The sequence below is a fragment of the Colias eurytheme genome, chromosome 32 (genome assembly GCF_061535395.1).
Source record: "Colias eurytheme isolate Ceu_HAF_F1 chromosome 32, ilColEury1 Martin Lab GWU primary, whole genome shotgun sequence".
Taxonomy (NCBI): domain Eukaryota; kingdom Metazoa; phylum Arthropoda; class Insecta; order Lepidoptera; family Pieridae; genus Colias; species Colias eurytheme.
This window is the reverse complement of record NC_143011.1, coordinates 5,592,635-5,664,723: the sequence shown is the minus strand read 5'-3', so window position 1 is coordinate 5,664,723 and position 72,089 is coordinate 5,592,635. Positions and strand designations below refer to the sequence as shown.

Genomic DNA, 72,089 nt, shown 5'->3' with positions numbered 1-72,089 from the left:
AGTTGTTGAGCAGTTCATTCTTATTACGTTGAAACTAAAATTTAGCTCAGCCCTTTTGCCGTTCGATATTAGATTCACAGATGAGTTTAAGCCTACACTTATTAATTGTTTTAAGTTGAGTTTTCAAAAGTAAATATACCGTTAAGAAATTTAGCCACATGTAAATTTGCCGATAAAAAAAAAAAGTTTTGAAGTGTTTCTCTAGTTTTTTTTTGTAGGCAGATATTATGTTATCACATGATTACTTTAAATTCAAGTTGGTAAATATTCAGTTGAGAATAAGCTTTCACCACTTTTTGAGTGTTTTCTGCGGTTCAGTTACGAATTATTCGTTTTAAACTTTTTAAGATGTTATTTTTGTGCTGTTGTCACATTTGTTTTAGGTTTAAGGCATCACGGGAAAACTGACGGTTCGATTTCGATGAAACTTGGTATAATTATACCTTATTATCCTGGGCGTAAAATAGGATACTTTTTATCCTGGAAAAATACGTAGAAAAAAAATTAATCTTAATTCTTCAGTTTTATCCATAGACGTTGTTCTGTAGAGTGTAGAACCGCGAACACACGTTCCGTATTATTATAGGCCTAGCCGTATTTGGGTCCAATAGATATTTATAAGATGTCATTGTCAGAGTTACTCAAAATGGAGAAATAAATCATTTATTTTATACTCTTTATTGTGCTGCCAAAATACATAAAATACAAACAAAACTTATTCTAAGAGAAAAACAGCACAGAAGGCGGCCTTATCACTTAAGAGTGATAAGGCCATCATCCACGCGAAGACCGACATCCGCGCGGACGGAGTCGCGGGCGGAAGCTAGTTTTATATAAATGGGTTTAGTTCTGAAAAGAACTTTTTAAATCGGTTTAGTTACTTACTAAACGAATTATTATCAAGCGTAAATTCCGCACACGTCCATCACGTAGGGAGCCGACCGCGCGAGTAAGCCGCGCGGCAAGTTTATTTCGTGATCTTAACCCCCCTCCCGTACCCCTGCCCGAGTGACGCCTACAACGCATAGCTAGCCGAATACAGTTTATTTTTTAATTTTTTTTTAACTCGTGATATCTTTTGAATGGATTGTCAGAATCGAATAATTCAAAAAGTAATATAAAGATATTGAAGCAGTCTTAAATAATACATCGTTTATTTTGATAAGGGTTAATACCAAGGTACAAATAAAGAGCTTTTTGTAGCGGTGGTATTTTAATTTCTTTTTTTCAATAAAAAAACGCTTATTGTGACATGACTGTAATAGTTAGAGATATGCTGCCGCTGATTTTTTGTAGATAATGGTGTGTTCTAAAAAAATGTAGTATATCATTTTGTTCTATCATCAATAGTTTTCGCAGCGCACGCGATGTAAGGTAGTTTTTTGATATTTTTTTCACACCTTGGATTACGTTATCGTAATTTTAGTAAGGATGCCTATTTTTTTTGAAAATGAAATATAGCCTATGTCACTCAGAAATGATGTAGCTTTCCAACAGTGAAAGAATTTTTCAAATCTGCCAAGTAGTTTCGGAGCCTATTCAATTCATACAAACAAACAAACAAACAAAAAATCAAACCTTTCCTCTTTATAATATTTGTATAGATTTATGATAATTTTTATTCACAAGTAATCAATGCATTCGATTCTAGATGTCAGATTTCGATTTTTAGAGTAAAGTCTCTGGTATTTAAAAAGAGAAAAGGTTTATTGACACAAAATTGTAGCGACGTCAGTTCTTTAAATCAGAAATTGTTTATTATGTTTAGAATGGTTTATCAGTCAAATCAAATCTTTAAATAATTACTTGTATCGGTCATTATTATTATAAATATGTAATCGTAATTGAAAAAAGTTCTGCAAATGTGCAATTCTAACAAAACGAAATAACATATTATTCTATGTCGCCGTTACTAGGTTACGTTGTTGAATTTTGTTGAACTGTCAAATGTTGCCTATTAAAATGGCTCTACATTAACTTGTGATTGAAGAGCAAACAAAATATTGATGTGTTTAAAGCTTAGATTATGTATTAGCGCGCGCATTGCTCTGTGTCCATTTTACCGAGTGTGTGTCCCACAATCACGTGATCACGTAAAAAATAATTCAACGATTTTGCTAATTTTTTCCTTAAAATTCATGTTTCCTTCTCTCGCTTCGCGCAGCCGGCAAATAGCGCTTCGCTAATGTGAGCATTTTGTCTATGAAAACATAATCTTAAACGATAGTTCATGAGCGGGCGGAAAAGTTGGGCGGGTTGCTTGTTAGGAGAGTGTACACATAGAGTTTTAAGAATTCATCTATTTGAAAAAAAAAGCTGCGTCTGGAATAACTTTTTAAGTACGGTAGGATGTGGTAGAAAATTTGTTAGGATTTGGTAGAAATATAATATGATGGGAAGGATAGGAAGGATAGGAAATGGGAGGTTTTGGTAGAAAAACTTCGGATTTAGTAAAGAATTGGTAGAAATTATTAGTAAAATGGTAGAATTTAGTAGAAAATACGTCGGATTTGGTAGAAAATAGTAGAAAAATTGATAAAATTTGGTAGAAAATGGAAAATGGTAGGTTAGATAAATTAATAGATCAACAACAGTTTTATTCATTATAGATATAGAATGCCTGTGGCCAGTGTTACGTGGCATAAGCTGGTAAGTACGGTAGGCGGTACAAAAGAAATATCAGAGAAACGATCAGTGCGCTCGCAAGTTCGTCACTGTTCATACCGCGCTCTATACAAACAAATAGTATAGTGGTCACAAATATAGTTTGATATGTTGCAATGTGTTTATTGTAACCAAATAAATAACGTGTGTGTATTATATGTGTCTATGCGAGCTGTGTGTGTGTGCGCACCTTGCCGCGCGGCAGCTTGAGGTGCACGAGCTGTGTGTGAGTGCGGAGGGCGGTGCGCTGGGAGAAGGCCCTGCCGCAGTCGGTGCAAGCGAACGGCTTCTCGCCGGTGTGCGTGCGCGCGTGGTTGATCAGCGTGCTGCGTGCCTGTGGAGGAAATTAACTATATGTGATGTGATATAGATTAGCAGAGATATTTTATAGATAGATCATTTATAGATATTTTATAGAGATATATTAGTAGAGATATTTTCAAACATTAAATGTACGAACAAAACCTAGCCGAATAGAGTCTTATTGTAAAAGTACTAAGCTCATCATATACATTTGATAGAAATAATAAGCTGTATTTTGTATTTTACGCAAGAAAAATTGTTTAGTTTTTAGCATTATTATTTGTACTCGCAATAATTATTAGTGTGTAGTGTCTACCTGTTTCTTACCTAATAAAAGTTCGTATATATACTTCATTTTTAATCAATCGAATTCAGAATAAAATCGAGTAATTTAATCACCTATTTTAATATTAAAATAACAATTTCCATATTGTAACTATCCAAAAATATTGAAGCTGGCGATCGATAATTAATATCGGCCTCGAATAGAATAGCATTTGTTGCTGCATTGTTAGAATGAATTTATCTAACAATGTCTACGCAATTTCGGTCAATTTTTGTACTGATATAGATTAGGGTTTCGTTAAGTTTTCTGCATAGGTACAAAAGCTAAGCCATTTCAGTTTCACATCACATATAGTTAATTTCCTCCACAGGCACGCAGCACGCTGATCAACCACGCGCGCACGCACACCGGCGAGAAGCCGTTCGCTTGCACCGACTGCGGCAGGGCCTTCTCCCAGCGCACCGCCCTCCGCACTCACACACAGCTCGTGCACCTCAAGCTGCCGCGCGGCAAGGTGCGCACACACACACAGCTCGCATAGACACATATAATACACACACGTTATTTATTTGGTTACAATAAACACATTGCAACATATCAAACTATATTTGTGACCACTATACTATTTGTTTGTATAGAGCGCGGTATGAACAGTGACGAACTTGCGAGCGCACTGATCGTTTCTCTGATATTTCTTTTGTACCGCCTACCGTACTTACCAGCTTATGCCACGTAACACTGGCCACAGGCATTCTATAATGAATAAAACTGTTGTTGATCTATTAATTTATCTAACCTACCATTTTCCATTTTCTACCAAATTTTATCAATCCTTCGATGAACTACATTACCATCACAATATTATTTCACGCAACACACATTTACTTCACAACGTACGAGACAACACAACTATCAGTATGCTACAACTCTACTCAACTAGAACTCTACTGAACTATACCTCCCAAATCTATCATTGTGCTAGCCTGTGCAGCTTGCTCAAATGTTAACAGCAGTTTTATTTTGTTGTTATGATCATTGACAAACAAATGTGACAACAGCACAAAAATAACATCTTAAAAAGTTTAAAACGAATAATTCGTAACTGAACCGCAGAAAACACTCAAAAAGTGGTGAAAGCTTATTCTCAACTGAATATTTACCAACTTGAATTTAAAGTAATCATGTGATAACATAATATCTGCCTACAAAAAAAAACTAGAGAAACACTTCAAAACTTTTTTTTTTTATCGGCAAATTTACATGTGGCTAAATTTCTTAACGGTATATTTACTTTTGAAAACTCAACTTAAAACAATTAATAAGTGTAGGCTTAAACTCATCTGTGAATCTAATATCGAACGGCAAAAGGGCTGAGCTAAATTTTAGCTTCAACGTAATAAGAATGAACTGCTCAACAACTACTGTACAACTACCTAATTGATGTATTCAGTTGATGTCAAACTGCAGCTAGTCACAAAAACTATTATCAAGAAATTACATTAAATGCACACAATGTAAATCGATTAGGTACTATCGAATACTCCACGTTTAGGACTTATTTGAAGCTAAAAAAAGAAAAAATATGTGCGTGTACTACGCACGAAATGAAACTTCTTTATGACCTTATTTTTTCAAAAAAAATAATTTACTATATGCAACTTTACAGAAATATGTCGAATCACGCGTGATAGGGATAAGAAAAAAAATGGTGCGTAACGGAAAAATGTCACGCTAAATTTTTTTTCAACCCCGATAAAGAAGTTTCACTTCAAAAACCTTCAGAAAACCTGGATGGGTTTTTCTTTTCTCTATGCAATTAAACAGACATTATCTGACGATAGTATGTAAACTGTAAAGGCGCTATTAACCTTAAGATTATTTTCAACAGTCTTAAATCTTAATATCTTTACATTGAACGGACCCAAACGTCGATGAGATAGTTAAAATAATTTTAAAGCAATCAAGTTACGTACTCAAACTAAATCTAGACCCGTATTCCAATCATAACATTTATCTTAGGCCAGCTGTTTATTTGAACACGCTAATTATCTGCGACATTGTATTATGAACTGCCTAAATAAGGACCTAATAAATTCTCCCAAGTAAAAATTCAAAACTAAATGCCTCGATTTACCTTTTATTCGATCAAAGTAAATCTGTAACATTTCATAAAACTTCATATCGTAAAACTGTATACTGTGAATTGTTCACAACTTTATTTTAAGAAATTACCTCAAATATCACCTTAAATAAAACCTACGAAAAGTTTTTTTTTTAAACCTCTAATGCACTAGTTAAGGCATTACTTTTCGTTTTTAATCGAATAGCAATAAGGCTGTCTTTGTGTAGCAATTAATTGTTATTTGTCAAGGGTTATAGCCTAAATAAAAACTAACGCAGGTAGTTTAAGAAATTAATGCGGGTAGTCAAGAAACTAACGCGGGTAGTTAAGAAACTAATTTGAAAGTAATTCGCATACTGTTTTTGTTCTGATACACGGACAAGTGAATGTTTATTGTTTACGTTCGATTGAAGGATCTGGATGCAGTGTACCAATTAATGTGCTTTCTTTGTTAGTGTTAGCTCACAAAATAACAAACATTAAAGCAATTCGTTACTTAATTTATCTTGATGGCAGTGCTTACGCCACAAAGTATTTTTTAAAATTACGTGAATTACCTACTAAAGTGAACCCGTCCCTGAATAAGTGAAATAGGTACTGTTAATTTATCACTGCGTAACTAAGATGGGCTGAATGTAATGGAATAAGTTTTAACTAACTACAAAACCGTAAAGCAATATCGCACGACCTAATAACAACAACACTGCGTAAATAAGTTGAGTTAAATGTAATGCAATACGATTTAACTATACACTGGTCTGTAGGCTACAACTTTTAACAAAATCTAATCGTTACATTCGGTACAACCTGTAAATCAGCACTGTTTTTAACCGACTTCAAAAAAAAGGAGGAGGTTATCAATTCGGCCGGTATGTTTTTTTTTTTTTTTTTATGTATGTACACCGATTACTCAGAGGTTTCTGAACCGATTTACGTGATTCTTTTTTTGTTCGATGCGGGATGGTGTCGAATTGGTCCCATAAAAATTTTATTCGGATAGGCCCCGTAGTTTTATTTTATGAGCATTTTTGTCTGTATTTGTAAATGTTGCAAGTGCAAGTTTGAAGTCGGTTGTTTTTAACGCAGTTATTGACTTGTTGTGCAGCATTTTGCCGCGGCTGTGACCATTTTCCTCAATTAATTTAAAATAAATTTTGTAACTAATGTTTTTGGCAATAAATTTCTTTTTCTTTCGAATAAGTTACTTGAAGTTACTACATTTTGAAAACCTACTTTCTTTATCTTACTGTACACTCAAAGTGGAATGTTATCTACTGACCGGTTTTGTATGAGATTGAAGGATAGTTGCACGACACGTCGACACGTCGCTCTGGTTCCGGTGATCTCAGGCTCGACGTGTTGATGGTAGTGATGGTAGCGCGACGCCCGGCGTGATATTGCGGTGCCTGGCGTGGATGCGCAACGCCTGGCGTGGTGTCGCGGAGCCCAGCTTGGTGCCGCGGCGCACAGTATGGATGCAGCACCACATGGCGCCACGCATGACGCTCGACGCTCGACGCATGATGCTCGACGCATGATGCTCGACGATCGACGCATGATGCTCGAAGCCGGACGCTCGACGCAATGGCACGGTGCACGACATGATGACACGGCGCTGCTCTCGATGATACGGCTTCCGACGCGGTGATGCGAGCGGCAGTGTCATCCGTGCAGCGCGAGGCGAAGTTGCCACCCTGCCCGCACATAACGAGCTCTCCCTTTGTCTCCGGCTGCTCAGTGACACGTATGCTCGTAGATCTGTAGGATGCTTCTTCCCGTTGAAACTGGATCAAAGTGCCACGTGGTTGCGGCGCTTTGACTTTTAATCAGGTTATCGTATATCGTATCGAGGTTATCGCCACGTGTTTTCTCATTTGCTCGATTTGATCCCAATTCTGATGTCGGAGCAAGGTGTAGATTGTGAATCTATTTTCAAGCTGTGGGCGTTGCGTTGGGTAATCGAGCAAAGAAACACCTCAAACTCAATCATTTCTTTATTTACCACCGATTCGGAAAGCAGTATCTACAGAGAAGAACCGGCAAGAAACTCCATAGTTGCTCTTTTAATCATGTCAGTTTTACAATACAGTCATTTTAAATACAATCACTTTAAATACAATCAATTTTAATAACCGTTACGTTACACATTTAAATTAAACACTAGCAGAGAAATGGTTAACAGTTCCTAGTAGTGGAAGATCCGAACTCTTCGATGTTCGAATGTGAAGTGCCGTCCCGAGGGCGAGCCTTCACGGGCTCGACCCGGTACAAGCATGAAGTAAGCCGCCAACTTCACTGTGCTGCCACCTCCCTGGAACTCGTGCTTAGAGTCGTTTTACATCCGCGCTATTGACCGTCTCCGACACGGCCATCCTGCGCTGAACACGTCCTCGTGTTTGTGGGTGCTGTAACACAGAAAACATCTCGCACAGTACATGCTCTTCGGCCAATCCTGACAAATTTTTACAATTAAACTCTGATATTTAATTTTTAGGCTTTTAAACCACAAAACTGAAAAACTAAATCCTTATGATCACTTAGTTGTCCGTAAGTCTATCAGTCTATCTATCAAGACCTTTGAAATTCATATCGCATACCATCGTCCCGTTAAGCTTTGAAAAGTTATAACAGTCGATCAAAAGATAGCAGTTTTCGACATTCGCAGCGGACACATGGAATCGATACCTTCAGGATATTTCTTGTGAACACAGAATCATGAAATTTGTACAAGAAACGTCTTATAGCAAAGAATCTCATAAAACAAAATTTAAGTTCATATGAAAACACTAAACAGGTTTTTTTCTTAATTTGAATATCCTAAAATAATTTCCAACTTCAACCCTTTGAAATTAACCATTTTGATTAAAATAATGAAACATTGAATTCTGATCATTTCAATTAAATTTATGAACTACTACTAAAAGAAAATAACGCATAAGCGACCAAACACCACTTTCACTGCTATTGTCATCAGAAGATCATTATTAAAGTATCACAAAAAAACTAGAGCATGAATCTTATCCGAGGCCTGTGGCTTTTCACTAAGCCCATCATCACACACGCATTCCACCGAATGCCAACTCTGGCTTTTCACTAAGCCCATCATCACACACGCATTCCACCGAATGCCAACTATGGCTTTTCACTAAGCCCAACAACACACACGCATTCCTCCGAATGCAAACTCTGGCTTTTCACTAAGCCCCACAACAAACCTCATGTTTGTTCCACACGCATTCCTCCGAATGCCTACGGCCACGGTAGAAGAGCAGAAACTTCACTCGTTTGAGTTAGAAACTCTAGCTGTGATAGCGTCATTAAACAAGTTTAGGGTCTACTTGTTAGGCCTACGCTTCAAAATACTAACAGATTGTAATTCATTACGCACCACACTTACAAAACGAGATGTGATCCCGAAAATTGCAAGATGGTGGGTGCAGTTACAAGAATATGACTGTGAAATTGAGTATCGACCAGGAGATAAGATGTCACATGTGGATGCCCTGAGTCGAGCTCCATCAGACTCAAAAGTAGACGATTTGCACGTTATTGATATACTTAGTGTTACTGCTGAAGATTGGATTACTACTGTTCAATCTTCAGATGACGATATAAGGCGTATTAAAGAAATATTAAGTGATCCAGAATCCCCCAACATAGTAAGTACATTTCAAAATTACAAATTAAAAAATGGACGTGTATACAGGATCATAGCTGATGATAATATCAAATGGGTAGTGCCTAGAGGCGCACGCTGGCAAATTGTTAAAGCCAATCACGATGACGTAGGCCATTTTGGGTTAGAAAAGACTTTAGATCGTATTCGGGCATTATATTGGTTTCCTAAAATGAGAACCTTTGTCACCAAATATGTTTCAGCATGTTTAGAATGTGCTCACCATAAGATGCCAGGTGGTGCTCGACAAGGTCACCTACATTCCATAGAAAAAGTAGAAATCCCCTTTCACACGGTCCACGTGGACCATGTTGGGCCTTTCATTAAGAGTAAGAAGGGGAACTCATATATCTTAGTAATCATCGATGCCTTTACTAAATTTGTTTCTTTGGCTGCCGTCAAAAGTACCAAAACGTCGGAAACTATAAAAGTAATTAAAAAAAATCTTATTGGGTATTTTGGTACTCCAACACGCCTCATTTCTGATAGAGGTAGCTGTTTTACCAGCAAGAGGTTTAGGAAGTTTATACAGGCCTTAGGCATAAAGCATGTTATGAATGCAGTAGCCACGCCGCGAGCAAATGGTCAAGTAGAAAGGTCAAACCGAACTATATTGGCATCATTGGGAACCATGAACCATGGCAAAGATCCTAGAACATGGGATGATAATCTATCGGATATACAGTTAGGCATCCCGCTGCCAGATGCAACTGCTCTCAAAATTCGCACTAGATCACCTACTTTATATACTTTTGCCGCTTTTCTTTTTCTATTATACCGTTCTTCACTGACCTTCGCTTGCTGTTGCATCAGGCAGCGTGCATCTAATCTAATATCGTCAATCTTACCGTCTACTATTCCATGTCCTACATCCGAAATTACTTCACTTAATATACCTTGCGAAGGATTTGTAACTCTACGCCCAAATAATAATTCACTAGGAGTTTTTTTTGTGACGTCGTGTATTGTCGTATTAATGCCTAACTGTATATCCGATAGATTATCATCCCATGTTCTAGGATCTTTGCCATGGTTCATGGTTCCCAATGATGCCAATATAGTTCGGTTTGACCTTTCTACTTGACCATTTGCTCGCGGCGTGGCTACTGCATCTTTGCAGCGCTTCATCAAAGCAACGCGCGGGTATCAAAACATCATCCATATACACAATTACATAACTTAACCGTGCTTTATTAAGAATCTTATGCATGGCTCTTTGGAAAACCGAAGGAGCGTTTGCTAAGCCAAATGGCATTCTGGTGTATTCATATTGTCCATCTGGCGTAACAAACGCGGTCTTCTCTTGAGACTTCTCCGAGATGGGAATCTGATAGTACCCTGAAGCCAAATCCAGCGATATGAACATCTTATGGCCCGCTAATTGATCAAGAAGGTCTTCTACCCTAGGGAGAGGATAATGGTCTCGCTTAGTCCTGCTGTTTAAGGCTCTGTAGTCAACACACATTCGCCTCTCACCACTTTTCTTTCTTACCAATACAATGGGGCTCGCGTAAGGTGATGAAGACTCCTTAACTATACCACAATCTAACATTTCTGCTACCATGCGCCTGACATCTTCTCTTTCTGCATACGAGAGTCTATAAGGCCTGTAAACTACCGGTTCTTCATTCTTTAATTGTATATCCATTTCTAATACAGTTGTAAATCCGAGATCCTTAAGACAGGAAGAAAAACAGCTGCTATATCTTGCGAGCAAGTCCTTCACCATTTGTTTTTCTAATTCGCTAAGATTATCCCCTATAACAGGCTCAGATATATCATTCCTGTCAGTGAAATTAACGTTATTTACATATTTACAATCATTACTCATTACCATACTGCGTATCAGCAACTGTTCACGTTCTAGAATTAAACCCTTAGTTCTAGGATTTAAGATAAGAAGACAGCCTAATCCATCTTTTAATTCATATTCTCCCGGAAACAAATAGAATTCAGAACCATTTTGTCCCCGCATACCACCTCTAACATATACAGTACAAGAAAGTTCAGGTTTTGCTAATACTGCGACAGTTTGTATTGCCTCAGGGTTAATATAAGTTTGCTCCCTACATAACAAGTGTATTTTAGCGTTTTGGGTCTTACAAATCTCCAGTTTATCTACGGTTTTAGTAATTTTAATACCCGGCCGTTCTGAAAATGAATGCCCTAGAAGCACTGGATAGTTAATGAGGTTATCATTAATAACTAATATTTCTATATCTTTTTCAGTAATTCCTTGTACCTCAATATTAACTAACGACTTACCGATAGGCTGGTACGGTATATTGCCTAGGCCTTTTAGTAAGGGTAAATCATTTGTGGTCCAATCGAACCCTAGATTTAGGGCGTCCGTCAACCGAATTAGAGTACATTCGCTCCCTAAATCTAAATGACATTGGACATTTACCCCGTTAATACGTATAGGAAAAGTGTAAATACTCGCCGATTGTTGACTAGAGATTTTCAACACGGTTTTTTCCTTATCTAGCTTTTGAGCGGGTTCCATCTTAGAACACGCATTAGACAAATGCCCTAATAAATTACAACGACTACACTTTAATAACGGTTTATTGCATTTATAGCTGGGGTGACCTACTTCGTTACAATTGAAACAAGTTATCCGACCCGGTTCGAATCTATTCGGCTTATTCAAGACCCTATTTGAATTATTTGGTACCGGCCGTTTATCCCTATCTCGAATTGATCTTTCGGTATCCCTAGAAACGCCTGGTTTAACAGTTTTAAAAAATTTGAGTAACTGTTCAGGTTCAGAAAATTGTGCCGCTTGAGCTCCTAGTCTAATACCCCTATCTTCAATTCCATAAATTAGACAATCAACTGCATTTTTGCCATATATGTTGCAACGGTTTAGTAAGTTAATTTTAGTGTAATAATATAATTCGGGAGATTCACTAAACCGTAGTTTTTTATTCAACATTTCAGTTAATAATTCACCATAATTCTGGGTAGATGGAAAAGTTTCAATTAATTTAACTTTCCATTCCTCCCAAGAATACAGCAAAGTGGGGAGACTTTGGTACCACGTTTTAGCTATTCCCGAGAGTTTAGGCAGAGCGTAGTGCACGACTTGTTTTTCTGACCATTCGTAAATTAATTTACATTCCTCAACCTTCGATAACCACGCATTAACAGTCTGTTCTTTTGCCATTGGATCAAAATCAGGTATTACATTGTGAATAGACGAAAATTTATCACTAGAACTAGATTTCATCGATTTAATCGCATCAACAAATGAATCTATTAAAGTACTAGTTACATCGCTTTTATCACCTTTTTGGGGTCTTGTAATAGAACAGTCCTTACTACGTTTCCTACTTCTACGGTCCCGATCAATATTCATAATTCTGCTATCGTGGCGATTTCGTAGCTGACTGCGGCTACGACTTCGATGTTCACCTGATCGTTGGCTGCGACGTTCAATACTACGCCTAGAACGTCGCTCACCGGGACTCCTTTGGTGGTGCTCAGTGTTAGGGCGGCTCCGGTGACTGGCACTTCGGTTCGGGCTTGGGCGCTGACTGCGGCGGTCTGAGCGCTTTTCACTGCGGCGCTCTCTACTACGCCGGCTTCGCTGTTCATTGCCCTCACGACTGCCGTCTCGGCTGCGTGAAGGAGTCCTTGACCAATCACGGCCCATCACCAATCTTGTTATCGTTATCCCACTTCTGAAGCTGTTGGGTTGTGGAATGAAACGCCTTCTTCACAACTGATATTTTAATATTCCTCCTTGTTACATTCACTTTTTACTATAATATTCGCAATCTTTCACAATCTTAAATAATAGATTTAAATAACCCTAAAACAAGCATGAGGCACGGCTAAGGCACTGACTTGTTGACCGCACTGGTCGGCTGTTCAGGATCAATTGCTAGCTGATCGTTTCTTCAAAAAATGTGAGCGATCGACTGACAACTAACCGACTGGAGGGGAGGTTAAGTTGTCAGGCGGTAGATTATAAATAACAGAAAACCTTGTCTATGGAAAATAATGTACTATGTATGATTTTAAGATTTGTAACAGTCGGAGACGGTCAATAGCGCGGATGTAAAACGACTCTAAGCACGAGTTCCGGGAGGTGGCAGCACAGTGAAGTTGGCGGCTTACTTCATGTTTGTACCGGGTCGAGCCCGTGAAGGCTCGCCCTCGGGACGGCACTTTACATTCGAACATCGAAGAGTTCGGACCTTCCACTACTAGGAACTGTTAACCTTTTCTTTGCTAGTGTTTAATTTAAATGTGTAACGTAACGGTTATTAAGTGATTGTATTTAAAGTGATTGTATTAAAACTGACATGATTAAAAAGAGCAACTATGGAGTTTCTTGCCGGTTCTTCTCTGTAGATACTGCTTTCCGAATCGGTGGTAAATAAAGAAATGATTGAGTTTGAGGTGTTTCTTTGCTCGATTACCCAACGCAACGCCCACAGCTTGAAAATAGATTCACATTCTACACCTTGCTCCGACATCAGAATTGGGATCAAATCGAGCAAATGAGAAAACACGTGGCGATAACCTCGATACGATATACGATAACCTGATTGAAAGTCAAAGCGCCGCAACCACGTGGCACTTCGATCCAGTTTCAACGGGAAGAAGCATCCTACAGATCTACGAGCATACGTGTCACTGAGCAGCCGGTGACAAAGGGAGAGCTCGTTATGTGCGGGCAGGGTGGCAACTTCGCCTCGCGCTGCGCGGATGCCACTGCCGCTCGAATCACCGCGTAAGAAGCCGTATCATCGCGAGCAGCGCCGTGTCATCATGTCATGCACCGTGCCATCGCGTCGAGCGTCCGGCTTCGAGCATCATGCGTCGAGCGTCGAGCATCATGCGTCGAGCGTCGAGCGTCATACGTGGCGCCATGTGGTGCATTACGCATCCATACTGAGCGCCGCGGCACCAAGCTGGGCTCCGCGACACCACGCCAGGCGTTGCACATCCATGCCAGGCACCGCAATACCATGCCGGGCGTCGCGCTACCATCACTACCATCAACACTTCGGGCCTGAGATCACCGGAACCAGAGCGACGTGTCGTGCAACTATCCTTCAATCTCATACAAAACCGGTCAGTAGATAACATTCCACTTTGAGTGTACAGTAAGATAAAGAAAGTAGGTTTTCAAAATGTAGTAACTTCAAGTAACTTATTCAAAAGAAAAAGAAATTTATTGCCAAAAACATTAGTTACAAAATTTATTTTAAATTAATTGAGGAAAATGGTCACAGCCGCGGCAAAATGTTGCACAAAAACAGTGCTGATTTACAGGTTGTACCGAATGTAACGATTAGATTTTGTTAAAAGTTGTAGCCTACAAGACCAGTGTATAGTTAAATCGTATTGCATTACATTTAACTCAACTTATTTACGCAGTGTTGTTATTATTAGGTCGTGCGATATTGCTTTACGGTTTTGTAGTTAGTTAAAACTTATTCCATTACATTCAGCCCATCTTAGTTACGCAGTGATAAATTAACAGTACCTATTTCACTTATTCAGGGACGGGTTCACTTTAGTAGGTAATTCACGTAATTTTAAAAAAATACTTTGTGGCGTAAGCACTGCCATCAAGATAAATTAAGTAACGAATTGCTTTAATGTTTGTTATTTTGTGAGCTAACACTAACAAAGAAAGCACATTAATTGGTACACTGCATCCAGATCCTTCAATCGAACGTAAACAATAAACATTCACTTGTCCGTGTATCAGAACAAAAACAGTATGCGAATTACTTTTTCTTAACTACCCGCGTTAGTTTCTTGACTACCCGCATTAATTTCTTAAACTACCTGCGTTAGTTTTTATTTAGGCTATAACCCTTGACAAATAGCAATTAATTGCTACACAAAGACAGCCTTATTGCTATTCGATTAAAAACGAAAAGTAATGCCTTAACTAGTGCATTAGAGGTTTAAAAAAAACTTTTCGTAGGTTTTATTTAAGGTGATATTTGAGGTAATTTCTTAAAATAAAGTTGTGAACAATTCACAGTATACAGTTTTACGATATGAAGTTTTATGAAATGTTGCAGATTTAGTTTTATCAAATAAAAGGTAAATCGAGGCATTTAGTTTTGAATTTTTACAGAGAATTTATTAGGTCCTTATTTAGGCAGTTCATAATACAATGTCACAGATAATTAGCGTGTGTTCAAATAAACATCTGGCGTAAGATAAATCTTATAATTGGATCTACATTTGGTTTTAGTACATTAGATTGCTTTAAAATTAAGAACTCTTAACTATCCCATCAACGTTAGGGTACGTTAAATGTTAAGATATTAAGACGGTTAAAAAAAAAAGAAAATGAAAATAATCTTAAGGTTAATAGCGCCTTTACAGTTTACATACTATCGTCAGACAATGTCTGTTTAATTGAATAGAGAAAAGAAAAACCCATCCAGGTTTTCTGAAGGTTTTTGAAGTGAAACTTCTTTATCGGGGTTGAAAAAAAAAATTAGTGTAACATTTTTTTCGTTACGCGTGACATTTTTCCGTTACGCACCATTTTTTTTCTTATCCCTATCACGCGTGATTCGACATATTTCTGTAAAGTTGCATATAGTAAATTATTTTTTGAAAAATAAGGTCATAAAGAAGTTTCATTTCTTACGTGTGTACACGTACGCGTAGTACACGCACACATTTTTTTTTGTTTTTTTTAGCTTCAAATAAGTCCTAAACGTGGAGTATTCGATAGTACCTAATCGATTTACATTGTGTGCATTTAATGTAATTTCTTGATAATTAATAGTTTTTGTGACTAGCTGCAGTTTGACATCAACTGAATACATCAATTAGGTAGTTGTACAGTAGTTGTTGAGCAGTTCATTCTTATTACGTTGAAACTAAAATTTAGCTCAGCCCTTTTGCCGTTCGATATTAGATTCACAGATGAGTTTAAGCCTACACTTATTAATTGTTTTAAGTTGAGTTTTCAAAAGTAAATATACCGTTAAGAAATTTAGCCACATGTAAATTTGCCGATAAAAAAAAAAAAGTTTTGAAGTGTTTCTCTAGTTTTTTTTTGTAGGCAGATATTATGTTATCACATGATTACTTTAAATTCAAGTTGGTAAATATTCAGTTGAGAATAAGCTTTCACCACTTTTTGAGTGTTTTCTGCGGTTCAGTTACGAATTATTCGTTTTAAACTTTTTAAGATGTTATTTTTGTGCTGTTGTCACATTTGTTTTAGGTTTAAGGCATCACGGGAAAACTGACGGTTCGATTTCGATGAAACTTGGTATAATTATACCTTATTATCCTGGGCGTAAAATAGGATACTTTTTATCCTGGAAAAATACGTAGAAAAAAAATTAATCTTAATTCTTCAGTTTTATCCATAGACGTTGTTCTGTAGAGTGTAGAACCGCGAACACACGTTCCGTATTATTATAGGCCTAGCCGTATTTGGGTCCAATAGATATTTATAAGATGTCATTGTCAGAGTTACTCAAAATGGAGAAATAAATCATTTATTTTATACTCTTTATTGTGCTGCCAAAATACATAAAATACAAACAAAACTTATTCTAAGAGAAAAACAGCACAGAAGGCGGCCTTATCACTTAAGAGTGATAAGGCCATCATCCACGCGAAGACCGACATCCGCGCGGACGGAGTCGCGGGCGGAAGCTAGTTTTATAGAAATGGGTTTAGTTCTGAAAAGAACTTTTTAAATCGGTTTAGTTACTTACTAAACGAATTATTATCAAGCGTAAATTCCGCACACGTCCATCACGTAGGGAGCCGACCGCGCGAGTAAGCCGCGCGGCAAGTTTATTTCGTGATCTTAACCCCCCTCCCGTACCCCTGCCCGAGTGACGCCTACAACGCATAGCTAGCCGAATACAGTTTATTTTTTAATTTTTTTTTAACTCTTGATATCTTTTGAATGGATTGTCAGAATCGAATAATTCAAAAAGTAATATAAAGATATTGAAGCAGTCTTAAATAATACATCGTTTATTTTGATAAGGGTTAATACCAAGGTACAAATAAAGAGCTTTTTGTAGCGGTGGTATTTTAATTTCTTTTTTTCAATAAAAAAACGCTTATTGTGACATGACTGTAATAGTTAGAGATATGCTGCCGCTGATTTTTTGTAGATAATGGTGTGTTCTAAAAAAATGTAGTATATCATTTTGTTCTATCATCAATAGTTTTCGCAGCGCACGCGATGTAAGGTAGTTTTTTGATATTTTTTTCACACCTTGGATTACGTTATCGTAATTTTAGTAAGGATGCCTATTTTTTTTGAAAATGAAATATAGCCTATGTCACTCAGAAATGATGTAGCTTTCCAACAGTGAAAGAATTTTTCAAATCTGCCAAGTAGTTTCGGAGCCTATTCAATTCATACAAACAAACAAACAAACAAAAAATCAAACCTTTCCTCTTTATAATATTTGTATAGATTTATGATAATTTTTATTCACAAGTAATCAATGCATTCGATTCTAGATGTCAGATTTCGATTTTTAGAGTAAAGTCTCTGGTATTTAAAAAGAGAAAAGGTTTATTGACACAAAATTGTAGCGACGTCAGTTCTTTAAATCAGAAATTGTTTATTATGTTTAGAATGGTTTATCAGTCAAATCAAATCTTTAAATAATTACTTGTATCGGTCATTATTATTATAAATATGTAATCGTAATTGAAAAAAGTTCTGCAAATGTGCAATTCTAACAAAACGAAATAACATATTATTCTATGTCGCCGTTACTAGGTTACGTTGTTGAATTTTGTTGAACTGTCAAATGTTGCCTATTAAAATGGCTCTACATTAACTTGTGATTGAAGAGCAAACAAAATATTGATGTGTTTAAAGCTTAGATTATGTATTAGCGCGCGCATTGCTCTGTGTCCATTTTACCGAGTGTGTGTCCCACAATCACGTGATCACGTAAAAAATAATTCAACGATTTTGCTAATTTTTTCCTTAAAATTCATGTTTCCTTCTCTCGCTTCGCGCAGCCGGCAAATAGCGCTTCGCTAATGTGAGCATTTTGTCTATGAAAACATAATCTTAAACGATAGTTCATGAGCGGGCGGAAAAGTTGGGCGGGTTGCTTGTTAGGAGAGTGTACACATAGAGTTTTAAGAATTCATCTATTTGAAAAAAAAAGCTGCGTCTGGAATAACTTTTTAAGTACGGTAGGATGTGGTAGAAAATTTGTTAGGATTTGGTAGAAATATAATATGATGGGAAGGATAGGAAGGATAGGAAATGGGAGGTTTTGGTAGAAAAACTTCGGATTTAGTAAAGAATTGGTAGAAATTATTAGTAAAATGGTAGAATTTAGTAGAAAATACGTCGGATTTGGTAGAAAATAGTAGAAAAATTGATAAAATTTGGTAGAAAATGGAAAATGGTAGGTTAGATAAATTAATAGATCAACAACAGTTTTATTCATTATAGATATAGAATGCCTGTGGCCAGTGTTACGTGGCATAAGCTGGTAAGTACGGTAGGCGGTACAAAAGAAATATCAGAGAAACGATCAGTGCGCTCGCAAGTTCGTCACTGTTCATACCGCGCTCTATACAAACAAATAGTATAGTGGTCACAAATATAGTTTGATATGTTGCAATGTGTTTATTGTAACCAAATAAATAACGTGTGTGTATTATATGTGTCTATGCGAGCTGTGTGTGTGTGCGCACCTTGCCGCGCGGCAGCTTGAGGTGCACGAGCTGTGTGTGAGTGCGGAGGGCGGTGCGCTGGGAGAAGGCCCTGCCGCAGTCGGTGCAAGCGAACGGCTTCTCGCCGGTGTGCGTGCGCGCGTGGTTGATCAGCGTGCTGCGTGCCTGTGGAGGAAATTAACTATATGTGATGTGATATAGATTAGCAGAGATATTTTATAGATAGATCATTTATAGATATTTTATAGAGATATATTAGTAGAGATATTTTCAAACATTAAATGTACGAACAAAACCTAGCCGAATAGAGTCTTATTGTAAAAGTACTAAGCTCATCATATACATTTGATAGAAATAATAAGCTGTATTTTGTATTTTACGCAAGAAAAATTGTTTAGTTTTTAGCATTATTATTTGTACTCGCAATAATTATTAGTGTGTAGTGTCTACCTGTTTCTTACCTAATAAAAGTTCGTATATTACTTCATTTTTAATCAATCGAATTCAGAATAAAATCGAGTAATTTAATCACCTATTTTAATATTAAAATAACAATTTCCATATTGTAACTATCCAAAAATATTGAAGCTGGCGATCGATAATTAATATCGGCCTCGAATAGAATAGCATTTGTTGCTGCATTGTTAGAATGAATTTATCTAACAATGTCTACGCAATTTCGGTCAATTTTTGTACTGATATAGATTAGGGTTTCGTTAAGTTTTCTGCATAGGTACAAAAGCTAAGCCATTTCAGTTTCCATTTTCACTTCAATGGAAATTAAATGACCTGATCAAAGATTACAATTCCTTAAAAATTTCCTTGTAAAGCACTTGAATGATTTGAATGCTATAAATGTAAATATTAAACTTTATGCATATTATTTGCGTATGTATTCGCTTCGAATGGTGACGGAAGCCTACGTTTTTATTTTTGCGATTACGTTTAAAATAATGTTTTAACTGCCTATACATAATAATGTTTTTATAGACAATATTAAATACAGATGCTCTTTACTTGCGAATAAACAAAAATATCTCTACTAATATATCTCTATAAAATATCTATAAATGATCTATCTATAAAATATCTCTGCTAATCTATATCACATCACATATAGTTAATTTCCTCCACAGGCACGCAGCACGCTGATCAACCACGCGCGCACGCACACCGGCGAGAAGCCGTTCGCTTGCACCGACTGCGGCAGGGCCTTCTCCCAGCGCACCGCCCTCCGCACTCACACACAGCTCGTGCACCTCAAGCTGCCGCGCGGCAAGGTGCGCACACACACACAGCTCGCATAGACACATATAATACACACACGTTATTTATTTGGTTACAATAAACACATTGCAACATATCAAACTATATTTGTGACCACTATACTATTTGTTTGTATAGAGCGCGGTATGAACAGTGACGAACTTGCGAGCGCACTGATCGTTTCTCTGATATTTCTTTTGTACCGCCTACCGTACTTACCAGCTTATGCCACGTAACACTGGCCACAGGCATTCTATAATGAATAAAACTGTTGTTGATCTATTAATTTATCTAACCTACCATTTTCCATTTTCTACCAAATTTTATCAATCCTTCGATGAACTACATTACCATCACAATATTATTTCACGCAACACACATTTACTTCACAACGTACGAGACAACACAACTATCAGTATGCTACAACTCTACTCAACTAGAACTCTACTGAACTATACCTCCCAAATCTATCATTGTGCTAGCCTGTGCAGCTTGCTCAAATGTTAACAGCAGTTTTATTTTGTTGTTATGATCATTGACAAACAAATGTGACAACAGCACAAAAATAACATCTTAAAAAGTTTAAAACGAATAATTCGTAACTGAACCGCAGAAAACACTCAAAAAGTGGTGAAAGCTTATTCTCAACTGAATATTTACCAACTTGAATTTAAAGTAATCATGTGATAACATAATATCTGCCTAAATGAATGCCTACAAAAAAAAAACTAGAGAAACACTTCAAAACTTTTTCTTTTTATCGGCAAATTTACATGTGGCTAAATTTCTTAACGGTATATTTACTTTTGAAAACTCAACTTAAAACAATTAATAAGTGTAGGCTTAAACTCATCTGTGAATCTAATATCGAACGGCAAAAGGGCTGAGCTAAATTTTAGCTTCAACGTAATAAGAATGAACTGCTCAACAACTACTGTACAACTACCTAATTGATGTATTCAGTTGATGTCAAACTGCAGCTAGTCACAAAAACTATTATCAAGAAATTACATTAAATGCACACAATGTAAATCGATTAGGTACTATCGAATACTCCACGTTTAGGACTTATTTGAAGCTAAAAAAAGAAAAAATATGTGCGTGTACTACGCACGAAATGAAACTTCTTTATGACCTTATTTTTTCAAAAAAAATAATTTACTATATGCAACTTTACAGAAATATGTCGAATCACGCGTGATAGGGATAAGAAAAAAAATGGTGCGTAACGGAAAAATGTCACGCTAAATTTTTTTTCAACCCCGATAAAGAAGTTTCACTTCAAAAACCTTCAGAAAACCTGGATGGGTTTTTCTTTTCTCTATGCAATTAAACAGACATTATCTGACGATAGTATGTAAACTGTAAAGGCGCTATTAACCTTAAGATTATTTTCAACAGTCTTAAATCTTAATATCTTTACATTGAACGGACCCAAACGTCGATGAGATAGTTAAAATAATTTTAAAGCAATCAAGTTACGTACTCAAACTAAATCTAGACCCGTATTCCAATCATAACATTTATCTTAGGCCAGCTGTTTATTTGAACACGCTAATTATCTGCGACATTGTATTATGAACTGCCTAAATAAGGACCTAATAAATTCTCCCAAGTAAAAATTCAAAACTAAATGCCTCGATTTACCTTTTATTCGATCAAAGTAAATCTGTAACATTTCATAAAACTTCATATCGTAAAACTGTATACTGTGAATTGTTCACAACTTTATTTTAAGAAATTACCTCAAATATCACCTTAAATAAAACCTACGAAAAGTTTTTTTTTTAAACCTCTAATGCACTAGTTAAGGCATTACTTTTCGTTTTTAATCGAATAGCAATAAGGCTGTCTTTGTGTAGCAATTAATTGTTATTTGTCAAGGGTTATAGCCTAAATAAAAACTAACGCAGGTAGTTTAAGAAATTAATGCGGGTAGTCAAGAAACTAACGCGGGTAGTTAAGAAACTAATTTGAAAGTAATTCGCATACTGTTTTTGTTCTGATACACGGACAAGTGAATGTTTATTGTTTACGTTCGATTGAAGGATCTGGATGCAGTGTACCAATTAATGTGCTTTCTTTGTTAGTGTTAGCTCACAAAATAACAAACATTAAAGCAATTCGTTACTTAATTTATCTTGATGGCAGTGCTTACGCCACAAAGTATTTTTTAAAATTACGTGAATTACCTACTAAAGTGAACCCGTCCCTGAATAAGTGAAATAGGTACTGTTAATTTATCACTGCGTAACTAAGATGGGCTGAATGTAATGGAATAAGTTTTAACTAACTACAAAACCGTAAAGCAATATCGCACGACCTAATAACAACAACACTGCGTAAATAAGTTGAGTTAAATGTAATGCAATACGATTTAACTATACACTGGTCTGTAGGCTACAACTTTTAACAAAATCTAATCGTTACACCTGTAAATCAGCACTGTTTTTAACCGACTTCAAAAAAAAGGAGGAGGTTATCAATTCGGCCGGTATGTTTTTTTTTTTTTTTTTATGTATGTACACCGATTACTCAGAGGTTTCTGAACCGATTTACGTGATTCTTTTTTTGTTCGATGCGGGATGGTGTCGAATTGGTCCCATAAAAATTTTATTCGGATAGGCCCCGTAGTTTTATTTTATGAGCATTTTTGTCTGTATTTGTAAATGTTGCAAGTGCAAGTTTGAAGTCGGTTGTTTTTAACGCAGTTATTGACTTGTTGTGCAGCATTTTGCCGCGGCTGTGACCATTTTCCTCAATTAATTTAAAATAAATTTTGTAACTAATGTTTTTGGCAATAAATTTCTTTTTCTTTCGAATAAGTTACTTGAAGTTACTACATTTTGAAAACCTACTTTCTTTATCTTACTGTACACTCAAAGTGGAATGTTATCTACTGACCGGTTTTGTATGAGATTGAAGGATAGTTGCACGACACGTCGACACGTCGCTCTGGTTCCGGTGATCTCAGGCTCGACGTGTTGATGGTAGTGATGGTAGCGCGACGCCCGGCGTGATATTGCGGTGCCTGGCGTGGATGCGCAACGCCTGGCGTGGTGTCGCGGAGCCCAGCTTGGTGCCGCGGCGCACAGTATGGATGCAGCACCACATGGCGCCACGCATGACGCTCGACGCTCGACGCATGATGCTCGACGCATGATGCTCGACGATCGACGCATGATGCTCGAAGCCGGACGCTCGACGCAATGGCACGGTGCACGACATGATGACACGGCGCTGCTCTCGATGATACGGCTTCCGACGCGGTGATGCGAGCGGCAGTGTCATCCGTGCAGCGCGAGGCGAAGTTGCCACCCTGCCCGCACATAACGAGCTCTCCCTTTGTCTCCGGCTGCTCAGTGACACGTATGCTCGTAGATCTGTAGGATGCTTCTTCCCGTTGAAACTGGATCGAAGTGCCACGTGGTTGCGGCGCTTTGACTTTTAATCAGGTTATCGTATATCGTATCGAGGTTATCGCCACGTGTTTTCTCATTTGCTCGATTTGATCCCAATTCTGATGTCGGAGCAAGGTGTAGATTGTGAATCTATTTTCAAGCTGTGGGCGTTGCGTTGGGTAATCGAGCAAAGAAACACCTCAAACTCAATCATTTCTTTATTTACCACCGATTCGGAAAGCAGTATCTACAGAGAAGAACCGGCAAGAAACTCCATAGTTGCTCTTTTAATCATGTCAGTTTTACAATACAGTCATTTTAAATACAATCACTTTAAATACAATCAATTTTAATAACCGTTACGTTACACATTTAAATTAAACACTAGCAGAGAAATGGTTAACAGTTCCTAGTAGTGGAAGATCCGAACTCTTCGATGTTCGAATGTGAAGTGCCGTCCCGAGGGCGAGCCTTCACGGGCTCGACCCGGTACAAGCATGAAGTAAGCCGCCAACTTCACTGTGCTGCCACCTCCCTGGAACTCGTAATTTTTTGAGCAAGTACAAGAGAATTAAAAAAAAATGCATTTGCAACTTCAAATATCAAATAACCTTTGGTACTGAGTGACAAAATACTTCAGTTATCTTTTCTTGTTCTTTTTTGTTAGTTTGTCGGTCTTGATAAGGTTTTAATAAGCGTCTATATTCATCGAATATGGTGTGTCGAATAAGTTGTAGTACTCTATTAAAGCTAATAGTGGGAAGCGATGCTTTTCGCCACACATCAAACATTTCCGTAGCTAATCTTTCGGATAAATCATGAATTTTGTTATTTTATCAGGTTTAAATTCATATCTAATAAATAAGTAATAGTTTCTTAGCATCAGTATAAGTTGGTAATTGAGACACTGGGTACTTATCTGGCAAACAAAATACAGGACAACATGTCGTTTGTCGTATTTTGACTTCCAACACTTTACTGTAACAAAGCGGAATTATAGATAGAACTCACATCAAAAATATTAAATTATGATCTTAACACTAGAGCGCACGCGCGGGGGACATAGGTCACCCAGTGCTATACATTGCTAAATATTTTTTTAAACAATCGTGCTTGAGTGTTGTTGTCTCAGGTATTCCCCGACTACCAATCACCGGACATTTTAGCAGCGTGTCAGCTTCCTTGGTGCAACGAAGTGTACTCTGCGAAAATATAAAAGTACATGGGTGACGCATGTCCCCCGCGCGAGCGTTCTAGGAAGTTTTTGAAATCATACAATTACGAGTGAAAATCAAGTATACCGCTTTTATTTTTTACTGCTCTTATGATCAATTTATACTTTTAAGAAATTATTAATATATGGGTAACTAAGATCGAAATAAAATACTCATATTCGAGTGCTAGGACATACTTATTTTTTATCCATACTAATATTATAAATGCGAAAGTAACTCTGTCTGTCTTTCTGTTACTCAATCACGCCTAAACTACTGAACCAATTTTTATGAAATTTGGTTGGAGATATTTTGATACCCGAGGAAGGACATAGGCTACTTTTTATCCCGGGAAAATGACGCAATCCCGGAAATCCCACGGGAGCGGGAACTATGCGGGTTTTCTTTGACTGCGCGAGCGAAGCCGCGGGCGGAAACCTAGTTGAAAATAAAATTTTATTGGATAAGAACAACTTATTCTTAAACTTTATAATTAGATGATTATTTTTACCAAATTTGTAGTTTCCAAAGTAAAAAAAACTGATTGATCACAATAAGTAATAAATTAGTTACTTTTCACAGAGGTTTATGTTTAGCTCATAATTTAAGTAAAATGAGAAAATATTGATATTTTTTTTGTTTCATCACTTAAAAATAAAGTTGATTCATAAATAAGTACTTCGTTTACTTTTTTAACTACGATTTTTATGAAAAAAAACGTGCGTCGTATTGGGTGACATATGTGACCCACGCGTGCACTCAAGGAAAATTTTAGGCGCGAGCGCTCTAGTGTTAATTGTATTTACGCGTAAAATATAACTAAGAAATATTACTAACATTAGTGTTATTTCCTTAACGGCACTGTTCAAAATCAACGTTTCCTACAATAAGATTCGGCGCAAACGGGCCACCGACCAGAGCCACTGGTAGCCAGCGATAGCCACTTTTTTATATATTGAAATATTATGTATTATGTGTCTTCCCGTTGGCAACCAACGAGATAACACAGAATCTGATTTAGCGTTAATTTGTCAAAATTAAACTTTAATGATTTTCGACTAAATTTTTTGAATTTCTGAAAGTTCATGATGTTGGGGGCACCTCTAAATGTATCATCTGCAAAGTATAATTTTGCATGTGTATTTATGAGCAATAATGACATCTTTTTACAGGTATGCCGAAACGAAAATGAAAAAAAATATTTTTCACTCCACCCTAGTGTACACACGTAAGAAATGAAACTTCTTTTTGACCTTATTTTTTCAAAAAATAATTTACAATATGCAACTTTACAGAAATATATTAAATCACGCGTGATAGGGATAAGAAAAAAAATGTATGCGTGTACTAGAGTACACACGTAAGAAGTGAAACTTCTTTATGACCTTAAAAATGTCACGAGTATGGCGTAACGCAAAAATGTCACGCGTACGGCGTAACGCAAAAATGTCACGCTTACGGCGTAACGCAAAAATGTTACACTAAATTTTTGTCCAACCCCGATAAAGAAGTTTCACTTCAAAAACTTTCAGAAAACCTGGATGGGTTTTTCTTTTCTCTATTCAATTAAACAGACATTATCTGACGACAGTATGTAAACTGTAAAGGCGCTATTAACTTACCTTAAGATTATTTCCAGTTTTTTTTTTTTTAAAGTCTTAATATCTTAACATTTAACGTACCCTAACGTTGATGGGATAGTTCTTAATTTTAAAGCAATCTAATGTACTAAAACCAAATGTAGATTCCAAAGATTTATCTTACGCTAGATGTTTATTTGAACACACGCTAATTATCTGTGACATTGTATTATGAACTGCCTAAATAAGGACCCAATAAATTCTCTGTAAAAATTCAAAACTAAATGCCTCGATTTACCTTTTATTCGATAAAACTAAATCTGCAACATTTCATAAAACTTCATATCGTAAAACTGTATACTGTGAATTGTTCACAACTTTATTTTAAGAAATTACCTCAAATATCACCTTAAATAAAACCTACGAAAAGTTTTTTTTTAAACCTCAAATGCACTAGTTAAGGCATTACTTTTCGTTTTTAATCGAATAGCAATAAGGCTGTCTTTGTGTAGCAATTAATTGCTATTTGTCAAGGGTTATAGCCTAAAAAACTAACGCAGGTAGTTTAAGAAATTAATGCGGGTAGTCAAGAAACTAACGCGGGTAGTTAAGAAACTAATTTGAAAGTAATTCGCATACTGTTTTTGTTCTGATACACGGACAAGTGAATGTTTATTGTTTACGTTCGATTGAAGGATCTGGATGCAGTGTACCAATTAATGTGCTTTCTTTGTTATTGTTAGCTCACAAAATAACAAACATTAAAGCAATTCGTTACTTAATTTATCTTGATGGCAGTGCTTACGCCACAAAGTATTTTTTAAAATTACGTGAATTACCTACTAATGTAAACCCGTCCCTGAATAAGTGAAATAGGTACTGTTAATTTATCACTGCGTAAATAAGTTGAGTTAAATGTAATGCAATAAGATTAAACTATACACTGGTCTTGTAGGTTACAACTTTTAACAAAATCTGTAATCATTACATTCGGTACAGCCTGTAAATTAGCGCTGTTTTTGTGCAGCATTTTGCCGAGGCTGTGACCATTTTCCTCAATTAATTTTAAAATAAATTTTGTAACTAATGTTTTTGGCAATAAATTTCTTTTTCTTTCGAATAAGTTGCTTGAAGTTACTACATTTTGAAAACCTACTTTCCTTATCTTACTGTACACTCAAAGTGGAATGTTATCTACTGACCGGTTTTGTATGAGATTGAAGGATAGTTGCACGACACGTCGACACGTCGCTCTGGTTCCGGTGATCTCAGGCTCGACGTGTTGATGGTAGTGATGGTAGCGCGACGCCCGGCGTGGTATTGCGGTGCCTGGCGTGGATGTGCAACACCTGGCGTGGTGTCGCGGAGCCCAGCTTGGTGCCGCGGCGCTCAGTATGGATGCGTAATGCACCACATGGCGCAACGCATGACGCTCGACGCATGATGCTCGACGCTCGACGCATGATGCTCGAAGCCGGATGCTCGACGCGATGGCACGGTGCACGACATGACACGGCGCTGCTCTCGATGATACGATGATGCTCGCTTCCGACTTCTTGCTGTTCCCGTTGAAACTGGATCGAAGTGCCACGTGGTTGCGGCGCTTTGACTTTTAATCAGGTTATCGTATATCGTATCGAGGTTATCGTCACGTGTTTTCTCATTTGCTCGATTTGATCCCAATTCTGATGTCGGAGCAAGATGTAGATTGTGAATCTATTTTCAAGCTGTGGGCGTTGCGTTGGGTAATCGAGCAAAGAAACACCTCAAACTCAATCATTTCTTTATTTACCACCGATTCGGAAAGCAGTATCTACAGAGAAGAACCGGCAAGAAACTCTATAGTTGCTCTTTTTAATCATGTCAGTTTTACAATACAGTCATTTTAATACAATCACTTTAAATACAATCACTTTTAATAACCGTTACGTTACACATTTAAATTAAACACTAGCAAAGAAAAGGTTAACAGTTCCTAGTAGTGGAAGATCCGAACTCTTCGATGTTCGAATGTGAAGTGCCGTCCCGAGGGCGAGCCTTCACGGGCTCGACCCGGTACAAGCATGAAGTAAGCCGCCAACTTCACTGTGCTGCCACCTCCCGGAACTCGTGCTTAGAGTCGTTTTACATCCGCGCTATTGACCGTCTCCGACACGGCCATCCTGCGCTGAACACGTCCTCGTGTTTGTGGGTGCTGTAACACAGAAAACATCTCGCACAGTACATGCTCTTCGGCCAATCCTGACAAATTTTTACAATTAAACTCGGATATTTAATTTTTAGGCTTTTAAACCACAAAACTGAAAAAAACTAAATCCTTAAGATCACTTAGTTGTCCGTACGTCTATCAGTCTATCTATCAAGACCTTTGAAATTCATATCGCATACCATCGTCCCGTTAAGCTTTGAAAAGTTATAACAGTCGATCAAAAGATAGTAGTTTTCGACATTCGCAGGGGACACGAGGAATCAATACCTTCAGGATATTTCTTGTGAACACAGAATCATGAAATTTGTACAAGAAACGTCCTATAGCAAAGAATCTCATAATACAAAATTTAAGTTCATATGAAAACAGGTTTTTTTCTTAATTTGAATACCTTAAAATAATTTCCAACTTCAACCCTTTGAAATTAACCATTTTGATTAAAGTAATGAAACATTGAATCCTGATCATTTCGATTAAATTTATGAACTACTAACTACTAAAAGAAAATAACGCTTAAGCAACCAAATACCACTTTCACTGCTATTGTCATCAGCAGATCATTATTAAAGTATCACAAAAAAACTAGAGCATGAATCTTATCCGAGTCCTGTGGCTTTTCACTAAGCCCATCATCACGCACGCATTCCACCGAATGCCAACTCTGGCTTTTCACTAAGCCCAACATCACACACGCATTCCACCGAATACCAACTCTGGCTTTTCACTAAGCCCAACAACACACACGCATTCCTCCGAATGCAAACTCTGGCTTTTCACTAAGCCCAACAACACACACGCATTCCTCCGAATGCAAACTCTGGCTTTTCACTAAGCCCCACAACAAACCTCATGTTTGTTCCACACGCATTCCTCCGAATGCCGAGTCCCACGGACTCCCATATTCCAATGGTCTCTACAAGACCCAACCTCCGCCAGCGTCACCCGCGCACCGCGTATCCACGGTTTACTATAAGCAGCTATCTGTACTCCTAATAGCAGACGCCGGTTTCAAACGGACTACGGTAATACCGCGTATCCACGGTTCACTATAAGCAGCCATAGCTCCTAATAGCAGACACCGATTTCAACGGACTACGGCTACGAAATGACTACTGGCACTCTCTGACCAAACGAACTAAGATTCATCGCTACCACTCAACTCAAACTCAAATTTCAAACACTAACCAACTTCAAGTGGTACTTGGCCCTCAGGCATCCTCAATATATTAACAAGGTGAAGTTACCCGAACATAGTATAAACAAAATCTGTCTTTTCAAAGTGATTATTGGTGTTTACAGGATTCAATAGCTCAACAGTAAAAAAAAGTGAAACCTGAACTGAACTATTACTCATCCAACAGAATCAATATTCTTAATCGTTTTTCATTTTAATAAACTCAAGTTATCTCCTATACAGCCATACCGACAATCATGCGTCCTCGTACGCCATTTCTCACACTACATTACTACGGTAATTCATCTCGGGATACCAAAATAGCTACTATCCTGCCTCGGCCCACACTGACCTTACAGGGTTACCATACTGCCCTAGTCCTCCTGACCGGTCAGAACACATCTACTATCCTGGACTTCATGCCAGATAGAACACCACAATCCTTCGACGAACTACATTACCATCACAATATTATTTCACGCAACACACATTTACTTCACAACGTACGAGACAACACAACCATCAGTATGCTACAACTATACTCCACTACAACTCTACTGAATTATACCTCCCAAGTCTATCATAGTGATAGCCTGTGCAGCTTGCTCAAATTTTAACAGCAGTTTTATTTTGTTGTTATGATCATTGACAAACAAATGTGACAACAGCACAAAAATAACATCTTAAAAAGTTTAAAACGAATAATTCGTAACTGAACCGCAGAAAACACTCAAAGTGGTGAAAGCTTATTCTCAACTGAATATTTACCAACTTGAATTTAAAGTAATCATGTGATAACATATCTGCCTACAAAAAAATCGCGAGAAACCCTTCAAATTTTTTTTTTATCGGCAAATTTGAAAACTCAACTTAAAACAATTATTAAGTGTAGGCTTAAACTCATCTGTGAATCTAATATCGAACGGCAATAGGGCTGAGCTAAATTTTAGTTTCAACGTAATAAGAATGAACTGCTCAACAACTACTGTACAACTACCTAATTGATGTATTCAGTTGATGTCAAACTGCAGCTAGTCACAAAAACTATTATCAAGAAATTACATTAAAGGCACACAATGTAAATCGATTAGGTACTATCGAATACTCCACGTTTAGGACTTATTTGAAGCTAAAAACCAAAAAAAATGTGTGCGTGTGCTACGCGTACGTGTACACACGTAAGAAATGAAACTTCTTTTTGACCTTATTTTTTCAAAAAATAATTTACAATATGCAACTTTACAGAAATATATCAAATCACGCGTGATAGGGATAAGAAAAAAAATGTATGCGTGTACTAGAGTACACACGTAAGAAGTGAAACTTCTTTATGACCTTAAAAATGTCACGAGTATGGCGTAACGCAAAAATGTCACGCGTACGGCGTAACGCAAAAATGTCACGCTTACGGCGTAACGCAAAAATGTTACACTAAATTTTTGTCCAACCCCGATAAAGAAGTTTCACTTCAAAAACTTTCAGAAAACCTGGATGGGTTTTTCTTTTCTCTATTCAATTAAACAGACATTATCTGACGACAGTATGTAAACTGTAAAGGCGCTATTAACTTACCTTAAGATTATTTCCAGTTTTTTTTTTTTTAAAGTCTTAATATCTTAACATTTAACGTACCCTAACGTTGATGGGATAGTTCTTAATTTTAAAGCAATCTAATGTACTAAAACCAAATGTAGATTCCAAAGATTTATCTTACGCTAGATGTTTATTTGAACACACGCTAATTATCTGTGACATTGTATTATGAACTGCCTAAATAAGGACCCAATAAATTCTCTGTAAAAATTCAAAACTAAATGCCTCGATTTACCTTTTATTCGATAAAACTAAATCTGCAACATTTCATAAAACTTCATATCGTAAAACTGTATACTGTGAATTGTTCACAACTTTATTTTAAGAAATTACCTCAAATATCACCTTAAATAAAACCTACGAAAAGTTTTTTTTTAAACCTCAAATGCACTAGTTAAGGCATTACTTTTCGTTTTTAATCGAATAGCAATAAGGCTGTCTTTGTGTAGCAATTAATTGCTATTTGTCAAGCGGTTCATTTTTGTTATTTAAACTAGTTAAAAAACAGTTTAAAAAAGTTCTGTCTTGGACGTCCGTGTGTCTGTATGTGCGGATCCTTTTTCTTGTTAGCACGATAGCGACCGAAATACTTTACTAATCGAGTCTTTTTTTTTCTCTTACGCTTGAGTATGCTCAGGAATAGAACCCTTTCATTTTTCAGGGTCTGATTCGATGTGGTTTAATTGTTATTAAATAAACAAAAATAATAATTAATAAATAATTTGGAAAATCCAAAAGTGCACGCCTCATAATTTTTTTTAATAAATATTTATTAATTATTATTTTTGTTTATTTAATAACAATTAAACCACATCGAATCAGACCCTGAAAAATGAAAGGGTTCTATTCCTGAGCATACTCAAGCGAAAGAGAAAAAAAAAGACTCGATTAGTAAAGTATTTCGGTCGCTATCGTGTTAACAAGAAAAAGGATCCGCACATACAGACACACGGACGTCCAAGACAGAACTTTTTTAAACTGTTTTTTAACTAGTTTAAATACCAAAAATGACATCAAAAATATCATGAACGTTAAAAATAGTGTTTTTTCTTAATATGTGTGTGTATGTATTATCTTACAAGTGCAATGTATGATACATAAAGACATTTTAAGTTTGAAAAATCAGATGTTTTGCGCGAAGTGACAGTAGTACCCACCTCAACGCTTCGCTTATGAGGCGTGCAATATTTATTAAAAAAAAATTATGAGGCGTGCACTTTTGGATTTTCCAAATTATTTGAAAATTTCATCATCTGTTGTTTTACAGTATTTTTCTATGAAAATATTATGTGCAGTTTACAATAAAAACTACGTATATCGAAACAATACAGCTTTGTCTGAATATTAAAATATTATGTTCTCAGTTCAATTACATTATTACTATTTTCGTACATTTCGATATCAGTTGAAAATATTGTATCATATAAAATTTTTGGTATAACAAGGTAATGCGCTTTCGTGTTTTAACTACATAATTAGTTCAATATTAATTTAGCCGTAAAATACGTTATTTTGTTATTAATTTGAATAATATTATTGTAAGGAATCTAATTCAGTGTTAGATTTTCAAAATTAGATTAAGGATAATTTGTAATAATTGAAATAAATATTTTTGGATGTACATACTGGTATTTTTATTTTATTCCCCTGTGCTCATATTATGTCATGAAACCTTTCAGTAGATACATGGACGAAATCGCAGCCAGCGCCCAGCAGCAATTAGCTATAACATACCTATAGGTATTAGGTAAGGTAATAAATAATAGCTCTATAGTTAATACGCACCTTGATACTTACCGTAGAGTTGTTTGATGTTGAATCCGTAATAAATAAAATTAACACAATACATAATTGAATGTTACTTTTGATACACAATACACACTACTTACTCAGAGGGAAATAAACGCTACCTACTATTTTATTCTATGCACGTTCTATGCATTCTATTATTTATATATAATATAATTAAATTTCGATCGATGTATCTCACAATAATTATTCTAAGTGTCATAATTTTTAAGAAATAACGATTTCCGTGTTTTTTGCCATTTACTCGAAACTCACTTCGTGGGCTTAACGGCTTTCTAGTTAAAGGACGGCAGAATAGTTAATACGCAAAACGCAATACGCAGTTGATACGTATTTAATACCAATACTCAATGATTGTCTCCTGCTAACCTGTACAGACTAGACTCATTGTGGTGACTGGTGAAACATTGTATAGCATTAACAACATAGTACTGTATTATTGAAAGATCGATTAAAGGTTTATTTTACAATCTACGACTTTCATTATACATGGGTAACAAAACCCCATAACATATTCGGTTTTACTCCGGACAACATCTTCAGCCACCCAATCCCTTTGCTTGAAGTCCAAATCCAGCGGAGGACAATAATCGTCATTTACTAAAATTGAAGGTTTTTCGTCCTAGTATAAAAGTTGTCTGGATCCCATTTTATACTCAATCTATAGTATAATACTATAGATATCATGTGAAACGTGACTTGGAAAAAAATCATTCAAATAAATCACAAAATAAAAATTTGAAACAATTTTAAAAGTTACGAAAAGCCCAATTATACGTCAAAATGACGCACAACATCCTCTTTACAACCAAATGGCGGAATTTACATGGATGAGCCAACTATGTACTGCTAGGTCTCGACGGCTAATAAGTTGGTTCTGGATTTTGCAGCGATTCGATGGTAAATATAGAAGAGTTCATACGTCAAATTTACGTAGATTGGACTTCTAGGGTTAAATGCATAAATACCTAAATGATGTTTTGTTTTTATTATCTAATAACGATAAAAAAACCCGTTGATTTCATTCGTTTTTCAAGCTACGTGCATAGTTTTTCCACTAAAAAGCCTCAATTGAGTCATAAAGTACACAAATTTCAAGCATAATAAGTCACATCATTTCTATAAAACCAAAACTGGCAATAATATAAGTCGTGTTGTGCGATTATGAACATAGTGCATAAGGGCATAAGTCGTTATATTGCAAAGAGTAAAAAAAAAATTATGTGAATACATTGAGTTATTCCATGAAGTACTCGTTCATAAGGCCACAACTACAAAAAAACACGAAAAAAGTATATTTCTGGGGTTGTTACAACATGTGTTCATATGTAAAAATATAGTCTAACATCATAATTCGCACGCTGAGAACGAAAGTGACCTAATACGAAATTCGTGTTTTTTGGGAATCATCAAAAAAGTGTTCGTAATTTACAGAACTATTTACAAATCATGTCATAATTTGTTCGAATGCAAAGTTATATAAGATATTAAAGTCTGATATCATTTTAGAGGATATTATCCACCCATACAATCCATAAAAAATAAATTAAATTAAATTTAAATATTTTTTATCTTTTTTTAAAAATTACCATTAGATATTGCGTCACTTTAGTACTGAAAACTTGTAACTCATCTTTGACTAGTTTGGGAATGAGTCACTTTAGTATTTTTGTTCTATGCATGCATTTGGACGTAACCTGAATTATGTCAACTTAGTATTAAAATATTAATGGGAAGTAGTCTAATGAAACCAAATGTTAACTAAGAAATTATATTTATTGTTTGTTTCAAGACTCATTTTTACTATTTACTTAATACCTATGGGCAATCAACTCTAATATTGGTATTATTAATCAACAAAAAATTATACTTCAGTATAATTAATTAAAAAAAGTAATACAAAAGTGCAGTTTTAGTTAGGAACTAGCGGTCCGCCCCGGCTCCGCCCGTGGTACATATTTCACAATAAAAGGTAGTCTATGTTCTTTCTCAATGTCTAAAGATTATCTGTGCCAAATTTCATCAAAATCGGTTCAGTAGTTTATGCGTGAAAACCATACATACATACAAACCTTTCCTCTTTATAATATTACTAGCTTACCGCCCGCGGCTTCGCCTACTTTGTTTCAAACCTAATAAATTATACACTAAAACCTTCCTATTTAATCACTCTATGAATTAAAAAAAACCGCATCAAAATCCGTTCCGTAGTTTTAAAGATTTAAGCATACAAAGGGACATAGGAACAGAAAAAGCGACTTTGTTTTATACTATGTAGTGTAGATTTATTTCGCACCTCTTAAAGTGAAAGTTTATCTAAAAATTTTGGCTCAGAGCAGATAGATAAATAGCGAACAAAACGCAAGTAAGATCCTGGGAAGTACTAAGTAAAATTCTACTAACAGCTGCGAGTGAAAATCTAGGTAATGAGATACGATGCAGAAACAAGTGGCCGAATGCCAAAAGGTTACTAACGAAAAGAATGAAGCATACCTATCGTTACAGCAGACTTACACTTGCAGACGAGAGAGAGCATAAAGCGCGACGAAGGAAAAAAAATAACTACACAAGAGAAAGAAGAAGAAATGTGTTGATGTCAACTAACTTGAAGAGATTGCTAAAAGTTTCTCAACGAAGGACTCGAGAAACTTTTACAGCCAAACTAATAGAGGTAGGAAAGATTTCAAACCTAGAACCTCAGCTTGTAAAAGTAAAGATAGTGAGCTACTAAATAGTAAGAACGATATTATTAAAAGATGGAATTAGTACTTCCAAGAACTGCTAAATAGCACAGAAACTGCTGAAACACCTTCTGCCATACAAAATTATACTAACATCCCAGATATCTCACTGCCTACAAATAGACGAAGTTAGATTGGCCATTAGGAAACTCAAAAATCATAAGCCACCAGGAACTGATTACATCTCTGTGGAATTGCTTAAATATGCTGAAACTAGCTTTAAGGAGAAATTTTATGAGCTGATAGTCCAGGTGTAGTAGTCTGAAACGACGCCCTGTTAACTTTTCTTTATTCTTTCTAAAAGCACATTGCCTTACACATTGCATAGGTACATGAACCACAGACTAAGTACAGGGTTGCCACAACAATGACATAAGAAAAATAATTATAGTTAAGTTTTTCTAATATAATCTAATACGCCCGATGAGTGGAACATCGCAGTAACATAGGGTATATATTACAGCGGTGTGTACAGCACAAGAAAGGTGACATATTTGATTGCCAGAATTATCACGGTATATCTCTTTTAAACACGGCATATAAAATCTTCGCCTATGTCCTTTTCAATAGAATATCTCCATACACAGAAGACAAACTAGGCGACTACCAGTACGCTTGGGGCCCTAACCGTTCGACTACTGATCAGATTTTAAAACACTTGAGTTCAATGTCATAACACACCATATTATTTTCGTGAATTTTAAGGCTGCATACGACAATGTTCACCGAAATTTCCTGTACCAAGCGTTGACTGAGATCGGCATTCCACCACAATTGGTGTCGTCACTTACAGCAATGACGTTAAAAAAATAAAAAAGCGTCGTTCGGATCCATTCAGTATCTTGCAACCTTTTAGGGCAATGGAAGGCCTTAGGCAGGGTGATGCGCTCTCCAGCCTTCTGATTAACATAGCCTTAGAAAAATGCATCCGAGATTCCAGAAATTGAGACATCGGGCACTTTATTTTTCGAATAGATACAAATACTGAGATACGCGGATGATATAGACCTGGATCGGGAGGACGCTACCAGCAGTGATCCTCTACTGCTGTTAACGCATATATTACTATAGACCAAACTGCCCAAAAGCTCGGTCTACAAGTCAAGTTCGTGGCTGTACGTGACTTTGTGTACCTGGCATAATTAATAACAAACCAGAACGAAATATCTGCAGAAATATTTAAACGAATTATGGCTGATTCGGCCTTCTAAGATATTTTTGATCGAAACTGCTATGCCGAAACATAAAGGTACTGCTATAAAAGACCCTACTAAGACCAGTACTAACATACGGGTCCGAAAGTTGGGTCCTGAGCAAAAAAATGAGGATTGCCTGCTGGTGTTCTAGCGAAAAATCCTCAGACGGATTTTCGGTGCTGTGCTGGAAAATAGACATTGGAGAACGCGGTATAACCATGAGCTTTATGAAATGTACGAGGAGCCGAATGTCTTATAGACCATAAAACTAGGCCGTTTACGCTGGGCCGGATACGAGGCACGTATGGACGACAAGAAGGCACCTCTGCGTCTTCTCTATGGAAAACCAGATGGGCCGAAGCTCCGATGGTTGGATGGCATCTAATGATTGCTGTGAAAATCTGGAGAACTCAGACAAAGGACCGAGAGATCTGGAAGAAAATACTGGACCAGGCCAAGGCCCACTAGCAGCTGTAGAGCCTCAGATGATGATGATCACTCAGCGAGGAAACTCTTGTATTTCATGATAACTTTTTGGGTATGAATTTTTCGTTTTCTTTTTCATTTTCTTGAACCATTTGTAATATAAAATCATCTTTAATCTCTTCATAATAATGACCTAAACATAAATATTTAAACAAATTATTATTGAAACAATGACATAAACTTTAATACGCCATAAAATTAACTTATCAAAATATTATTAAAACGGCCTATTTATACATAATACACTTAAACAAAGAAAGCATTTAATAAAGTACAGGCATAACGAGAAATATGTCGTTACCTTTAGAATAGTTGATAATACAAAAATGACTTAATATGATTTAAGTCACAATTCAAAAACTGCATTTTAGTACAAAAGTGACCTAATACGAATAAAGGTCTTGTTAGGATTAGAACATTGACATAATATTTACTTACCTTTCGGTAAATAAACGCCGCAATCAGGATTAAATCACTTTAAAACTAAGAAATGTAATCACCGTGCCGACATAATACTAAAACGGTCACTATTTTAGCGGAGGGACGTTTAAAATACGCAAATTATAAAGAGACGCAACATACGTGTTTTTCGGTTTCTAGGTGACATAGGATAGTTTTTGATTTATTAAATGATAGAATACCTTATTCTGAGTCATTTTATGAGTATAACTCATTTTTGCAAAATTTTGAGTTAGGTCACTTTCGTTCTCAGCGTGCGAATTATCTTACACATACAAGCTTAAAATTTTGAATTAATAAAGATTTAGTATTGATATATAGTTTTTTGTCTCTCCTGAAAAGTGCTGTTTTTGAGTTATTCCCTTATTCACTGGAGGCACAGAATATATGGACGCCAATGTGAATTTGAATACATAAGTAATTACTTATTTCTTTATTTGAAAGAGTAAGGTGTGCAGATAGTATACCTACCAATAAATCACACAAATTTTTATATTATATAATATATTAACAATCCCAGATGAAAAGTTAATCAAATAAGAACCAAAAAGTAAATTAGATTTAGATACATTTATTTCAAAGGATTTACAATTCACTTCTAACGTTTTAGAATAATATTATAAACTTGTACACCTTGACAAAAAGTAAAAAATTGCGGGTGAGTTTATTTGAAAGAGTAGTAGTAGTAGTAAGAGTAGTAGTAGTAGAGTAGAGTATTCCGATGTAAATGTCTCGTTAAATAGTACGTGGTTAGAATTCTGGAAGTAGGATCAGAAATTTAAAGGAAAATGGTATGGAAATATTCAAGAAGATTTACAGAGAAGACCTTGGTATGATGAGCTGGATGTAACTAGTCGTGAGTTTATCATCACAATCAACAGATTAAGATTTGGCCACAATAAACCAATAAATCACTTCACACCTTGCAAGACTGAACATAATTAATAGCAATATATGCACTTTCTGTAATGAGAAGATCGGCGATATGAAATTATTATGAACCATCAACCTTATTATTTTCTTTGTTTTCATAATCTTCAACAGTCAACTGTTAAAACCATGCCAAACGCCCAAACAGCCAAAATACGCAAGTCGCAACTTGTAGGTACGCAACATTGATTTGAATTTTGACGTCTATCAAATTTATCTTCGAAGAGAGGTAACCTGCTTAGAAAGTGAAACATCGATTATAGTGAATTAATCGGTACTGACTAGAAACATGTGTCGCTCGAACTTGATACACATGTCAATTTTAAAATTCATCAAGCGAATCCCTTTTAAAGTAGTATACTTTCTTTCGTAAATTTAAGGAGCAAAAAAAGGGCAAGTATAATAAAAAAACACAACGCATTTATTATTATGATGATTTTTATTCACTGCATTCGATTACTGATGTCAGATTTCGATTTCTAGAGTAACGTCTCGGGCAGTGTTGCCAATTTGGCATAATTTATGCTAAATTTAGCATATTTTTACATTGTTTAGCATTTTTATTTGTTGTCTAGCATATAGCTTATTTTTTAGCATATAAAATATTATAATATAATAAAAGTTAAACCATATGAAACCAACTACAGTTTTGCTACCTTGCATACGTAAATTTAGTCGACATTTCATGGACATGCACAACTTCCACCTTGGAATTCTGGAATGAAGTAATGGATTATAAAGACGCAGCTGGTAATAACCCTTTTGCAGATTTATCACAGCTGGCAATATCATTATTATCACTACCACATTCCAACGCGGAAATAGAACGTATTTTTAGCCAAATGAATGTCGTCAAAACTAAGCTTCGCAACCGTTTATCGGTAAAAACTTTAAATGCCATTTTATACATAAGATTCGACCTAAAGAGGGCAGGAAAATGCTGCTACTCTTACACAGTTCCGGATAATGTACTGCGCTCTATAGGCACCAAGGAAATATATAGTCTTGGCAATGAGGCTTCCACGTCTACGTCAACATTATCGGCTGCGGATGAAGACCAAGATATTAATATTTTATTTGATAATAACACACTCGAATAAGAGATGTTATTATTTATGATGTCATTATTTACATATTATGTGTAAATAAATGTGTTGGATATATAAAATTTTAAGTAAAATGTCGTTTTATTTGACATTAAAAATTTTTAGCAAAATATTTAGCTTAATTATAAATCCTTTAGCAAAATTTTGGCAAAATTTTAACAGCCATTTAGCAAATTTTATGTTAGTCTTGCTGGCAACACTGGTCTCGGGCACAGAACAGTAAAAACCTCGGAGCAATTAAAACAAATAGAAGTGCTATAGTGTCATAATTATTAATATGAAAACCACTGTCGCCAAACCCACACATTTAAACCGATAGCTAAACACAAGTTTGATGCTAATTTTTGTTTTTAATCAGTGTTGCCAACGTAGGCGATTTTTCGCCATTTATGCTACTCCAGGGACAATTTTTTATACTACATATTAGGTAAATAGGCATACAGCCGGTAATCAGGCTGAATACTCTGAACACAGATAATTATGTAAAGTATAGGTAAATCGATGAATTTTGTGACTGCTTGAACCAAAAACGAATCACACTGGCGAATTTTTATATGGATAAATACAATTTGTACACTTAATTAAATGTTTATTTAGTTATCTCATTTCATTTCGTGTTCACAGTTTAGGCATGACTATCATCGTAATTCTTCTTCTTCTTCTTTTTTTTTCAAATGGCAACTCCTGATCCCAGATCATCGTAATTAGAATTCTTTTAATTCACGTCTACCCTCTTCAAGAGTATTTTTTTAAACACGATAATCTCATTTAATTGTTAAATCAAACAAAACTCTATTAATTAAATATGTCGCGCTTAAGTAATGAAGAATATTTTGAGGAGGAACCAAGTAAGTTGAGACAATATTTATTTTATCAAAATAGAAGCCTGTACTGCTATTAGTATTTTTTAACCTCTTATGGCTAATTTTGCTGGAGATAATGATGATGAACCGCTGCCCTACCTCAAATTCGACTAGCTACGGCCCTGTGATGAAGTCCACTTCTATGAGGGATATCATGTGCAAAAGATACTTGTAGTTTATGTTTGCTCATAAACTATTCTTTATATATAAACTAGCTACCCGCCCCGGCTTCGCACGGGTGCAATGGCGGCCGGCCGGTACCGCCGCAAACGCTACGTCCCGCAATTTTTAAAGTAAATGACAAAAGAAAGTTATTGTGGGTTATCCATAAGAGATAGACATAATATATACCATCACGGACTTTTCTGTAGACCTTTTCAATACTTAGTACATTATTTTGATAAAACTCGTAGGGTTTAGCCTGCGTTTGCAATGTAGGTAAGAGGAAAAAATGTAATTATTTACGGCATCACATTAGAAACCTCAAAAATAACAGTACTTCTCCACTATTTAATTTAATTATTATACATATACACCTTCCTCTTGAATCACTCTATCTATTAAAAAAACCGCATCAAAATCCGTTGCGTAGTTTCAAAGATTTAAGCGTACAAAGGGACATAGGGACAGAGAAAGCGACTTTGTTTTATACTATGTAGTGATTCCAATGCGATCGGAAAAATAAAGAAAAGGTATAATAACTAAATCATTGTTCATTTACTTTCAGGGTTATCTCCCTCATCAGAATCGCGAGAGCGACGCAGCAGTACTGACTCGAGTGAATCTTTACCAGAGCTAAATATTGAAGTGGTACCTAAAAGAAAAGATGACGATGACCCAGAAGAGTTTTATCAGGAGTTAGAGAAAAAAATGAAGGAAATTATATCGGCAGATCGAAGAGGGTGTGATGCCCCGAAATCTGATACTATTGACAAAGAATCAGTAGAATTAAATGCAGTAGAAAAACCCAGTAGTCCAGAGATATAATTATGATCTCCGAAGTTTATATATGTAATTATGATAATTTTACGGAATTTTAAAAGCATATAAGTAGTTTATTAAATGTTACTTCATTACATATACATAATTGTAAATAAATAGGTCACAATGGTTATTTTATTGGTATATAATTGTTTATTTAATTATTTAATAATTACCTGCTTATCCAGGAGGCTATTCGAGATAATAGCACGATGGATTATTAGTTGAATATCAACTTACCTAAACTTAATTAATTTTAAGTAATTTTATAAGTACCCTCGATAACAATACTGTTTGCAATATCACGCGACACTCCATCGTATCGCATTCAAAATTGGGAATCGGAGTGCGAGGATCTGTGGTTCATGACTGAGGTATTGTTAAATGGTAAGACAATTAAGTTAGCTATATAACGACTTATGCCCTTATGCACTATGTTCATAATCGCACAACACGACTTATATTATTGCCAGTTTTGGTTTTATAGAAATGATGTGACTTATTATGCTTGAAATTTGTGTACTTTATGACTCAATTGAGGCTTTTTAGTGGAAAAACTATGCACGTAGCTTGAAAAACGAATGAAATCAACGGGTTTTTTTATCGTTATTAGATAATAAAAACAAAACATCATTTAGGTATTTATGCATTTAACCCTAGAAGTCCAATCTACGTAAATTTGACGTATGAACTCTTCTATATTTACCATCGAATCGCTGCAAAATCCAGAACCAACTCATTAGCCGTCGAGACCTAGCAGTACATAGTTGGCTCATCCATGTAAATTCCGCCATTTGGTTGTAAAGAGGATGTTGTGCGTCATTTTGACGTATAATTGGGCTTTTCGTAACTTTTAAAATTGTTTCAAATTTTTATTTTGTGATTTATTTGAATGATTTTTTTCCAAGTCACGTTTCACATGATATCTATAGTATTATACTATAGATTGAGTATAAAATGGGATCCAGACAACTTTTATACTAGGACGAAAAACCTTCAATTTTAGTAAATGACGATTATTGTCCTCCGCTGGATTTGGACTTCAAGCAAAGGGATTGGGTGGCTGAAGATGTTGTCCGGAGTAAAACCGAATATGTTATGGGGTTTTGTTACCCATGTATAATGAAAGCCGTAGATTGTAAAATAAACCTTTAATCGATCTTTCAATAATACAGTACTATGTTGTTAATGCTATACAATGTTTCACCAGTCACCACAATGAGTCTAGTCTGTACAGGTTAGCAGGAGACAATCATTGAGTATTGGTATTAAATACGTATCAACTGCGTATTGCGTTTTGCGTATTAACTATTGTCCTAGTGAATCATTTTCACTATCGTCGAATCAATTTAAAATTCGATCAAGTGCGTTCCGTTTCGGAACGCCACAGATAATAAAATATAGATAATAAAAGTGGCAACGCCACAATGTCATGGTGGTATACATTGAGGATACAAAGAGATAAGAGAAGCCCGAAAACCATATTCCTGTATGTTCAGTTAATACAGGAAAAGTTATAGGTGGTCAGTGGCGATATTTTACGGCATGATATAGAATTTTAACAATTTCTATATCATATAATATCAAAATAATGTAGATAAATGCTAATGCTTCCTTCTAGGGAAGCGCGCTCCATCATAGGCCACATCTCAGCTTACCATTAGGCGAGATCGTGGTCAAGCGCTTCCCTATCACACAATAAAAAATAAAAAAAATAAATAAATAAAATACAATGAGCCGCAAAGATTTTATGAAAAAATTAAGCACAGATTTGAAGGTGCCTTGGATGCAAATACGACTTGTGGCACGCACTTTGAAGAGACTCTACGTGACAATAGCCCAATTTTTTCAAAATATGTGGTACCAGAGTATCCATAAAATGTTTACGAAAATGCAGGACCAAAGAAGTATCGATATTGCGGATTTTTTTCCCATAAAAAAGGCAAATTACCAAAGCACAGTGGCTAAAACGCTCATAAATTGTCAAGACTGGTTATAAATACTTTTTTTTTATGCGACTATTATAGACTATAGTATTATTGTCTTGATTATTGTAGTTAGATAATTTTTTTGAAAAAAGATTAAAAACGAGTTATTTTTTAAAAACTTACCCAATTATAAGAAGAAAATATAAGTTTAACATTTTTTGTTGGCTTTTTTTAGATGATTCAATTATCGTTCTGTATTTATATAAACAAAGAGTATAATATCATTAAATGCACTTAATGTGTTAACTGTATTTTTAATATCTATTGCAAAAAATAGTTAATTTCCATAGAAATATATTAGTATCCCAAGTTAACTGATAAATACCTTTTTTTAAAAATATAAAGATTTGTTGTTGCAGATTTATTGAAAAAAACGATTTAAAAATAATAAGGAATAGTGTGTGTTGTTTCCGTGCAGTATTCAATTAATAGACCAATAGCAACACGGCATTAATGCCAAACTGTCTCATGTCGTCACTTGAACCAATGACACTAAAAGAGTTGTTCCTTTATGCTCATGAAACTGTATATAATATTATGTAGTATTTAATAAACTATAATATTATGCTTTTAAAAATATACGTGTTTGTGAAAAAGTAAATTCTAGCCTATGTTCAAATAAAAATAGTAGGTAGCGTTTATTTCCCTCTGAGTAAGTAGTGTGTATTGTGTATCAAAAGTAACATTCAATTATGTATTGTGTTAATTTTATTTATTACGGATTCAACATCAAACAACTCTACGGTAAGTATCAAGGTGCGTATTAACTATAGAGCTATTATTTATTACCTTACCTAATACCTATAGGTATGTTATAGCTAATTGCTGCTGGGCGCTGGCTGCGATTTCGTCCATGTATCTACTGAAAGGTTTCATGACATAATATGAGCACAGGGGAATAAAATAAAAATACCAGTATGTACATCCAAAAATATTTATTTCAATTATTACAAATTATCCTTAATCTAATTTTGAAAATCTAACACTGAATTAGATTCCTTACAATAATATTATTCAAATTAATAACAAAATAACGTATTTTACGGCTAAATTAATATTGAACTAATTATGTAGTTAAAACACGAAAGCGCATTACCTTGTTATACCAGCTGCATTAACCAAAAATTTTATATGATACAATATTTTCAACTGATATCGAAATGTACGAAAATAGTAATAATGTAATTGAACTGAGAACATAATATTTTAATATTCAGACAAAGCTGTATTGTTTCGATATACGTAGTTTTTATTGTAAACTGCACATATTTTCATAGAAAAATACTGTAAAACAACAGATGATGAAATTTTCAAAAAGAAAAAAAAAATACAAATTTGCCGCGCAATTGACATTAATTGACAGTTTTAAAAGTTTGTACCTATAGGTAATATTAATATAAATAATTATCGAGATTTAAATGGCTCTACACGAGATTTATTTTGTTTTTTTTATTACTATACTTCATAAAGACACAATTAACTCGTACCTACTCGTAATACGATACCTTGGAGTTGGAGCGAAAATATTGTTTGTAATAATTTGGCTAGGTAACTAATTATTGAAATGAAAATAATAATTAGAAAAATGCATTGTGAAACCGTTTTAAGCAAAAAACGTTTCGATAAACGAATTATGTTTTTGAATGAAATACAAATTATTGCATGCTTTTAAAATACAAGACTTAACTATCTACTAATGAAAGTTTTCATGCATTTTGTTCGAAACACGGTAGGTCAGCCGTGTTTTGTTACTTTAAAAGTGACATTCGAAAATGAAACAACGATTTACGGAAAAGCACAGATAGAAACGCGTTTAATCGAGATTGGGTATCTAATATTAAGATAATTGGAATACTTAATGAAAATAGGAATTGTAGAGTCAGTAATAATTCAGATTAGTTTATTGATATCATATTAGATACTTACTTAGTTCGAGTGAACGCGTTTTTACAATTCGTTCTATACAAAGTATGTTTTTAACTAAATTTTCGAATTTCATCGTGTATTTTACAATAATTTTGAATGATTTGAATGCGAAATGTACTAATATATGATCAAACGAACTTCAGAGTGAAGTTTGATCATTATTATATGAATCGTTTCATTCGAAGATATTATTTACTATGTAGTTCCCTTTTTCAATGCTAGCAACTACGCACGCCTTTAGATTTTATTTTTTATTAATTGTGGGTATTACGACCTGACAAGTATTTGCTCGCTTTGTACGATATTCGTTATTTTTAGAGTCTGTAATCTTACAAAACTTTGGGTTAGGGTGTGGTGGGTGTTAATATCTTCGAATGAAGCGATTCATATAATAATGATCGAACTTCACTCTGAAGTTCGTTTGATCATATATTATATTTCATCGCTTCATTCTTCAGATATTATTCACTATGTAGATGTTAAGAGATAAAAGTTTTGTAAGAATCATTTTGGGTGCAAGTTTAGAATAAAACATATATAGATATTATTAGTTTTATTTTGTATATTAACAAAAATATAATCAAACATTATTCTTGCAAAATTGATTCTGCAAATTCGTTTTCATTAACTACATTAAGTTTATAGAACCTTGCAAAGGTTTCGGAATGTTTAGTCCAGCCAGCAGTTTTACGTATATTATCAACGCATACACCACTAGCACAAGCAGTAGATGTTGAAGCGTGTCTTGTGCTATGTGAACTAAATATTGAAATGTTGACACCACTTTCCGATAACACGTTTTTGATCCAAAGACTGATTGTTTGAGTTGTGGCGGGTTTATTAGGTTTTTTAAAAGTTAGTATTAATCTATTGTCCTCCTCATTCCTCAAATGTTTTGTGACATTGATATAATCAGAAAGTGCAGTAGCGGGACAAATACTTATATTTTCTTTAAAGTATGGAAGTATAAGAAGGGGTTGATCTCTACCCGGAGCCGAAGTTTTTATCAAGTCTGTTATGAAAATCTTAGCTCCACTGTCTGAGAAATAAATATTATTAAGATTGATAAGGGATAAAGTTTGGACCCGCTGTGCTGTACACAGCGCAAGTAAAATTACTATTTTTTTAGTCAACTGCTCCAAATTAATGTTTATATTAGGAAACCAGCTTGAGATATGGTTCAAAACTAATTGTGGGTCCCAAGAATAATTATTGTATTTAGGATTACTGGGTTTCAATTTGAATGCTCCCTTTAGGAGTCGTTTTATGCATTCATCCGACCCGATATTATTTCCTAAGATTAAAGACAAGGCAGACCTGTGCGAGTTTAAAGTACCATATGAAGCCCCTTTGTTAAACTCATTTGTTAAAAACGATATAACTGTCGCTACTGTACTTTCAAAATTGGAAATATTTCTATCTAGACAAAATTGCCACCATAGTTTATAAGTTACGTTATATTGCTTCTTAGTGTTACTGGAAAGCGATGCCAACATTAGTTCGACAGCTTCCGATGGGATGTTTCTCCGTAAGAAGGCTTCGCGGAGAGCCTCGCTGCAGCCAGCGTAAGGTGTGAGTGCAGTGGGTGCGACAGGTGACTGAAATGAGAATGCGTTAGATTCGTATCTGCTTTAAACTTGGAACCCCTACCCTTTACGAGAAAGCTCCGCCAAATGACTTCTCATTTCTTTGCTTTTAGGGGGGGGGGGGGGCAATAAATGAAATGTACAGACTATACGGCTTTTAAAATATAAGTCTGGTAAGCGAACTAAACTTTGCTGGTTTAGTTCTTGCTATATCGCTATCCGTGCCTGCTTCTCGTGTTTACGGGTGAATTAAGTTTATCAATAGTCATAAATGCAATGCTATACAGAGGATATACTGCATTTAAAACATGACAAAGTCTGGTAAGCGAACTAAACTTTGCTAGTTTAGTTCTTGCTATATCGCTGTCCGTGGCTGCCTCGCGTGTTTACGGATGAATAAAGTAATGTCCTGTCTTCGCATCCACAGCTAACTGTCCTATACTGTCATAATCTTAACACAGATTCATTCGACATAGCTCCCCACGAGCTCAGTTCTTCATTTTTGCACTCGCACAACTGTGGACAACACAAGAGCAATGCCTCCATTGGTAGCAGTTACAATCAAGGGCTAGCAAGGCAGGCTAGCCATATTACGGATGTTGGAACAACCGACTATATTTAGGGCAATTTTCTTTGTACAGTGTAACGTTTAGACTGTCGTAGCATTCCTACGGAACAAAGATGGGATCAGATCTGCATCCTTAATGAAGTTTATCGAAAGGAGATACTTTCAGACGACGATAGTATTCAAAATCCACCATATTCCTGAACATAATAATGCATAGTTAAGCTTATAATCTCTCTTGCCATTATCCTGCAGCAGAATTCCTTGGCGATAATTTGTTCTCGTTAGAACGAGCGAGGTTGTTACGATAATATGAGAAATCCTGTCAGTTAGAGACCTGAACGACGCGATAGAGTACCGCTATTTCAGTAGTAGTAGCACCTAGAAGGGTGAAGGTATTCTGGAAAGCGGAACTGAAGGCCCGGTCGGCAGCACCAGCCACCTAATAGACAGTGTTCAGTGCTGCACCACTATAATCTGCAAAATGACTCTGACGGTATGAAAATGTACCTACCGTACACGAACGTACATTTTCAAAATATCAAATGATATAGTTGGAATAAAAATCCTATTTGCCTCCGTCTACCCAAAAGACATACGGAGTAGCTAGTAGTAGTTGGTTGAATTAGAATAAAGTACCTATAGTTAAAATCCTTTGTTACTGACTGGATAAATTTGGCTCTTTTCCTATCTGACGTTCATATAGCTGTTGACTGCCTAGTGTTATGCACAAACACAATTATTATAAATAAGTCAGCCCGAGGCTTTCGGTATATAAGTTCTGATGTAAATCATAATTATATTTTAAAACCGAATTGATTAAAAGTAACGTACTTGGCTGTAGTAATTGCAGTTTTGGGACACAGATAAGCTCCTTATCATTTTAGTCTCTTGAGTTCAGTATATTTGTTTCCAGTACAGAGTTTATGACCTATCAGTTTTAAATAAATAATTCATGCATTGTACTGAAAGTACTAGCCATGTTTAGATTATGATTGGTGGCGTTGGCTCTAAACATTAATAGATACCGCACGGTTTGGTTGGATGTTAAAAATCTGTATTATAATTAAAACAGTTTACCTGTTTTGATATTTTATTGCCTTATTCAAGGGGTGACCTTTTAAATTTATTTCTGACCCCAAAAGTAAGGACCAAGGTCTCTTCTTGTCCGGTTGGGTTAATACTGTGTGAGTTGAGACAGGTGGCAATTCTATGTTAAGATGGTTCAATTGTGCTTCTGCAGAGTTCTAATTGAATAAATAAAGGTTTGAGTTTGAGGTATTTTTGCCTCGTCGGGATCAGCTGTTGCTTCATTTTGTAAGTAACATCTAAATGCGTAATTGAAAGTCGTTACTGGCGCTTTCGCAGATTTACGCTAAAGATAGTGGAAATTGTAGTAACTTTAACTTTTCAAGCCCAAAAGGTTAACTAAGGTACACTTGAACCAATCTCATAAGTTCTAATACTTTTAATCATTATGATTAAAAAAATACTGTAAAACAACAGATGATGAAATTTTCAAAAAGAAAAAAAAATACAAATTTGCCGCGCAATCGACATTAATTGACAGTTCTAAAAGTTTGTACCTATAGGTAATATTAATAGAAATAATTATCGAGATTTAAATGGCTCTACACGAGATTTATTTTGTTTTTTTTTATTACTATACTTCATAAAGACACAATTAACTCGTAACTACTCGTAATACGATACCTTGGAGTTGGAGTGAAAATATTGTTTGTAATAATTTGGCTAGGTAACTAATTATTGAAATGAAAATAATAATTAGAAAAATGCATTGTGAAACCGTTTTAAGCAAAAAACGTTTCGATAAACGTAAGTAATTTTATAAGTACCCTCGATAACAATACTTTTTGCAATATCACGCGACACTCCATCGTATCGCATTCAAAATTGGGAATCGGAGTGCGAGGATCTGTGGGTCATGACTGAGGTATTGTTAAATGGTAAGACAATTAAGTTAGCTATTTATATATAATATAACGACTTATGCCCTTATGCACTATGTTCATAATCGCACAACACGACTTATATTATTGCCAGTTTTGGTTTTATAGAAATGATGTGACTTATTATGCTTGAAATTTGTGTACTTTATGACTCAATTGAGGCTTTTTAGTGGAAAAACTATGCACGTAGCTTGAAAAACGAATGAAATCAACGGGTTTTTTTATCGTTATTAGATAATAAAAACAAAACATCATTTAGGTATTTATGCATTTAACCCTAGAAGTCCAATCTACGTAAATTTGACGTATGAACTCTTCTATATTTACCATCGAATCGCTGCAAAATCCAGAATCAACTCATTAGCCGTCGAGACCTAGCAGTACATAGTTGGCTCATCCATGTAAATTCCGCCATTTGGTTGTAAAGAGGATGTTGTGCGTCATTTTGACGTATAATTGGGCTTTTCGTAACTTTTAAAATTGTTTCAAATTTTTATTTTGTGATTTATTTGAATGATTTTTTTCCAAGTCACGTTTCACATGATATCTATAACTATTGTCCTAGTGAATCATTTTCACTATCGTCGAATCAATTTAAAATTCGATCAAGTGCGTTCCGTTTCGGAACGCCACAGATAATAAAATATAGATAATAAAAGTGGCAACGCCACAATGTCATGGTGGTATACATTGAGGATACAAAGAGATAAGAGAAGCCCGAAAACCATATTCCTGTATGTTCAGTTAATACAGGAAAAGTTATAGGTGGTCAGTGGCGATATTTTACGGCATGATATAGAATTTTAACAATTTCTATATCATATAATATCAAAATAATGTAGATAAATGCTAATGCTTCCTTCTAGGGAAGCGCGCTCCATCATAGGCCACATCTCAGCTTACCATTAGGCGAGATCGTGGTCAAGCGCTTCCCTATCACACAATAAAAAATAAAAAAAATAAATAAATAAAATACAATGAGCCGCAAAGATTTTATGAAAAAATTAAGCACAGATTTGAAGGTGCCTTGGATGCAAATACGACTTGTGGCACGCACTTTGAAGAGACTCTACGTGACAATAGCCCAATTTTTTCAAAATATGTGGTACCAGAGTATCCATAAAATGTTTACGAAAATGCAGGACCAAAGAAGTATCGATATTGCGGATTTTTTTCCCATAAAAAAGGCAAATTACCAAAGCACAGTGGCTAAAACGCTCATAAATTGTCAAGACTGGTTATAAATACTTTTTTTTTATGCGACTATTATAGACTATAGTATTATTGTCTTGATTATTGTAGTTAGATAATTTTTTTGAAAAAAGATTAAAAACGAGTTATTTTTTAAAAACTTACCCAATTATAAGAAGAAAATATAAGTTTAACATTTTTTGTTGGCTTTTTTTAGATGATTCAATTATCGTTCTGTATTTATATAAACAAAGAGTATAATATCATTAAATGCACTTAATGTGTTAACTGTATTTTTAATATCTATTGCAAAAAATAGTTAATTTCCATAGAAATATATTAGTATCCCAAGTTAACTGATAAATACCTTTTTTTAAAAATATAAAGATTTTTTGTTGCAGATTTATTGAAAAAAACGATTTAAAAATAATAAGGAATAGTGTGTGTTGTTTCCGTGCAGTATTCAATTAATAGACCAATAGCAATACGGCATTAATGCCAAACTGTCTCATGTCGTCACTTGAACCAATGACACTAAAAGAGTTGTTCCTTTATGCTCATGAAACTGTATATAATATTATACAGTATTTAATAATCTATAATATTATGCTTTTAAAAATATACGTGTTTGTGAAAAAGTAAATTCTAGCCTATGTTCAAATAAAAATAGTAGGTAGCGTTTATTTCCCTCTGAGTAAGTAGTGTGTATTGTGTATCAAAAGTAACATTAAATACAATCAATTTTAATAACCGCCTATATACCAGGTATATAGTTGTAGCATACTGATGATCACAATACGTTGATCATATATTAGTACATTTCGCATTCAAATCATTCAAAATTATTGTAAAATACACGATGAAATTCGAAAATTTAGTTAAAAACATACTTTGTATAGAACGAATTGTAAAAACGCGTTCACTCGACCTAAGTAAGTATCTAATATGATATCAATAAACTAATCTGAATTATTACTGACTCTACAATTCCTATTTTCATTAAGTATTCCAATTATCTTAATATTAGATACCCAATCTCGATTAAACGCGTTTCTATCTGTGCTTTTCCGTAAATCGTTGTTTCATTTTCGAATGTCACTGTAGCGACGACAAGCCAATTTACGAGTTACCGAAATTTTATTTATTTATTTTATTTATTAGAGAACAAAAATTCACATTTATTTAAAACAATTTTGCGATGCGAAACCTTACGAGGTTTGTAGCAACGCTCACAGTCGCATAAACACCGTTTGTTATTCGCAAGGAAGACAAAAGAAGTGACTACATAAACCGGTTCCTTATCTATTCATGACATACAAATACAGGGTGTTCATTACAATGTTGTTTATTATGTTTATTTTATTGTTTTAATTAATTCGAGAAAATATCTTTTGTATATTATTTTGTAGTTTTTAATATTAACATCCTTCTTGACTTTTTGTGGCATAGAATTAAGTATAGTGGGTAATAAGAAATTAGCCGTACGCTTCCCATAAAGATTGTGTACTTTAGGAATAATTAATTTTTTATTAGTTATTTGTCTGGTAGCAAACTGATGCGAAATGGGATTTTGAAAGTTTATGTTATGAAATTGTTCTATGAGAAAAATCTTTTGAAACATTTGTCTTATTGGCAGTACATTACAATAGCTAAATAGTTCGAGAGGTTTATCTTTAAACTTGTTTTTAATATTAATAGGTACAATTTTTTTTATTAGTCTTAGTTGTAAATTTATGATTCTATCAATGTAAGTATTAAATGTACGTCCATAACTTGTGATACCGTATTGTATTATTGATTCTGCCAATGATCTATAGATACCGAGAAGAATTTTGTATGGTACTTTATTTCTGATGATATATAATTTTGAGAGTATGGCCCTAAGTTTATCACACAGATGGTCTATATGATGGTTCCAATTAAATCTGTTATCAACAATCAGTCCTAAGTAAGTATAATAAGGCACTTGGTCCACACATTCACACGAGCAGTCCGGGTTATAATATGTAGCTTTGTGAAGACATACGTGATTGTGTGCCGTGATTTTAAAATTATTAAAGTTTTTCAAATGACTCGAGTGTACATGTACTATTTTTGTTTTCTTAACATTTATGACAAGACCCGCATCGTGCGACCACATTAGGATACGCGTAAAATCTTCCTGTAACTGTTGAGCTGCAGTATTAATATTTTTGTCTGAGGCTATTAGACAGGTGTCATCAGCATATTGATAGATAGAACAGTGGTTGATGACATGTTCCATATCATTTACATACGCCAAGTACAATAAAGGTCCTAACACCGAGCCCTGTGCTGTACCCTCGGTGATGGTCATTTCATTGCTCATTTCATCGCCTACTTTAACACGAAATTTTCTATTAGCAAGATAATCTTTAAACCATCCCAGAAGAGGTCCACGGATACCGGAGTTGTCTAGTTTGTGTATAAGAGTGTCATGCCTGAGTGTATCGAATGCCCTACTATAATCGATAAATAATAGCAGTACATGTTTTTTGTTATCGAGACATGAGTTTACTTCATCTGTAAATTTTGACAAAAGTTGTGAAGTTGACTTACACGGTTGAAATCCAAATTGAGAGACAGATAAAATTTTATTTTCGGCATAGAAATTCTGCATTTGTTCGGCTATAAATTTTTCCACGATTTTGTCTAATACCGGAAGAATGGTAATCGGGCGATAATTTTCATACTCACTTCGCGTACCCTTTTTGTGAATAGGTCGGATTATTCCAGTTTTTAACTCTAAAGGATATTTAGCATTAACAATAGATGCATTAATAAATTTAACTATAATATCTACGATTTTAGTGCATATATTTTTTATGTCAATACATCGAATGTTGTCGAATCCGGGAGCTTTATTGATATTAAGTTTTTTGTTGTTAGCTTTTTTAAGTAGCATTGATTTATTTTGTGGATAATAATTATCATTTTCACATAATAGACGCTTATTGCATTTAGGAATGATTTTTTTAATACTATAATAAAATTCTTGTGCAAAATTATTAGCAATTGTTTTAATGTCTATGTTATTTTTATGAAATGCTTTTAAGATACAGTTGTCTATTGAATTTTTGCAGCGACCTGTTAATGAATTCAAAATTTGCCATAAAGCGTGACTATTGTTGTAGTTTTGATTAATTTGATTATGATAGTAATTATTTCTTGATTTTTCTATGAATTTACGCGTTTTATTACGTAATTTATTGTATTTTAATCGAAGTATTTTATTAGTCGGGTCATTTTTCCAGTCAATAAAAGATAAATCTTTTTTTTCACACATAGTTTTTATGGTGCTAGTAATCCAAGGATCTTTGTTTCTTTTACTTGATGTTGAAATTATTTGTTCAAATTGTGATTGATTATAACAATTTTGGATGGTATTTTTTAAGTTATCATATAATTTATATGGACACTCTGTATTCGTAAAATCATCCCAGCTAACATGATCAAGCAAATTATTAAGTTTATTGTTATCTATTTTTCGAATGACTTTAACGTCACCCTGTACATGTGCTAATGATTGTCCAATGCACGACAATACGATCATACGGTGATCAGCCATTGCAGTGCCGAGCGCGCCCGAGTACAGGTCTAACAATTGCGTCCTTACAAAAATGTGATCGATTACGCTACGCGTTATTATTTGGTTTCTTATTTCAATTCTTGTATAATCGGTTATAACACTTGTTAGACCGCACTCGGCCATGCTATTTATGTAAAAATCTTGAATGTTACCCTTTATTTTTATATCTATGTTCATGTCTCCTAAAACAAAAATATCTAAGTGTTTAAAAGGTTTACTAGATAAAAGATCCTTTATCTCCCTTACGAACAAGTATTTACTTTCGTTGGGTGGCCTATATATTGCACAAATTGTTGCAACGTATTTGTGATTAGTCGTTAAATGACCTATGATTGATTCACAGTGATTTAAAGTGTGATGTTTGAATGTAAATACGTGAACGTTCCGTATGTATATTATAATACCGCCACCTTTTTTATTCTTACGTAACTTTTTGTGCATTATATAGCCATTTACATTGAACATATTTGCGATATTATCTTTAATGTTTACTTCAGTTAATATGAGAATATCTATTGGTGAACATGAACTGTTTATTAATTCTAAAACATAACAAAAATTTTTAATTAGTGATCTTACATTTATATGGACTAAATTTAACTTAAATTGAGATTTCGCTAACGATGGAACATTTTTACAAAATGAGTTATATGTACTACAATTAAAAAGTTCTAAATTATTGCTTGGGATATTCGACTGAACTATGGTGACCTACATAAAATACTATATCTATTACCGCCGATGATGTGCTGGTGCTGCCTGGTTGAGGAGATTTTCAATGTCTGTTTCGCTTCTGATCACAATAGGTTTATTATCCAAAAATCCGCATTTTTAAACACTCATTGTATGAAAAATATTACATGTTTAGTGTTACGTTTAATGTATAGATTTAGTTTCTCAATATTATTTAATAAATGTTTTCTTTTAATATTAAAATTGAATCATTGTAAAAAAGGGGAGTATAGGGAGCATCATAAAGTTAATTTTGAGATCGAAATACCGCTTCGCTTAAATACTTACTTGCAAAAGATTATGGGACAACTTGTTTTTAATTTCGTAAAATTTGTTATAATAATATGTAAATCTAGATGTCTTTGCTATGCGATTTATATAATCTTATTCTTCACGCAGTCGGATTTATTGAGGTGTGTCAATTGTTTCCCGAGTTTAAAAGAATATGTTCCTTGTATTTTACATTTTATTTTTATATTTAATTCATTAAATATCTTAATGATGTCTTTTTTAATGCTTCTACTTGTCTCTTCTAGTATAATTATAGTTTGTGTGTACGTTTTAAAGTTTAATTATAATATATTATATTTAATTTATTTGTGTTTCTTATATTTATACATTTGCAATAACAATGAACAACAAAAATAAATTTAAAGTTGGTCTTCTGAATCCTGGTTCTTTGGGTACGAGGCATGATGAGTTTCTGGTGGCAATGGAGCGCCATAAAGTAGATGTGATGGCTATCAACGAGACTTGGCTGAGGGATGGCGAGGAGGGGCGCGCTCCGGCTGTACCAAATCCTAACAAATTTTCTACCACATCCTACCGTACTTAAAAAGTTATTCCAGACGCAGCTTTTTTTTTCAAATAGATGAATTCTTAAAACTCTATGTGTACACTCTCCTAACAAGCAACCCGCCCAACTTTTCCGCCCGCTCATGAACTATCGTTTAAGATTATGTTTTCATAGACAAAATGCTCACATTAGCGAAGCGCTATTTGCCGGCTGCGCGAAGCGAGAGAAGGAAACATGAATTTTAAGGAAAAAATTAGCAAAATCGTTGAATTATTTTTTACGTGATCACGTGATTGTGGGACACACACTCGGTAAAATGGACACAGAGCAATGCGCGCGCTAATACATAATCTAAGCTTTAAACACATCAATATTTTGTTTGCTCTTCAATCACAAGTTAATGTAGAGCCATTTTAATAGGCAACATTTGACAGTTCAACAAAATTCAACAACGTAACCTAGTAACGGCGACATAGAATAATATGTTATTTCGTTTTGTTAGAATTGCACATTTGCAGAACTTTTTTCAATTACGATTACATATTTATAATAATAATGACCGATACAAGTAATTATTTAAAGATTTGATTTGACTGATAAACCATTCTAAACATAATAAACAATTTCTGATTTAAAGAACTGACGTCGCTACAATTTTGTGTCAATAAACCTTTTTTCTTTTTAAATACCAGAGACTTTACTCTAAAAATCAAAATCTGACATCTAGAATCGAATGCATTGATTACTTGTGAATAAAAATTATCATAAATAATTAATAAATGCGTTGTGTTTTTTTAATTATGTATTATACTTCTCTTATTTTGCTCCTTAAATTTACGAAAGAAAGTATATTACGGGGACAGGGATTCGCCTGATGAATTTTAAAATTGACATAGGTGTTTCAAGTTCGATTGACAAATGTTTCAAGTCCGTATCGATTAATTCGCTTTAATCGATGTTTTTAAGCAGGAAGATAAAATTGATAGATGTCAAATGTTGCCTATTAAATCGGCTCGACTATAATATAAATAATTTCACATTTCAGACCAAAACCAAACCACCCGCCGATGCGACGAAGTTCAAAGAAGAACCGCCGATTGTATTCGAATGGACTCGTCAGGGGCAATCGTTCGAATACTTCACTGTAACTGCGGGGCCATAGGGGCAAAATGTATGGCATGTAGGCAGATTTGAAGTGAAACTTCGTTAGGCGCGTTGAGTGTCAAATTTCAAGTCATGATAATACCGTCACGTTAATATAGGCGACGATTTTGGTATTGAATCTTAGTGTTTCGACTGAATAAAGTGTATTTTACATATTTTTGAGTTTTATTTATTTGCTGACCTTCCAAAATGATAATAAAATATAATATTTTGCAAAAAATAATTGATTTTTATTACGTAGTTAATACATTACACTGTCTCAGATTAGATAAAAATTAAAACTATATCAGAGCCAGCCTATTCATAAGTTCGCAAACACACGAAAATTTCTGTTAAATACAGCAATAGAATCATCTATAACGATCATGCATTTAGACCAAACGAACATAGAGATAGAGCAAGAGCATTCTTTCGTGATCTTTTATTGTAAACGAATACTCGTATTCAGTGTTGAATATTGCATATTCTAGTATATTCTTTTCGAACGCACTAAGAACAACGAAAGAATGCTCTACGCCTGTTTTAAAACAATTTGACATAGTGAGGTTAGGTTAGTATACATCGTAAGTTAGTAGGCATCGTAAAACATGGAATCAACATGGAAAGCTATTATTTTATTGACAAGTGTGACATCTGTGTAATTATAATTTAAAAATCTACAAATATCGAAATCTGTTAAACCTAAATTGTATTGAGTTATTGACTGTAGTCTTATTTATAGTCTTCTTTAAAATATAGGAAGAAATAACATTTATAACTATGTAATGTTGGAACCTCATAAATGAAACAACTCTTTGGGTTGAAGCGTTTTATTAGAATTAAACTTAAAAATAAATACATTTTAATCATACACTAAATCCTACTAATATTATAATTAATGGGAAACTTTGTGAAGATGGATGCATGTTTGTTACTCTTTTACGCAAACACTACTGAACCGAATACAATGAAATTTGATAAGACACAGGCTACTTTTTATTCTGGAAATTTCATGGGAACGGGAACTAGTTACTACGTAACACTCTACTGTTATATTCAATCACCTAAAATTATTTCATTAATTTTACTATTTTAAGGTTTGTTCTATCTGTAAAGAAGTCAGTTCATACAAACACACAGTTACTTATAACTCGATATTGAACGAAGTTTATCATAAGCATAAAGGCTATAATTTACCTATGCTTATAATATAGGAAAGACGAACGTGAACGATTTTCTTTTAATCTTTAAAAATTTCTCATAAAATAATTCAGGTTGGCGCCACATTAGTACCATGGTAAATAATTTCACTAGACTTAAGAAATAAACAAGCAAAGGAAAATCTCCCGCAAAGTTATACCGCGCTTTTTCATAAAATTAAACGTTAAAAAATCTACAACATTATCTCCTATTCTATTCACAGTTCACGAAATAAAATCACTCTAGCTATTTTCTCATAATATATTTACTACAATATTAAGATTTAAGCATACATATGGATATAGTGACAGAGAAAGCGACATTGTTTTATATTATGTAGTGATTAATGCTTTTACACTAAACAAAATTACATTTCCATTTAAAATATACAGTAAACTATGCACAAATGGAAGAATTAGATTTATTTTTGTTTATTCGCAAGTAAAGAGCATCTGTATTTAATATTGTCTATAAAAACATTATTATGTATAGGCAGTTAAAACATTATTTTAAACGTAATCGCAAAAATAAAAACGTAGGCTTCCGTCACCATTCGAAGCGAATACATACGCATATAATATGCATAAAGTTTAATATTTACATTTATAGCATTCAAATCATTCAAGTGCTTTACAAGGAAATTTTTAAGGAATTGTAATCTTTGATCAGGTCATTTAATTTCCATTGAAGTGAAAATGGAAACTGAAATGGCTTAGCTTTTGTACCTATGCAGAAAACTTAACGAAACCCTAATCTATATCAGTACAAAAATTGACCGAAATTGCGTAGACATTGTTAGATAAATTCATTCTAACAATGCAGCAACAAATGCTATTCTATTCGAGGCCGATATTAATTATCGATCGCCAGCTTCAATATTTTTGGATAGTTACAATATGGAAATTGTTATTTTAATATTAAAATAGGTGATTAAATTACTCGATTTTATTCTGAATTCGATTGATTAAAAATGAAGTAATATACGAACTTTTATTAGGTAAGAAACAGGTAGACACTACACACTAATAATTATTGCGAGTACAAATAATAATGCTAAAAACTAAACAATTTTTCTTGCGTAAAATACAAAATACAGCTTATTATTTCTATCAAATGTATATGATGAGCTTAGTACTTTTACAATAAGACTCTATTCGGCTAGGTTTTGTTCGTACATTTAATGTTTGAAAATATCTCTACTAATATATCTCTATAAAATATCTATAAATGATCTATCTATAAAATATCTCTGCTAATCTATATCACATCACATATAGTTAATTTCCTCCACAGGCACGCAGCACGCTGATCAACCACGCGCGCACGCACACCGGCGAGAAGCCGTTCGCTTGCACCGACTGCGGCAGGGCCTTCTCCCAGCGCACCGCCCTCCGCACTCACACACAGCTCGTGCACCTCAAGCTGCCGCGCGGCAAGGTGCGCACACACACACAGCTCGCATAGACACATATTATAATACACACACGTTATTTATTTGGTTACAATAAACACATTGCAACATATCAAACTATATTTGTGACCACTATACTATTTGTTTGTATAGAGCGCGGTATGAACAGTGACGAACTTGCGAGCGCACTGATCGTTTCTCTGATATTTCTTTTGTACCGCCTACCGTACTTACCAGCTTATGCCACGTAACACTGGCCACAGGCATTCTATAATGAATAAAACTGTTGTTGATCTATTAATTTATCTAACCTACCATTTTCCATTTTCTACCAAATTTTATCAATTTTTCTACTATTTTCTACCAAATCCGACGTATTTTCTACTAAATTCTACCATTTTACTAATAATTTCTACCAATTCTCTACTAAATCCGAAGTTTTTCTACCAAAACCTCCCATTTCCTATCCTTCCTATCCTTCCCATCATATTATATTTCTACCAAATCCTAACAAATTTTCTACCACATCCTACCGTACTTAAAAAGTTATTCCAGACGCAGCTTTTTTTTTCAAATAGATGAATTCTTAAAACTCTATGTGTACACTCTCCTAACAAGCAACCCGCCCAACTTTTCCGCCCGCTCATGAACTATCGTTTAAGATTATGTTTTCATAGACAAAATGCTCACATTAGCGAAGCGCTATTTGCCGGCTGCGCGAAGCGAGAGAAGGAAACATGAATTTTAAGGAAAAAATTAGCAAAATCGTTGAATTATTTTTTACGTGATCACGTGATTGTGGGACACACACTCGGTAAAATGGACACAGAGCAATGCGCGCGCTAATACATAATCTAAGCTTTAAACACATCAATATTTTGTTTGCTCTTCAATCACAAGTTAATGTAGAGCCATTTTAATAGGCAACATTTGACAGTTCAACAAAATTCAACAACGTAACCTAGTAACGGCGACATAGAATAATATGTTATTTCGTTTTGTTAGAATTGCACATTTGCAGAACTTTTTTCAATTACGATTACATATTTATAATAATAATGACCGATACAAGTAATTATTTAAAGATTTGATTTGACTGATAAACCATTCTAAACATAATAAACAATTTCTGATTTAAAGAACTGACGTCGCTACAATTTTGTGTCAATAAACCTTTTCTCTTTTTAAATACCAGAGACTTTACTCTAAAAATCAAAATCTGACATCTAGAATCGAATGCATTGATTACTTGTGAATAAAAATTATCATAAATAATTAATAAATGCGTTGTGTTTTTTTAATTATGTATTATACTTCTCTTATTTTGCTCCTTAAATTTACGAAAGAAAGTATATTACGGGGACAGGGATTCGCCTGATGAATTTTAAAATTATTGCTGTATTTAACAGAAATTTTCGTGTGTTTGCGAACTTATGAATAGGCTGGCTCTGATATAGTTTTAATTTTTATCTAATCTGAGACAGTGTAATGTATTAACTACGTAATAAAAATCAATTATTTTTTGCAAAATATTATATTTTATTATCATTTTGGAAGGTCAGCAAATAAATAAAACTCAAAAATATGTAAAATACACTTTATTCAGTCGAAACACTAAGATTCAATACCAAAATCGTCGCCTATGTTAACGTGACGGTATTATCATGACATGAAATTTGACACTCAACGCGCCTAACGAAGTTTTTTTTTTTTTTTTTTTTTTTTTTTTTTTTTTTTTATGGTAGAAGAAGGCAAACGAGCCGACGCCTTGCCTGATGGTAAGCTAAGTGCGCCGCCCATAGACTACCGTAACTGGGTTACGGGTGTTGCCTACTGGTAGAGGGAGAGGGACAGGATATTTAGTAAAACGAAAAATATTGGCCCTTCAGGTAGTCATAAGCTCTCTTTTTGAAGGCCTCCATATTGAAGCTGTTCGGGAATACAGACTTTGGTAGTTTGTTCCAAAGTACAGCAGTACGCGGAAGAAAGTTGCGCATAAAGCGCACAGTTGTGCTTCGCCAACCGTCCAGGTGGTGTGGATGGAAGAGGTTCTTGTGACGGGATGTGCGGTGGTGAAACTGTGCTGCAGGGATGAGGTTAAATAGTTCTTTAGAACACTCCCCATAATAAAATCGGTAGAATATGCAAAGAGACCCTAAGTCCCTTCTTAATGACAGAGGGTCAAGCTTATCAGTAATCCTGGGATCGGCGATAATTCGAGCTGCCCGACGTTGAATGCGGTCAAGTGGAAGAAGGTGGCACTGCGGGGCGCCAGCCCATAGATGAGAACAGTACTCCAAGTGAGGACGTACCTGCGCCTTATACAATAATAGGAGGTGACTTGGCTCAAAGTACTTTCCCGATCTATTGAGGACGCCCAACTTTTTGGAGGCCAGTTTTGCTTTTTCTTCCAAATGACCACGGAATTGCACGTCACTCGAAATATCGACGCCAAGAATTCCGATGGACGGCGAAATATTAAGGGGAGTATTCTGAAAGCGAGGTGAATGGACAAATGGGGACCGTTTCGCGGAGAACGCGCAAACTTGAGTCTTATTGGGGTTAAATTCTACTAAATTTAGTTTACCCCATTCTGAAACTTTTTCAAGGGAAGTTTCAATTGATGAAACAAGTTTGTTTCGACACTCAAAAACAGTTTCGCTGGAGGATTTTGCCTGGCCGGTATAGCTAGCATCCCCTGTACTGTCGTCTGCATAGCAATGTATGTTGCTAACTTGCAACATATCATTGATATGCAGAAGGAACAGAGTAGGAGATAGCACGCAGCCTTGAGGGACACCAGCATTTATCGGCAGAGGATCGGAGCATGATCCGTCGATAACGACCTTGATGCTCCTCTCCGCGAGAAAGCTGGCAATCCATTCGCACAATCCTCCAGGTAGCCCGTAAGATGGTAGTTTTGAAAGAAGCGCTTTGTGCCAAACCCGATCGAAGGCTTTCGCGACATCCAAACTAACAGCCAACGCCTCTCCCTTACTCTCAACTGCTTCCGCCCATTTGTGTGTTAAATAGGATAGTAAGTCGCCAGCTGATCGGCCGCGTCTAAAGCCGTATTGGCGATCATTTAACAGCTGATTTTCTTCTAGATAACACAGAAGCTGGCAGTTAATAATGTTTTCCATTATTTTTGAGAGTAAGGAGGTTATGGCGATAGGTCTGTAGTTTGTTGGATCAGTGCGATCACCTTTTTTAGGGATCGGGTGGACCATGGCAGTCTTCCAACAATTCGGAACCACGCGTTTTGTGTATGAGAGTCGAAATAAGCGCGTTAATATTGGTGTCAACTCCGGAGCGCACGTTTTCAAGACAGTAGGGGAAATGCCATCTAGCCCGCTCGACTTAGAGGTGTCCAAGGAGAACAGTGCTTTACGAACGGCACGTTGTGTGAAACGAATCTCAGGCATTGTCGTATTACACCGTGGGATTGAAGGTGGTGAGGTTCCTCTATCGTCCAAGGTCGAGTTTGCTGCAAAGATAGAGCCCAAGAGGTCAGCTTTGTCTTTTGCAAGATGGGCCAGACTGTGATCCCCCCTGCGCATGGTTGGAAAGGACGATTGACTGAAATTATTTTGGATCGCCTTAGCCAGCGACCAAAATGCACGGGTACCAGATGGAAGTCTAGCAAGTCTCTGTCCAAGCCTCTTAATATAATCTGCCTTCGCCAAGGCAATTTCTTTTTTGTAAGCCCGGGAGGCCGAATTATACTTTTTTTTATACGATTTAAGGTTAGGATCAGATAACGCCTGCGCCTGAGCCCAAACTCGAAAGTGTTCCTGCTTTCGGCGGGACGCCCTAGAACAGGCACGATCGAACCAAGGCTTAGTTTTGCCACCAACGGGCACTACTGAGGATGGAATAAAGAGTTCCATACCCTGCAGGACCACGTCAGCAACAGAACTGGCACAGTCGTTAGGATCATCCGTTGAAAAGCAAATTCGGCTCCATGGGTAGGACGCATAGAAAGTTCGCAGTCCATCCCAATCCGCTGATTTGAAATGCCAAACTCGGCGGCAGGCTGCCTGTCCTTGCCGTTGAACGAGACCGACGGGCACTACACTACGGATCAGGCAGTGATCAGACGATCCAATTGGAGCGTCAACCGATACTTGGTAGTTTTCTGGGTGTGTAGTCAACAGCAAGTCCAGTAGAGAGGGGCTGTGGTCGTCTATATCTGGTATTCGTGTAGGTGAAGAGACTAACTGCGTAAGACTATAGGATAAGGCAAAGTTATAGACCGTCTTCCCCGCATGATCGGTAACCCGCGAACCGAGCCAGTCAGAGTGGTGAGCATTGAAGTCACCTAGTACTATAAGCTCGCTGGAGGGGTACTGCTGCAGAATTCTATCGGACATATTCTGCACGTGTTCGAAGAGCTTGTCAGTGCCGGTATTTCCGCAGTGAGATCTATAAAGGCAGGCATAAATACGGGTACGATCCCTGAAGTCAATATGCAGCCAGATAATAGATAGATCGTCAGCTTCATGGATGGTGAGACGACGGCAGCAGATATCACTCCTAACGTACACGCAAACACCGGCACGTGGCACGAACGAGTGTTCGAGTTTGAAGCCTGGGTAAGTAAGGTAAGCAGTGTCTGAAGGAGGAGAAATCTGAGTCTCTGTTAGAAAAAATAGAGCTGGCTTAGCCGTTTCAAGATGGTGATGGACGGCGTTTAAGTTGCTGTGAAGGCCCCTGATGTTGCAGAAATCCACGGAAAGCGTTTTACGAAAGGATGTTGCACGTTTACTTTTTTTGACCCTTGATGTTGTAGGATGCGGATTTATGCCCGCCCCAGAGTACGACGGGCTGCCCCAGCTTAAACGCTGAGGGAGGGATTCTCCTGCACAGCCTATGCAGGTACCCTCCTGGGGTACACAACCTGATAAAGCCGCTTTCATATTTATTTTGTTTGATTGGATTAGGAAGGAACTAGGATTTGGAGGGGATGTAGGGATAAGGATGGGATAGGAGGGGATTGGGATGTGGGCCTCCGGACCCCTCACTCACCGTACGGAACGCGACAGTAAACTGTCACTATGGCGCCGATATTCTGTGAGGGTGTGGTACCTTCCCCGGTGCGAGCGTGGCCCAATTCGTGCCGAAGCATGCTCGACTCCCACTAAAGAAGTTTCACTTCAAATCTGCCTACATGCCATACATTTTGCCCCTATGGCCCCGCAGTTACAGTGAAGTATTCGAACGATTGCCCCTGACGAGTCCATTCGAATACAATCGGCGGTTCTTCTTTGAACTTCGTCGCATCGGCGGGTGGTTTGGTTTTGGTCTGAAATGTGAAATTATTTATATTATAGTCGAGCCGATTTAATAGGCAACATTTGACATCTATCAATTTTATCTTCCTGCTTAAAAACATCGATTAAAGCGAATTAATCGATACGGACTTGAAACATTTGTCAATCGAACTTGAAACACCTATGTCAATTTTAAAATTCATCAGGCGAATCCCTGTCCCCGTAATATACTTTCTTTCGTAAATTTAAGGAGCAAAATAAGAGAAGTATAATACATAATTAAAAAAACACAACGCATTTATTAATTATTTATGATAATTTTTATTCACAAGTAATCAATGCATTCGATTCTAGATGTCAGATTTTGATTTTTAGAGTAAAGTCTCTGGTATTTAAAAAGAGAAAAGGTTTATTGACACAAAATTGTAGCGACGTCAGTTCTTTAAATCAGAAATTGTTTATTATGTTTAGAATGGTTTATCAGTCAAATCAAATCTTTAAATAATTACTTGTATCGGTCATTATTATTATAAATATGTAATCGTAATTGAAAAAAGTTCTGCAAATGTGCAATTCTAACAAAACGAAATAACATATTATTCTATGTCGCCGTTACTAGGTTACGTTGTTGAATTTTGTTGAACTGTCAAATGTTGCCTATTAAAATGGCTCTACATTAACTTGTGATTGAAGAGCAAACAAAATATTGATGTGTTTAAAGCTTAGATTATGTATTAGCGCGCGCATTGCTCTGTGTCCATTTTACCGAGTGTGTGTCCCACAATCACGTGATCACGTAAAAAATAATTCAACGATTTTGCTAATTTTTTCCTTAAAATTCATGTTTCCTTCTCTCGCTTCGCGCAGCCGGCAAATAGCGCTTCGCTAATGTGAGCATTTTGTCTATGAAAACATAATCTTAAACGATAGTTCATGAGCGGGCGGAAAAGTTGGGCGGGTTGCTTGTTAGGAGAGTGTACACATAGAGTTTTAAGAATTCATCTATTTGAAAAAAAAAGCTGCGTCTGGAATAACTTTTTAAGTACGGTAGGATGTGGTAGAAAATTTGTTAGGATTTGGTAGAAATATAATATGATGGGAAGGATAGGAAGGATAGGAAATGGGAGGTTTTGGTAGAAAAACTTCGGATTTAGTAGAGAATTGGTAGAAATTATTAGTAAAATGGTAGAATTTAGTAGAAAATACGTCGGATTTGGTAGAAAATAGTAGAAAAATTGATAAAATTTGGTAGAAAATGGAAAATGGTAGGTTAGATAAATTAATAGATCAACAACAGTTTTATTCATTATAGAATGCCTGTGGCCAGTGTTACGTGGCATAAGCTGGTAAGTACGGTAGGCGGTACAAAAGAAATATCAGAGAAACGATCAGTGCGCTCGCAAGTTCGTCACTGTTCATACCGCGCTCTATACAAACAAATAGTATAGTGGTCACAAATATAGTTTGATATGTTGCAATGTGTTTATTGTAACCAAATAAATAACGTGTGTGTATTATAATATGTGTCTATGCGAGCTGTGTGTGTGTGCGCACCTTGCCGCGCGGCAGCTTGAGGTGCACGAGCTGTGTGTGAGTGCGGAGGGCGGTGCGCTGGGAGAAGGCCCTGCCGCAGTCGGTGCAAGCGAACGGCTTCTCGCCGGTGTGCGTGCGCGCGTGGTTGATCAGCGTGCTGCGTGCCTGTGGAGGAAATTAACTATATGTGATGTGATATAGATTAGCAGAGATATTTTATAGATAGATCATTTATAGATATTTTATAGAGATATATTAGTAGAGATATTTTCAAACATTAAATGTACGAACAAAACCTAGCCGAATAGAGTCTTATTGTAAAAGTACTAAGCTCATCATATACATTTGATAGAAATAATAAGCTGTATTTTGTATTTTACGCAAGAAAAATTGTTTAGTTTTTAGCATTATTATTTGTACTCGCAATAATTATTAGTGTGTAGTGTCTACCTGTTTCTTACCTAATAAAAGTTCGTATATTACTTCATTTTTAATCAATCGAATTCAGAATAAAATCGAGTAATTTAATCACCTATTTTAATATTAAAATAACAATTTCCATATTGTAACTATCCAAAAATATTGAAGCTGGCGATCGATAATTAATATCGGCCTCGAATAGAATAGCATTTGTTGCTGCATTGTTAGAATGAATTTATCTAACAATGTCTACGCAATTTCGGTCAATTTTTGTACTGATATAGATTAGGGTTTCGTTAAGTTTTCTGCATAGGTACAAAAGCTAAGCCATTTCAGTTTCCATTTTCACTTCAATGGAAATTAAATGACCTGATCAAAGATTACAATTCCTTAAAAATTTCCTTGTAAAGCACTTGAATGATTTGAATGCTATAAATGTAAATATTAAACTTTATGCATATTATATGCGTATGTATTCGCTTCGAATGGTGACGGAAGCCTACGTTTTTATTTTTGCGATTACGTTTAAAATAATGTTTTAACTGCCTATACATAATAATGTTTTTATAGACAATATTAAATACAGATGCTCTTTACTTGCGAATAAACAAAAATAAATCTAATTCTTCCATTTGTGCATAGTTTACTGTATATTTTAAATGGAAATGTAATTTTGTTTAGTGTAAAAGCATTAATCACTACATAATATAAAACAATGTCGCTTTCTCTGTCACTATATCCATATGTATGCTTAAATCTTAATATTGTAGTAAATATATTATGAGAAAATAGCTAGAGTGATTTTATTTCGTGAACTGTGAATAGAATAGGAGATAATGTTGTAGATTTTTTAACGTTTAATTTTATGAAAAAGCGCGGTATAACTTTGCGGGAGATTTTCCTTTGCTTGTTTATTTCTTAAGTCTAGTGAAATTATTTACCATGGTACTAATGTGGCGCCAACCTGAATTATTTTATGAGAAATTTTTAAAGATTAAAAGAAAATCGTTCACGTTCGTCTTTCCTATATTATAAGCATAGGTAAATTATAGCCTTTATGCTTATGATAAACTTCGTTCAATATCGAGTTATAAGTAACTGTGTGTTTGTATGAACTGACTTCTTTACAGATAGAACAAACCTTAAAATAGTAAAATTAATGAAATAATTTTAGGTGATTGAATATAACAGTAGAGTGTTACGTAGTAACTAGTTCCCGTTCCCATGAAATTTCCAGAATAAAAAGTAGCCTGTGTCTTATCAAATTTCATTGTATTCGGTTCAGTAGTGTTTGCGTAAAAGAGTAACAAACATGCATCCATCTTCACAAAGTTTCCCATTAATTATAATATTAGTAGGATTTAGTGTATGATTAAAATGTATTTATTTTTAAGTTTAATTCTAATAAAACGCTTCAACCCAAAGAGTTGTTTCATTTATGAGGTTCCAACATTACATAGTTATAAATGTTATTTCTTCCTATATTTTAAAGAAGACTATAAATAAGACTACAGTCAATAACTCAATACAATTTAGGTTTAACAGATTTCGATATTTGTAGATTTTTAAATTATAATTACACAGATGTCACACTTGTCAATAAAATAATAGCTTTCCATGTTGATTCCATGTTTTACGATGCCTACTAACTTACGATGTATACTAACCTAACCTCACTATGTCAAATTGTTTTAAAACAGGCGTAGAGCATTCTTTCGTTGTTCTTAGTGCGTTCGAAAAGAATATACTAGAATATGCAATATTCAACACTGAATACGAGTATTCGTTTACAATAAAAGATCACGAAAGAATGCTCTTGCTCTATCTCTATGTTCGTTTGGTCTAAATGCATGATCGTTATAGATGATTCTATTGCTGTATTTAACAGAAATTTTCGTGTGTTTGCGAACTTATGAATAGGCTGGCTCTGATATAGTTTTAATTTTTATCTAATCTGAGACAGTGTAATGTATTAACTACGTAATAAAAATCAATTATTTTTTGCAAAATATTATATTTTATTATCATTTTGGAAGGTCAGCAAATAAATAAAACTCAAAAATATGTAAAATACACTTTATTCAGTCGAAACACTAAGATTCAATACCAAAATCGTCGCCTATATTAACGTGACGGTATTATCATGACTTGAAATTTGACACTCAACGCGCCTAACGAAGTTTCACTTCAAATCTGCCTACATGCCATACATTTTGCCCCTATGGCCCCGCAGTTACAGTGAAGTATTCGAACGATTGCCCCTGACGAGTCCATTCGAATACAATCGGCGGTTCTTCTTTGAACTTCGTCGCATCGGCGGGTGGTTTGGTTTTGGTCTGAAATGTGAAATTATTTATATTATAGTCGAGCCGATTTAATAGGCAACATTTGACATCTATCAATTTTATCTTCCTGCTTAAAAACATCGATTAAAGCGAATTAATCGATACGGACTTGAAACATTTGTCAATCGAACTTGAAACACCTATGTCAATTTTAAAATTCATCAGGCGAATCCCTGTCCCCGTAATATACTTTCTTTCGTAAATTTAAGGAGCAAAATAAGAGAAGTATAATACATAATTAAAAAAACACAACGCATTTATTAATTATTTATGATAATTTTTATTCACAAGTAATCAATGCATTCGATTCTAGATGTCAGATTTTGATTTTTAGAGTAAAGTCTCTGGTATTTAAAAAGAGAAAAGGTTTATTGACACAAAATTGTAGCGACGTCAGTTCTTTAAATCAGAAATTGTTTATTATGTTTAGAATGGTTTATCAGTCAAATCAAATCTTTAAATAATTACTTGTATCGGTCATTATTATTATAAATATGTAATCGTAATTGAAAAAAGTTCTGCAAATGTGCAATTCTAACAAAACGAAATAACATATTATTCTATGTCGCCGTTACTAGGTTACGTTGTTGAATTTTGTTGAACTGTAAAATGTTGCCTATTAAAATGGCTCTACATTAACTTGTGATTGAAGAGCAAACAAAATATTGATGTGTTTAAAGCTTAGATTATGTATTAGCGCGCGCATTGCTCTGTGTCCATTTTACCGAGTGTGTGTCCCACAATCACGTGATCACGTAAAAAATAATTCAACGATTTTGCTAATTTTTTCCTTAAAATTCATGTTTCCTTCTCTCGCTTCGCGCAGCCGGCAAATAGCGCTTCGCTAATGTGAGCATTTTGTCTATGAAAACATAATCTTAAACGATAGTTCATGAGCGGGCGGAAAAGTTGGGCGGGTTGCTTGTTAGGAGAGTGTACACATAGAGTTTTAAGAATTCATCTATTTGAAAAAAAAAGCTGCGTCTGGAATAACTTTTTAAGTACGGTAGGATGTGGTAGAAAATTTGTTAGGATTTGGTACAGCCGGAGCGCGCCCCTCCTCGCCATCCCTCAGCCAAGTCTCGTTGATAGCCATCACATCTACTTTATGGCGCTCCATTGCCACCAGAAACTCATCATGCCTCGTACCCAAAGAACCAGGATTCAGAAGACCAACTTTAAATTTATTTTTGTTGTTCATTGTTATTGCAAATGTATAAATATAAGAAACACAAATAAATTAAATATAATATATTATAATTAAACTTTAAAACGTACACACAAACTATAATTATACTAGAAGAGACAAGTAGAAGCATTAAAAAAGACATCATTAAGATATTTAATGAATTAAATATAAAAATAAAATGTAAAATACAAGGAACATATTCTTTTAAACTCGGGAAACAATTGACACACCTCAATAAATCCGACTGCGTGAAGAATAAGATTATATAAATCGCATAGCAAAGACATCTAGATTTACATATTATTATAACAAATTTTACGAAATTAAAAACAAGTTGTCCCATAATCTTTTGCAAGTAAGTATTTAAGCGAAGCGGTATTTCGATCTCAAAATTAACTTTATGATGCTCCCTATACTCCCCTTTTTTACAATGATTCAATTTTAATATTAAAAGAAAACATTTATTAAATAATATTGAGAAACTAAATCTATACATTAAACGTAACACTAAACATGTAATATTTTTCATACAATGAGTGTTTAAAAATGCAACTAGCCAATAGATGTTTAAATTGAACAATGGGAAAGTTTCGTAATAACACGTATAATATATTTTTATAAGAAGAAATACACGACACAATATTACGTATGTTAAATAAGGATGCTTTACATGGCTGGCTGTTTCATGAAACATTAACGTTATAATCTTACAACGTTTGTACGATTTACATCTAACACTATGTATAATAATAACATAATGAAATATTACAAAAAGTACGCGTAAAATGCAGCTATATGCAAACCACAGAAACAAACAAATTGAAATCATGAATACCGATGGATAGGTAATTACTTTTAAAATACATATATTGAGTATCAGTAAGCCCAAACCTAGCTTTGACCAAAAACCTTATTTATATCACCTTCGGAGGATATTATATGGTATTTAGAGTGCTGGTCGCGTCTTGCATATATATGGCCACGCCGGGTCCAGACATAACTCCAGCCTTTGGCGCGTTGTTGCTCCCGCGCCAGATGGAATAACCTACGGTTATTGCGCGTTAGGTGCTCGTTGATATAGAAGCGGCGCGGTTCTCCCGCGACTAGCCCGCCGCTATCAGCGCCGCGGCGCACGCGCGCCGCACGCAATAACTCGTTACGCAGATGGTGCCGGGTCAGTTTGACTATGATGGGGCGCGGACGCCCAGATGAGCTACGGTCGCTACTCATATCCAATCCGTTTTGCCGACCGACACGATACGCATTTACAATATCCTTCTCTTCCAAAGACAGACCAATTTTATGTGCTATTGTTATAGTCAAATGTAATAGGTTTTCGCCTTTAGTTTCTGGAAAGCCGGTAATTTCAACATCATTCATCAGATTACGCTGCTCAGAATCGTTCAACTGATGCTTAAGAGATTCAATGCTTTCAACTATATCATTACTAGGTTGACTAATCGGTTTGTTTACTGAGTAATCTGAC

The 72,089-nt window shown here is 35.2% G+C and overlaps 1 protein-coding gene across 1 annotated transcript; it reads left to right on the top strand.

Moving 5' to 3' along the window:
- The first annotated feature begins 18,503 nt into the window (after positions 1 to 18,503).
- On the top strand, positions 18,504 to 59,896 carry LOC149895233 (zinc finger X-chromosomal protein-like). The gene is made up of 4 exons (XM_090119204.1): positions 18,504 to 18,536; positions 19,857 to 20,000; positions 57,135 to 57,233; positions 59,726 to 59,896. Exons 1-4 carry the CDS (start codon positions 18,504 to 18,506, stop codon positions 59,894 to 59,896), a joined length of 447 nt encoding a protein of 148 aa, XP_089975330.1.
- The last annotated feature ends 12,193 nt before the right edge of the window (positions 59,897 to 72,089 follow it).

What these genes read in the sequence shown, in the direction of transcription:
- LOC149895233 (XM_090119204.1), top strand. Translation starts at nt 18,504, where the DNA reads ATGCCTGTGGCCAGTGTTACGTGGCATAAGCTG. An exon ending in GTGTTACGTGGCATAAGCTG is followed by an intron (nt 18,537 to 19,856) that starts GTAAGTACGGTA and finishes TTTCCTCCACAG; the next exon opens with GCACGCAGCACGCTGATCAA. An exon ending in TCAAGCTGCCGCGCGGCAAG is followed by an intron (nt 20,001 to 57,134) that starts GTGCGCACACAC and finishes TTCACATTTCAG; the next exon opens with ACCAAAACCAAACCACCCGC.